Genomic DNA, 72,089 nt, shown 5'->3' on the forward strand with positions numbered 1-72,089 from the left:
CCAGGATCAGGCGAACCGGTAGTGGCAGCGTCAGGAGGGTCTGCCCACCCACCTGGATGCTTATGCAACGCACAAGCGAAGTGGTAGTAAAATAAATTGAAACCCACCACTGACTACCACATTGGAGAATCCACAATTGGTATTGTACATTAACTCATGTGTTTATTATGTATATAAATAAGCTAATGAATCCTGCTGAATCAGTTATCTGTGTGCACTTTCTGGATGTGATTTCTGCAACATACTCTGACAGTTTCTTCCCCATATAGCACTTCTCCCTTGTCCTTAAACTTGGGGTCCAGGTATTCAAAAAACTTAAACAATTTTTTTTTGGAGGAAAAGGATAATTAAAATCCATCTATGTTCCGGCAATCTAGTGAAAAGAAAGAAAGGCAACCAAGAAAGAATACTAGAATACCGTAGTCCCAATTTAGAAATCTTATGATTTGCGGACACCATAACACAAGTCAGTAGCAAAGAAAGAGTTCGTTGTCTGGCAGAACTATCCCTCAACTTATATCATTATCCATCACGGTTACATATTACCCCAGGATCTAGGGAGATTGCAATCTCTGGGTCTTTACCCTAAAACCATGTTTCACAACCGCGGCAATGATGCCAAGGTTGCCAAGATATGTGGACTTCATCTCCCAGCCAGAAAAGGAAAATCCCCAGTGTCATAAATATTTTTGCTTTCTGAAAGTAACCTGTAATTATAGTTGAATGGCCTGTTAAATAATTGTAAGCATTATAGTTATGCATCTGCTTTCAAGTCAGTTTTGACTGCCTGGACAGGTCCCTGCATTTTTCTTGGCAAGATTTTTCACTTTGCCAATGTGTGCTTTCTAGGGCTGAGAGTGAGTGTCTGGCCCAAGGTCACCAGCTAACTTCAGGTCTAAATCAAGACTAGAACTCACAGTCTCCTGATCTGTAGGCTGGTGTTTTAACCAATACACAAAACTGGCTGTCTATATACTTAACTGTAGCTGTGCAAATAAAACAATAAAACAATGAACGTGATCACTCAATTTTTGAGATTTGAAGCTCATATACAAAGAGTACTCATTAATCTTTACACTTCATCCAATATCAGTGATCACATCTTATTAGTGCATCAAAATCTCTAGTTATTCTGTTAGAAAATTCTAGATTTAAATCTATTCCAATGTACATTTGCACTTGTACATACATGTCACTATATTATATGACTTATGGCATGCCAAATAGTTAGCACTATTCACTCCAAATTCTACCCAGTATCTGAATTCAATGGAGGACCCCAGAGTACTAAAAGAAATTAAGGGCCTTTCCATATGGTCGCCATTCCAAACCCGCACATGCGGGACCGCGCATGTGCGGGTTTGGAATGGCGACCGGGCTCTTTCGCTCTGTTCAAACTTGGCGAAGGAGCGCTGGGAAGCCTTCCAAACAGACTGCAAAAAACTCTTGGAAAGGGATCCTGGAAGAGCTTAAGATCTGCAGGGCTTGAGGAACTCCAGATAGCTGGGGGCTAACACTCCGGAGGTTCGTTTTAGCCCCGCAACGCTTTGCAGCCTTCGACCACCTGGCTGCGCAAGGACGGCGACGCTGACGCTGACGGTCAGCGTTTTTCTCCTTTACCATCCTGCACACCTGGCGTTGCCCGTCCGACCTAGTGGGGCCCCCTGATGAGAGAAGGCTTCGTTGTTATCCTGGCAGCCGTTTCCTGAGCAGCAGAGCGGCAGCGGTCGAGGCTAGAAGGAAAACGCGGAGGCTGGAAGGAAAACGTGGAGGGAAGATGGCGACTCAGACTTCAAGCAGCTGAGTCGCAGCACTTTTACATCTCGGACGCCTCTTCCCTAGCCAGCCTGTTTGAACTTGTTCGCGTTGAAGGATTAACGATCCCTGATGAGCCCTAGTGACTGGTGAGCCTGGAGGGTTTTAGTTTCAATCAGCATCTCTTTAAAGAAGGAAGCGCTGGAAGCTTATTGAGACCTTAAGCTTTGACTGTGTTTGTTACTGCCTCAGACGCTCCCCCCCCCCTTTGGCTCTTTAAAGAAGGAAGCGCTGGAAGCTTATTGAGACCTTAAGCTCTGACTGTGTTTGTTACTGCCTCAGACGCTCCCCCCCCCTTTTGGCTCTTTAAAGAAGGAAGAGCTGGAAGCTTATTGAGACCTTAAGCTTTGACTGTGTTTGTTACTGCCTCAGACGCTCCCCCCCCCTTTGGCTCTTTAAAGAAGGAAGCGCTGGAAGCTTATTGAGACCTTAAGCTCTGACTGTGTTTGTTACTCCCTCAGACGCTTCCCCCCCCCCCTCGGTTCTATCTTGCTCACCCGGCTATTTGCTGTCTGCCCTTTGATTGACTGGTGTGCTTACTAGGGTGGGGAAGAAGACGGCCCTCTAAACTCCCTGAACTGAGCTCTGTGTCACTGCGGCCTCTCCGGACATTGCCCTTTGCATCCCGCTCCAGCCACTAGGGATTGTGGCTGAGTTGGTGTGAGAGTAATGGGAGATGGCGACCATGGTGGCAGAGACTGGGCTCCAAAAACATCAGCACTTCCCGCCTCCTCTGCTAAAGTGGCTCAGGCTAGTTTCAAACCTTGGCCCCCTGGATTGGGACACTTATTCACCGTCAAGACTGCCATTTATGAATTGCTGGACTTCCTACTTTTTACATCCTGCCCTGCCTGCATACGGCCGCCTTGTATACTATCCATTTTTGATTGGACGGCCAAGGACGCTTTCCCAGGACATAGGAGGAGAGAGAAACGGAGTATCTCTCCCCCCCCCTTTTTCATATTGTTATACATCTAATTGCGCAATTTTTTAAATAGTATGATGAGTGTATGGGACTGGTTGTGATTGAATGAATGGCCCACTTTTATTATCATATTGCTGTAAATTTTTGTGTTTTTTAACTTCTACGTGGGGACTGGTTGGGGGAGTGCATGGGTATGTATGATTCAGAGGACCTGCCGGGAGACGCGGGGGCCATGGGGATGGTTGAGGGGACCAGAGACACGGGAGAGGGTCGGGGTATTACGGTCGTAACAGGGAGGGGCAGATACGGCGGGGACTTTAGGGCAGGCCATTACCGGGGAAGGAGGGTTCGCTACATTACAGAGATCCCTCCTTCCGGCCCTATGAGTCCCACTCCGAGACCAGATGGCGCAAGTGATCAGGACCCTGGACTCAGGCTGCTGTCGCTAAATGCCAGGTCTGTAGTACACAAAGCTCCTCTCGTCCGGGACTTAATTTTAGACGAGAGGGCAGACCTGGCATGTATTACTGAAACCTGGCTGGGCCCAGAGGGAGGAGTCCCCCTTGTAGAGCTGTGCCCAGAAGGATTTCAGGTGCTGCACCAGCCGAGAGCCCAGGGAAGGGGTGGGGGTGTGGCCGTTGTTATCCGGGAGTCGTTAGTTCCTCGTAGGGTCCCTGCTCCGGAGCTTGTCGGGTGTGAGTCTCTGCTGATAAAGTTGGACCTCAAGGGTCAAGTGGGTCTGCTGTTAACGTACCTGCCTCCCAACAGCGTTGCAGCAGCCCTCCCCTCGCTCCTCGAGTCGGTAGCCGAGCTGGCAATTGAGTTCCCTAGGTTGATGGTCCTGGGGGACTTTAATTTGCCGTCGCTCGGTGAAAACTCTGACGGGGCGCAGGAGTTCATGGCTTCCATGACGGCCATGGGCTTGACCCAAGTAATTCGGGGCCCGACCCATTCGGCGGGGCACACGCTCGACCTCGTATTCCTCTCGGAGCAGTGGATTTGTGATCTTGGTCTGAGGGGTAATGACATCATACCCCTGTCGTGGACAGACCACTGCCTACTGAGGCTCGACTTCCGGAGGCCAAACCCCCACTGTAGGGAGGAGGAACCGACCAGGTGGTTCCGCCCCAGGCGACTCATGGAACCATTAAGGTTCCAGACGGAACTTGGGGTCATTCCTGATTCTTTCGCCCACAATCCGGTAGAGACTTTGGCTGCTGCCTGGCATTCGGCAGCATCAGAGGCCCTCGACCGGATTGCGCCACTACGGCCCCTCCGAGGCGGCGGATCCCGGAGACCTCCTTGGTTCACCGAGGAACTCCGGGAGATGAAGCGCCGGAGGAGATGCCTAGAGCACCGATGGAGGTCCAATAAGTCCGAATCGAACCGAGCAATGGTAACCACCTGCACCAAGGAATACACCAGAGCGCTTAGGGCAGCGAAAAGATCCCATATAGCCACCTTGGTTGCGTCCGCTGAGTCCCGCCCAGCCGCCCTGTTTAAGATAACCCGCTCCCTATTAAATAAAAGGGAGGCGGGGGAACCCTTACAGGGCAGAGCTGAGGATTATGCCCAATTCTTAGCGGACAAAATTGCTCGGTTTCGGTCGGACTTGGACTCCACCCCTGCAGTTCCAGCCGAGGCACAAGAGGATCAGATGGAACACCCCTGGGTTGAGTTTCAGGATGTTACCCCCGGGGATGTGGACAAGGCCATGAGGGCTGTGAGTGCCTCCACCTGCGTACTGGACCCGTGTCCCTCATGGCTGGTTACCAGCAGCAGTGAGGTGACACGAGGCTGGATCCAGGCGGTCGTGACCGCCTCTCTTCGGGAGGGGAACTTCCCCGCCGCACTGAAAGCGGCGGTGGTGAGACCCCTCCTAAAGAAGCCATCTTTGGATCCAGCTGTCCTTAATAACTATCGTCCAGTCTCCAACCTTCCCTTTCTTGGGAAGGTTGTTGAGAAGGTGGTGGCCTTTCAGCTCCAGCGGTCCTTGGAGGAAGCAAACTATCTCGACCCCTTCCAGTCAGGCTTCAGACCCGGTTACAGCACTGAAACCGCTTTGGTCGCATTGACTGATGATCTATGGAGAGCCAGAGATGGAGGACATTCCTCCATCCTGGTTCTCCTTGACCTCTCAGCGGCTTTCGATACCATCGACCATGGTATCCTTCTGCGACGACTGCGGGAGGTGGGGGTGGGAGGCACCGTGTTGCGGTGGTTCTCTTCCTACCTCTCGGACAGGTCGCAGTCGGTGTTAGTGGGGGGGCAGAGATCGTCCCCTAGGCCCCTAACATATGGGGTGCCTCAGGGCTCGGTCTTATCCCCCCTACTATTCAACATCTACATGAAACCGCTGGGAGAGATCATCCGCAGGCACGGGATTAGATACCATCAATATGCGGACGATACTCAACTGTATCTGTCCGCCCCGTGCCAACTCAATGAAGCGGCAGACGTGATGAGCCGGGGTCTGGAGGCGGTTATGGACTGGATGAGGGCTAACAAGCTTGTGCTCAACCCAGAAAAGACCGAGTGGCTGTTGTGTTTCCCTCCCAAGGATTCCACCAATATTCCATCTCTCAGGCTGGGGGGTCAAACTTTATACCCCTCAGAGAGGGTCCGCAACTTGGGAGTCCTCCTAGATCCACAGCTATCATTCGACCACCATTTGACGGCTGTGGCTAGGGGGGCATTCGCCCAGGTACGCCTGGTGCGCCAGTTGCGACCCTACCTGAATCGGGAGGCACTCACAACAGTCACTCGGGCCCTCGTGACCTCTAGGCTGGAATACTGCAATGTGCTCTACATGGGGCTGCCCTTGAAGAGCATCCGGCGTCTTCAGCTAGTGCAGAACGCAGCCGCGCGAGCGATAGTGGGTGCACCGCGGTTCACCCACATTACATCTATCCTCCGCGAGCTGCGCTGGCTGCCTGTCGACTTCCGGGTGCGCTTCAAGGTGCTGTTAATCACCCATAAAGCCCTACATGGTAGTGGATCTGGATACTTGAGAGACCGCCTTCTGCCAATTACCTCCCTGCGACCAATAAGATCACACAGATTGGGCCTCCTCCGTATTCCATCGGCCAGCCAGTGTCGGCTGGCAACTACAAGGAGGAGGGCCTTCTCAGTAGTCGCCCCGACCCTTTGGAACGAACTCCCCGTGGAGATTCGTACCCTCACCACCGTCCAGGCCTTCCGCGCAGCCTTGAAGAACTGGCTAGCCCGTCAGGCCTGGGGATGAAGATAGTTGCCCCTCCCGAATGATGAATGCATGTTGGTTACTGTTTTTATTATATGTGTCTTTGTTATTGTCTGTATCTCCCCTTCCCCGATTTTGTGTGAGCCGCCCTGAGTCCCCTCAGGGAAAAGGGCGGCCTACAAATCTCAATAAAATCATAAAATCATAAAAAATCATATGGCAGCCTTAAGCTGCTTAGCTCCTGTCTAGAAATAAGATAGTTTAAGAAATTCCTTTCTAGATTTCAATCTCCTTTCTCCACTTTTGCCACAATAATGTCCTAGGTTACTATCTGGACCAGGCCTACCACAACCTGTGATTCTGCTGCGTCTTTCCCTCTTCTACTCATGCATGAAAAAGCAATTGTAAATTGCTCTCCTTTGTTTCAGGATCTGTGAGTTTCCCTTGATAGACCTTTTCTATAAGTATCTTGCCATTGACTCCCTCTCATATTTAACACCTTTCCACTGGTAGAAAAGAACACAACAGTACAGGTAGTCCTCAACTTACAACAGTTCATTTAGTAACCATTCAAATTTATAACAGCACTGAAAAGGGGACTTCTGGTCACACTGACAACGGTTGCAGCATCCTCATGGTTACATAATCAAAATTTGGATGCTTGGCAACTGGTTCATATTTATGCTGGTTATAGTGTCTTGAGGTCATGGGATCAGCTTTTGTGACCTTCTGATATGCAAAGTCCACATTAAGCTTCACTGTTACTAATTTAATAATTGCAGTGCTTCATTTAACAACTGTGGCAAGAAAGGCTGTAAAATGGAGCAAAACTCACTTAACAAAAGTCTCTCTTAGCAACATAAATTTGGGGTTCAGTTGTGGTTCTAAGTTGAGGACTATGTAAGTTGACATTGTTTGTTACTTGGACTTGAAGAAGAAAGTGACAGAATGCTTGTCAATTTCACAAGATTAAAAAAGTGAGAAAGGAAGTTTGAATTTTCACATTCCATCAGTAATTTAAAAGGCGGGGAAAGGGCTGTGGGGAAATCCTAACCTTTCACTGTCTCACAGGTGAATTTGTAAAAAAAAGAAAAGACATGAAGCACTATTCCGGAATGGGGTGGGGGTGAGTAGGTGAACTCCACACATCTTAAAGTTGCCAAGTTTGGAAAACACTAATGAGGGGTAGTGATCAATGTCCAAAAGGGAGTGGGCATTCCAATGGCAACAGCAATTGCTATGAAGGTATTCATCCAGGGGTGGGCTTCAACAATTTTAGCAAGGGGTTCTCTGACCGATTGCTGGGTGGGTGTTGGTGTAGTGGGCGTCGCTTAGTCATCCTCCTGCACCACAGTGGGGGAGGGCATTTTTGCCATCCCCAGGTTCTGGAGGCTTTCCTTCATGGCTTCACTAGGCTCAAGAGATCCTTTGGAGGCTGGAAACGGGCCCATTTCTGGCTTTCCCCAACTTCCGGTAGGTTTGTTTTTTACCCTCCCCGAGCCCCCACGCATGCCCTGCACTTACCTGCATCCAAAACGGGCCACATGGGGACTCCTGGGATTGGCGGGGTGGGCAGGGCCAGCCAGGAGTGGGATTTGGAGGTTCTCCGAACTGCACAGAATCTTAGCTAGAGGTTCTCCCGAACTCCTGTGAACCCCCAGCAGGCCACCCGTGTTCATCTACAATGAAAATAAACCCTGAAAAGGAGCAGAGCAAAGGCTCCAGGCATCACCACTTGAACAGAGTTAAGTAGCAAAACAGACTTTGAATCTATAGTAGGGTGGCATCATGAATTCCTGCTTGTACTTTTCAAGATCACTTTCCCTTCACCAACCTCCTTCAGTCATTTAAAATCAAGACTTATAGGAAAAGATCATTAGAGACCCATTCTACTCATTCAACTCTGCTACTTTCACTAGAATCTGAATGTGGAAACTGCTACACCTTATTTCACCTTCTCAGATTTGGGCAGTTGTATGCAAGGACTGGATGTCTAAATGAGGACACAGAGGACAGGGACATGTGCCTAGCTCCAGCTGCCCTCCCTCTCTTCCATCCATTTTGCCAACTTGAGCCAACCTCTATTGGTTGTTGTCCTCACTTCTCTGACTCTTGTTTATATGAATCAGCTTAAATCTTTTTGTGGCTACAAGGGCCATTTCTGTAACAGGCTGCAGGCAGAGTCTCAATCCCTGATTGTCCAAAGAGACTGCCCAGCCACTGGGTGAGAGGTGAGAAGGCTTACGCAAGGTTGCATCTAACTGAGAAAGACAGAAATAGAATGCATATCTCTGAAATAAAGTCCTAGACCCATGCCCTGTGTACAAAAAGGGAACTGACTCCTAAACATGCTGAACCCAGATGCATTAAAAAAAAGAGGGGGATGCTTACCTTTTACCTGGGTGAATCAAGTTGCATGCTAGAGGAAAGAACTGGAAAGATCTCTGGAGGAGTGGCTGACTTTCACTAGCTTTGAATTCTAAATGTCTTTCTTTAATCAAAATAACTGGCTCTTAACACTAAGAACTCCAACAGTCAGGGCAGGAGAGTAGCTAGGGAGGCTTACATTCAAATTCCTCTCCGCCACATAGCTCAGTGATTTGGGCCACCATTACCCGCTCTACATGTCAAAAATGGAATAGAAGTGTCTTGAAAAGAAGGAATAAAGCTGAAATACGTTCATATACATACATCCACAAGTGCAAGTAAAGGCTGAATATAGAATCAAGAAGCAAATGTGGCAAGCCTCACATTTGCGTCTGATTCAGTTGGGGAAAACTGATTCAGGGTTGTTGGCCACCATGGAAATTCTGCCAAAGTCACTCTACTTATAACAATAGCACTTAGACTTATATACTGCTTCACGGTGCTTTACAGCCCTCCCTAAGTGGTTTACACCAGTGTTTTTCAACCTTTTTTGTGCAAAGGCACACTTTTTTCATGAAAAAAATCACGAGGCACTCCACCATTAGAAAATGTTAAAAAAATTTAACTCTGTGCCTATATTGACTATATATAAAGTAATTCTCCCACGGCACACCTTACACTATGTCACGGCACACTAGTGTGCCACGGCACAGTGGTTGAAAAACACTGGTTTACACAATCAGCATATTGTCCCCAACAATCTTGGTCCTCATTTTACCCACCTCGGAAGGATGTAAGGAGTCAACCTTGAGCTGTTGAGATTTGACCTGCAGCTATCAGTCAGTTGAAGTAGCCTGCAGTACTGCACTCTAACCACTGCGCCACCTCGCCACCTGGGCTCTTCACAAAGTAGCTCTAATCAGGGGTGTCACACTGGTGGCCCACAGGCCGCATGCGCATGCAGGCCACATCCACCCCAGGTCCAAAAGGGGGAAAACATCATGAAACGGCACATGACAACAACGTGACACCGCAAGTTTGACACCCTTGCTCTAAGTGTAAAACCAATATGGATCTCAAATGTAAATTTCCCTTTTGTCCATGGTGATGTATATAATATAAGTGGACAAAATGCTGTTTTCTCAGGACAAAAGACTGAAAAAAAAAAAAAGTAGACTAGAACTTTGCGAAAAAGGTATCTCCTCTGGCTGCAAAACTCCATTCAACTATGAGGTGGAAGCAAAGTGATAACAGCCAAGGAAAATCTGTATCCCTTTAGTAGTTATAAGGGTGTTTAAAATGTCTATTTATGGGCATATCTTGTCATTATGAGAGTAAAATAAATATCTAGATCAGTATTTTTCAACTTGGCATTTTTAAGACGTGTAGGCTTCAAGTCCCAGAAGTCCCTGACATGAATGCAGATAATGGAATTCTGGGAGTTAGAAGTTGCCAGGTTTGAAAAACACTACTTGAATAATCTTACCACAGGGCCTGACCTGAATCCTTCAAATGGAACTCAAGAACAATTAAACAGTGGACCGGCTTGCCTTCAGAAGTTGTAGGTAGTCACATCACTGGAGGTTTTAAGAGACTGGATAACCATTTGTCCAATGGTACAGGGTAATCTATGGATAACTGGTGGTCCGCAAGAAAATTTTGGTGGTCCCCAGAAAAATTATTTGCATTTTTTATATTACACTAAATACTATTTATCTTTTTAAAAAAACATATTAGTGATCTACGGGATTTAAAATTATGAATTTGATGGTCCCTGAAGCTCAAAAGGTTGGTGACCCCTGGTATAGGATCTTCTGCTTGAGCCAGGTTGGACTAGACCTCCAGGCTCCCTTCCAACTATATTAGTTCTGTAAAGTGCCACAGAGGTTTCCAGGACTTCATTTTCACCAATTGCCATTTAGAGGCAATTGTGTGTCATCTGGTCACCAAAGAGCCATGAGCAACTTTCTTGTGTCTAATCCTTTAAAGCCACGTGAAAATCGAATTCCGGGTCTGTCTTTGGACAATCAAGGAATCCTGATTTGATGTAGCCGGAGCTTGCAGTCAACTACTCTGAATCTTAATATCGGGGCGAGTTAAAATTCAAATCGTTTAATAAAGCGAAACAATGCAGCGAGTCACACATTAAACCTCCTCTGAATTCCGCAAAGTCCGTTTAAGGCAATGCGGTTTTAAGGGGAAGAGTGAAGGTCACCCCAACACGAGCCCTGGCGCACGTCGCTCAAGAGGGACTGAATACTAGTAAAGGCCGCCTAGACAGATGCTACGTGACTCTATCCAGGTTAACAAATTAACGTGATTTATTGCTTTGGACGCCCTTCCTCAGCGCGTCCCCTGGGGGCTACCGACCACCTCCGCCTGCGCTGCCCTTTGCCAGCATTACCAGACCAGGAGGCTTTGCTTCTGGCCAATGGCTGTAGGACGGCGGCGTGCTCGGCGCATGGACAGTCCCATTGGCCAGCAGCCCGCAGGGACAAAGCCAAGCGGTCGGTCCGAGGAGGGGCGGAGCCTCGAACAAGCGTGGGACTATAAAGCAGGAAGGCCGACGGCTACTGGAGGAAGTTAACTGAAGTGGAAATACGCGAGTTTTTGCTTCCGAATCGAAAGCGGCTCTCCGAATTCAACGGCTGTTCAAAGCTTCGAGCGAGACAGACCAGTTCTTAAGAGGTAAGGCCGGCCGACGTTTTATTTATTTATTTATTTATTCTTTTTGATCGTCCAAGCTACAGTGACGGTTTAGAACCGAGCTGCGATTTTTCTTCTCTATTCGAAGACGCTGGATTAATGGGGGGGATTCGTGGGGTTGTATTGGACAGAAGGGCTGTTACTTTATTTTATTTTTAAGGCCTAATTTTGAATTCATGCTATTGCATATAATTGGCTGCAGAAGGAGAATTATACTTGGACTTGTCTGTATTAGAAATGCATCTAGGGTAGTCTGTAGCCTTTTTATACAGAAGAGTTGGAAGGAACCTTGGTCTTCTAATCTAACCCCCAGCTCAGGCAGGAAAAAGGATACCATTTCAGACAAATGGTTATCCAATCTCTTCTTAAAAACTTCCAGTGTTGGAGCATTCACAATTTATGGAGGCAAGTTGTATAAGTTGTTCCTTATAATGAGGCTCTGCAAGCTGCTAAGCCTCCGTTGGGGGGAAAATGTTCTTTCAGAGTAGGATGGCCTAAAATCAAAAAGCTGTTCACAAGCTAAGCTGTAGCTGACCTATTTTTCTCCTATGTACCTCCATCTAGGTGTTTCCAAGTATCTGGACTATGGAGACCATGCAAGAGCTGATCCCATTTGCGAAAGAGATGCTGAGCCAGAAGCCCAATGGGAAAATGGTCAAGCTGTACATGCTGGGCAGCGTGATGGCCTTCTTTGGGGTGGTTATTGGCTTGGTAGAGACGGTCTGCAGTCCTTTCACCTCTGAAGGGAAGCTGGAGGAAGAGGAGGAGGAAGAAGAGGAGAAAAAGGAAAGGACCACTCTGCCACTGTCAAAAAGAAAGGAGATAGTGCAGGCTGTGGCTCAGAAACAGGAGGCCATGATCCAAGAAAAAGGCAAACAAGTGCTGACTTTAAGGAATTCTGTGAACAGGCAACATGCCTCATAGGAAGACTGTTCTTTGTGAGAATGAGCCGATGGTGACCTGCAGAATATAGGACATTTGTTCCATCCCAACGGGCAGATTTCCAAATAGTGCCCTTGTGAGAAAAACATCTCTGAGTTCAAAGACTGCAGTCCAAAAAGAATATTAACAAAGAGTTATTTTGCTGCTGTGCAGCAGTTGAACAACACTGCCATTTAAAATCTTACATACCTGTTCTTTTGGTATGAAAATTCAAAGCTCTATTGTATCTGATCCCTGCCTATGTGGGATTTATTTTTTACTAATGTCTGTGTTTTACAAATATTTTGCCTTTTAAATAAACCATTTTATACCTGATATTAACAGATGCTGGTGTGGACCTCTTGAATGGGATGGGACAGCTCTCTAAAGAGCATTAAAAAGGTGTTTTTTTTCAATTTTGAGTTCCAGATGAAGCAAAGAGCTTACTCTTTGGGGGGGGGAGATATTAAAATGAGTGAGATTGATTTATTAATTTTCTTTATAAATAATTTCACCAAAAAGCAAGGGCCATTTTTTGAAAGGAAAAAGTATTCTAGGATTAAAATTTGGACCTATAGCTATCAAAATCTGATGTCATCTTTCTGAATTAAAAACTATTTTTTACTATCCGGTTGATAATTTGCAAATAGGAAAATGTGAATATGGGAACAAAGAAAATTAGAGGATATACAAATGGCCTTTGCTTGTAATCCACTTGCAAATGCACAAAGATGCAAGATGGTAAAGATACAGTAAAAGTATATGTATTCTACAGAAAGGAATCTTCATAAGTGGTCTAAATAAGGAATCACATCCTCCCCAAATTAGGAAATGACCTGTAAAAGAAAGGATCACAAAGGGCAAAGCAGTCAATGCATAATTGAAAGCACTAGAGCAAAGGAATTGGGATTTTTGGGAACAGGGTTTTTTGGGAGCCTTGGAGTTTGCACTTAGGAGCTAACAAAAATTTTTGCACTAATTTGGCCACTCTTCATTTGTCTAATTTTTATTTTGCAGTTTGATTTAGTTTTAGGGGATAATGTTCCTACATTAGCAAATACTGCCTTAAACAGATAGCTGTCATTATTTTTCAATCATAGTAGCATGGTCACAGTACTGCAAAGGCTTTCTTATCCCTAGATTTTAATGGAACTGACAAATACAATGAAATGTCTATAAAGACATACTCAGAACGCAAATGTTTCTATCTTGTGGTTGAGGTTCATTAATATGGGAAAGATTTAAGATACAATTTTAAAGTATGTGCATTTTCTTTTTATTGATTAATCCTCTCTATAACTAAATTTAGCAACAATAGTTATTGTGATTAAGGATCATTTAGAGGAAAAATCCCAAATCTTACTAATTTCTATAGCAATATGCAAGTTCATATTTTACTAATTCAGAAACACATATATTCTAAATCCCCATTATCCAGGTTATTCACCAGTTTGTTGGTGAATAATACGATTATAATATCCCAAAATGATACACAGGGAGATGGGTAAATTCTCCATCTATAAGATTCTGACAATGTAATGTTTTACTTCCTCAAGGACAGACAGGAATAAGCTAAATGCAACAGGAACAGTCCAAATTGAGGATTAATTTATAGCAATTTAATCTCCATAGCAAGAGGATACATAATTGGCTTTACAGAGATGATATTCTCATATTATGCTCCCATTGTGTATTGACTTGTTAAATAGACACTATACTGGAACAGTGTAGCAGCAAGGGGTGCTGTACAACTGAGGCATTAAAAGTTGGCAGCAAATGGAAGCTAGCTTATATAAGCAATATTGATACCATTGGATGTTATCTGTATTCAAATCATAGCACACTCTCATAAGTCCAGCAGCAATCATATACAGAAAGAAATAATATCTTGCTATAAAAGAACTGGATTTGCACGGATCACTGTTAACTGCAATTTACCATCTGCATTACACTCAAAAATCTCTGGAGATTTGCCTCATTACTAGCAAAAGAAAGGAAAGAAATGAGCATCAGTCAATGGCAAACTTTGAGTTCCTAGCTTTTTCCTCTTATAATGGTGATTTTCATGTTTTATATTGTTTAATCAGGGTAATCATTGACTAACAATTGTTCAATGGGCTGTGATTGAAGATGCTGCAGGAAAAAGATACGGTTCAGTTTGTAGGGCATACTGGGTCACAAACTAGTCTATCACATTTTGATCTAGCATGGCACGTAAATGCATTAATTTATGGTTTTAGAACTTTAAAACAAATACCATATGTGTATGCTTCAGTGTGCTGTATGAAACCAAATATCTGAGTCAACCATGAGTAAGTTAGCCACTGTTAGGCATTCTATGAATAAAGTTAATCTATGCCAGAGGTTATTTTAGGAAGGTGAGGATTGGTAAGATTATGGATAATTCTTTCCTGCCTGACTTCCTGGAACTAAGCTGGGAAAGCAGGAGAACCTAACTCCATGCTGCTACAAAAGTATGTCCCTGTTTTCTTCTTTGCCATGACATTCCAATTATAGACAATTCAGCGCCAGTCATTCCTCTCTTTGACCACATCTGCTTTTTGAGGAGGCAAGATAAGCATTCTCTTCTTCTATATCTCACACATTTAGTTATTTATTGCTAAATAAAAGCCACACATGGAGCCATAGTAGAACTGGCTGAGCCCAAAAGGTAAAAAGGCTGAAAGTTTCAAACTTTATCTTTCAGAAGCCTGTTTTGGTTTAGCAGCTTAGTAGTTCTTGCTGCCACCACTTGCTGTATTTTTCGCTCCATAAGATGCTCCTGACTATAAGATACACCTAGGTTTAGAGGAGGAAAACAAGGAAAAAATCTGCCTCTGCCTCCCAGCGTCCATCCAATATTCATCTGGCTAGCGTCCTTGAAGCAAACAGTCTGCCTCCTCCGTGTCTGCAATCTCCACCAGGGAATGCTGGAGCCTTCACCTCCAAGCAGCTAATCGGCGCTTGAACCAGCTTCCTCGAATTCCACCAATCAGCTGATCTAGAGGGCGGGGATCATCACCACTTTTCTCTGCTGCTGTCTTTTGGCCATAATCACTCCATAAGATGCACAGATATTTCCATCCACTTTGGGGAGGAAAAAAAGAGTGTCTTTTGGAGCAAAAAACACAGTATTTTCCAAAGGGAGATGCCTCATATTCCTTCTAATTCTGATATGGCTTGGGAATGTCTGAACTAGCAACTAGTAATTGGCAAGCAGATTACTATATTCATAACATATACATAGGAGCAAAATGTCTCGTGGTTGTTGAACGTGAAGGAGAGATAGCTAAGTTTTTTGGGAGAACATATTGGTGAAGAAAACATAATCATTATTTAACATTATACTTATTCTGTTACCTTTTCGTAAGGTAAGTGTGAAAAACAGTCATGTTATTTTTTTCAGTGCCATTGTAATTTTGCATGGTTGCTAAATAAACTGTTGAAATCAAAGACTACCTGTGATGTGTGTGTGTGTGTACACATGCATACATACAAACACACACACACACACACACACACACACACACACACACAAACACGAATTGCTATCTTGTAAAGAATGTTATGTTTGCATTGCCAGACATCCGGACTCCTGCAAAGCAAATCTGGGACATTTGCCAGCAACTCCATTTAAGAAAACATTTTGTTCCACCCAAGATTTTAAGTGCTTGTTTCCTCACGTAGACAAGAACCAAAATAATTAAATTTCTTACCAGCTAGCATAGAAAGAAGAACAAGGTTTACTTAGGATAATTGATTTTCTCCAAGAATACTAAGAACAAATACTGAGTTTAGTATGCTATTTTTGAGCACTTAAAATACTGTATATTTGTGTCCAAGGTGGCTTGTTGCAAGAACATAATAATCAGTTTCTGCATATGATTAATCAAAGTAGGGGGGGGGGAGAAAATGTGGGAGGGGGTCTAAAGCATCAGTGTAGTTAAAACAAAGGATTCAGCAATCTCAGAGTCCATCCATCATGGCCCTTCCTTGACTCATGCTTGAGTTATCAGGTGCAAACCTGATTGCACCTGATAACTACCATAGCTGTGAAAGCCCAAATGATTTCTAGAGGGCAGCAAAGATCTACAGAAAACCTTTAAAATTCCCTAAATTTCAAACTTTCAGACTGGTATCCTGTAGGACAATTCTAACAATCGTTTCTATAGTCTTCTGGCATTAGGTTTCTTCATTTTGTCAGTCTTATGGATGTCAGATCTTACAATATCTAGTATTAAAATTCTATTAAAATGTTTGGAAAAAAGTAAGTAAGTAAGTAAGATCTTTATTCGGTCTTATCCCCCCTACTATTTAACATATACATGAAACCGCTGGGCGAGATCATTCGGAGGCACGGGATAAAATACCATCAATACGCGGACGATACGCAGTTGTATCTGTCCGCCCCGTGCCAACTCAATGAAGCGGTGGACGTGATGAACCAGGGTCTTGAGGCCGTTAAGGACTGGATGAGAGCTAACAAACTGGTACTCAACCCAGACAAGACCGAATGGCTGTTGTGTTTCCCTCCCAACAATTTGGCCAGTGTTCCATCGCTCAGGCTGGGGGGTCAAATTCTACACCCCTCAGATAGGGTTCGCAACTTGGGAGTCCTCCTGGATCCACAGCTGACTTTTGACCACCACCTGTCGGCTGTGACCAGGGGGGCATTTGCCCAGGTTTGCCTGGTACGCCAGTTGCGACCCTACCTGAACCGGGAGGCTCTCACAACAGTCACTCGAGCCCTTGTGATCTCCAGGCTGGAATACTGCAATGTGCTCTACATGGGGCTGCCCTTGAAGAGCATCCGGCGACTTCAGCTAGTCCAGAATGCGGCCACGCAAGTGATTGTGGGCGCACCGCGGTACGCCCACATAACACCTATCCTCCGCGAGCTGTGCTGGCTACCTGTTGATCTCCGGGTGCACTTCAAGGTGCTACTTACCACCTATAAAGCCCTTCATGGTAGTGGATCTGAGTACTTGAGCGACCGCCTTCTGCCGATTACCTCCCTTCGTCCCATCAGATCGCACAGAGTGGGCCTCCTCCGAGTTCCATCCGCCAGTCAGTGCTGACTGGCGACTACGTGGAGGAGAGCCTTCTCAGTAGCAGCCCCGACCCTTTGGAACGATCTCCCCGTAGAGATTCGCACCCTCACCACAGTCCAGAGCTTCCGCACAGCCCTTAAGATCTGGCTATCCCGTCAGGCCTGGGGATAAGACCTTCATACACCCCACCCGAATGTTGAATTAATGTTGTGTTTTATTGCTATTATTATTTGTATTCACATATTATTTTTACGTTTTGTCTTGCACCCCCTTCCCATGAGTTGTAAGCCGCCCTGAGTCCCCTCAGGGAAAAGGGTGGCCTATAAGTGACAATAAAATACATAAAATACATAAATTACGGTCAAAGACCAGCAATATACATTTGTCTTAACACTATATTAAAAATACTAACATTAAAATATAATTAAAAGTATTTACATTAAAAGTGGATAATAACATTGTGGTCCAAAGATTGTTAAAGGTATGTCCAGATAATTGGTACAAGATGGTACTATACTGTAGCCAATTTTTTTCTTATGGACATTGCAGCAGCACATAACTTTGCCACTGCATACGTGGTAACCGGGTTAGTCTCCTGGAGGAGAAAGCCTAGATAAAAATTGTCTGCCCTCCCTGGCAATCTCTCTAATAAGGGGAGAATATATGCAGACCTACAAGCTCTGTATAGCTCGCAGTGTAATAGTACATGTGAATTATCTTCCACTTCTCCTTTACCACATATACAAACGCATTCAGCTATAGGTGTTCTCTTATACCTGCCCTGGAGGAGTGCTGAAGGAAGAATGTTAAATCTGGCTCTGAAGAAAGCTATTCTTTGTTTTGGAGAGATCAGGTCATTTAGATATCTTGCCGATTCCCACACACCCTGTTTGATTCTGTCCCTACTGTGGAAAGGCAACCTATTTAGTTCTTCTTGGAACTGCATGTCCCTCATTCTATTGATTACTACTTGCTTTGCTTGCTCAAAGCCTAGGGACATTAAGAATAATGGTGAAAGCCCATAAGAGCCTAGCTTGTGAGCAATTGCTTGTTTCCAAGGGGAAGGGAAATTGTCAGTCAACACTAGTGGGGACAGTCCCTCTGGAAAGAAATGCATTTTAAGCCAATAAATGACCATCATCTTCCAGGCTCTTACTTGAATTTGAGGCATGCCTGTCTCAATTCTTAACTGGGCATTTGGAGTTCCATTGTGAGGGTGATCTGGCTGTGACATCTGTCACCCCATTGATCGCCAGGGTTGATTCGGCTGATCTGGCTGGCTAGGCAGGTGTCCCCTTCCTCCCTCACCGCTCCATGTGCGTCCCTCCCGAAGCTGCGCAATAGGTGGAAGAGGACAACCATCCCAGATAGAAGGAGTGTACCGATCTTCGGTCAAGGGTATACGATAGCTGCGCTCCCCTGCTAGAACCTCCAAACAAACAGTTTGCAAAAAAAGAAGGATATCAGTTATCTCATTTTCTAATAATGCAGCACAAAGCATTAAGGTTTTCAATTCATCAGTCAATCATGTCCTTTTCTATGATACATTGTTCCATTCCCCATATTCTTGATTTTCCATTTTCCAACAACAGACATTAAGCATTTTATGTTCAATATCATGCTTTGTTGCAATTGGCTGTTTAAATTCCCCTTTCTCTTATTTGTCTAAAGCTAGGTTATACTTTTACCAAACTTAGGGTTTCTCCTAGTGTACTACTATCTCTCACTTCTACAATACAAACAATTTGTTACATAAGAATTTTTCAAAAAATGTTTCATAATATTACATTTGCATGTCTTAATCATCCTTTAAGTCAGATGTGTACAATTTGAGAGCCACGTGCACTTCCTCAGATATTGTATGTAATTTTAAAAGCCTTCTAGAAGTGATAATCGATTTCTACTTCTCAATTTTGCCAGAAGAGAAAATGATGAGACATGTGACTGAGAAGGAATCGCCTTAAATCAGGGGTGTCAAGGCCTGGGGGCTTAGACATGACCCATTGGGTCGCCCTGGAAATAATAAAGGACTGGCCCGTGATGCCTCTGCCAGTGAAAATGGATCTGGGGGGGGGGTAAATATGGCCCTCCTGAGCTCTGTTTTCACTGGCAAAGGTTGGCAGGAGGCCATCACAGCTGATGGAGTTTGTGAGCTGCATTTTTGCTGGCAGAAGGTTGCAAGAGGTCATTGCAGCCGAAAAGGAGCTTGGGAGCTCATTTTCACTGGAAAAGCACTCTGGCGAGCACAGGTGCCCCTGACATGGATGATATCAAGCTGGCCATGCCTATCCTGCCCCAGCCCAAGGTCAAACACAAACCTGATGCAGCCCTCAATGAAATCAAGTTTGACACCCCTGTCTTAAATGCTTTGGAGATATGGCTTATATTCTATCACCAATGCCATCCCGCATTACTTACTCATAGGTCAAGTGCTGCCCTCAGCCTGTGAAAAGCTGCTATGCTGGTCAAAAGAGAAAACATCCAGCATTTTGATAGCTTCCCAGACCCATCTCAAGGGCAGAAAGGCGGTTTACAAAAAAGCATAATCATGTTTAGTGATTTGGGGGTCTCAGGTTCCCAATGTCACTCTAGAGAATTTTAAAAGAGTGGATCACAAATAACAGTGGTGGATACTTGCCTGGGAAAGGATTCTGGGAAAATATTTGCCAGGTAGCGTGAGTTAATTTAAGTACAGAGCTTTAAATAGACTTTTGCAGAGGTAACTTGAGATTAGGTCACTGACCATAGCATCCATTTCAATGTCAAAGTACTAAATCACTTGAACTCAAATCCATTCTGACTGTTGTATGTATAGACACATCCTGACATTTGAATATCTTTTCCAAGACCTTCATGGCTGCCAAGACCTTCACATAGTCCTTGATTGTTTGTTCCTTGTTGGTTGATCTAAAAGACAGAAGCAATTTTCAATATCTTAATTGTCGGTTCTAAAGCTGGTTGTTGAAAATTTATACTCAATTTAGTTTTCTTTTTTTTATAATTGCACCTTTATTATCATTTTTTAAAAATAAATTTTATTAAACATATTTCAACATTAAAAAACAACATATAGTTCCACTCATTACAGCATTTCCGTATCGATGTCACTTATATTAACATAATTACTAATTATATAGATTACTATACTATGTACTATATATCATTTAAATTATACCAATATTTACAAATATATACATTTCTATCATCTATCTATCTATCTATCTATCTATCTATCTATCTATCTATCTATCTATCTTTCTATCTTTCTATCATCTATCTATCTATCCATCCATCTTACATATTCCTTATGCAACGAATTATGCATCTTACATATTCCTTATGCAAGGAATTTCTTATGCAAGATGTATACACATCTTACATATTCCTTATGCAATAGCTTTACATCTATCTCCCAGCCAAATGTAACATATATTCCAGATTTTATAATATTCTGATTCTTCTCTATCCTTTAACTCCATGGTTAACCTATCCATCCATCACTTGAACTCAAATCCATTCTGACTGTTGTGTATATATATAGACACATTCTGACATTTGAATATCTTTTCCAAGACCTTCATGGCTGCCAAGACCTTCAGGTCTGCCACATAGTCCTTGATTGTTTGTTCCTTATTGGTTGATCTAAAAGGCAGAAGCAATCTTTAATATCTTAATTGCCGGTTCTAAAGCTGGTTTCTTTATATTCAATTTTAGTACCCTTTTTTCATTCTTCTCCCTGAACCTTGCAGATCCATTGCAATCCTACTTTCAAATTGATGTCTTAAATCTCTTACTTTTAAATTCAATTTTCAGCAGTGCTGCTCAATTAATTTCCCAAAGAAAGTTCAACAAAGCATCATTTTTTCATAGGTACCAATTACAGAGCCCATTTGTACAGCTGCATGTTCATTGAGCTTCCATATTCCAATTTGTGGGATTAAAAAAGTTAGAACATTAAGATAAATAAAAAGAGAGAAGAGAACTTTTATAAGATGTTTTATAGATGGCATTTAGATCCTAAAAAACTGGCCTGTATGTATCCGAATTTACAACCTAAATGCTGGAGATGTGATTGTGTTGATGCTACATATTACCATATATGGTGGACTTGTAAAAAGGTTAAAGCATTCTGGATAAAAATATGGTGGATTATGCAAAATGTTCTTTAAAAAAGAATAAAGTTTATCCCTCAGTTATTCTTTTTAGGTATAACTACTGTTTGTACTGTTATAGAGACTAACTTGATTTTGCATTTAATAACGGCAGCAAGACTGTTGGTGGTGCAATACTGGAAGAAGGAAGATTTGCCTACTATTCAAGAATGGACATTAAAAGTTACAAACAGCAGAGATGGCTAAAATATTAGCATATCTCAAAGACCACTTAAATGAGAAATATAAACTGGAGTGGAGAAGATGGATTGATTATATTCAAAATAAATACGGGACTAAGAAATTCCAGATAGTTCATGACTGAAGAAGCAAGGAATGATATAATCTGTTTAGAGTTAGCCTAACCAAAGAGGAGTTAAAGCTCAAATGAAAGATGATACTAACTTTTTTTTAAAGTTCATTTTGGAACACCTTTGTTAAAGATTTATACCCTGTATTTGTTCTGGGAAGTTGGGGGGGGAGTTGGGGGGGGTTGGGTTCGGGTGGGGAGAGTGGGGGAGGGAAGCTAAATATTTGTAAAAGTCTTTTTTTTCCCAAAAATTTCCAATAAAAAAAGATAAATAAAAATTAGTAACAGTCACTTTAAGAACCCTTAGAAGACAAGAAGAGGGTCATTTAATAAGAAATATAATTAAAATCACAGAGAGCAAAATACATGAAAGCATATAATTTTACACAGCATGGATAATTTACCCAGAGATCCAATTTTATAATAAGACAAAGCTGTACATTCCTTGTGGTAGAATTCTATCTTGTTCAAAGAACATAAATTCTGTTTGCTTTTTCTAAATGCTAATGGTTAAAACTATGTGAACTGAAAATTTCAAGTAAATATTCCAATACAGGTAGTCCTCAACTTACAATTGAGCCCAACATTTCTCTTGCTAAGGGAGACATTTGTTGAGTTTTGCTCCATTTTACAACCTTTCTTGTCACAGTTGTTGTATGTATCATAGCAGGATTTGTTAGATGATCTTCAAGACATTTGTAATTCTATTGTGTTATTCTTTTACCATTCATGTCTAGGCTAAAAGTAAAGGTTTTTTTCTTTCTAGTCATGTTTGACTCTATGGGGCAATGGTCATCTCCTTTTCTCAACCAAGGGAGCTAATGTTGCCCAAAGATGTTTCCATGGCCATGCGGTCAACCTGATTATACGCCAAAGCACATGGAACTATGTTACATTCCCATCAAAATGTTACCTATTTATTTAGTCACATTTGCATGATTTCAAAATGCTAGGTGGGCAGGAGCTCAGGCAAGTCACAAGAGCTCACAGCTTTCTAAATAACAAGCTCAGCATCTTTAACCACTGAGCCCTATTACATGCAATGACTAAACTCCCATGTTGAGTACTGAAGTAGGAGTAATTCTACTCATTAACAACTGTTATCACATTGTGGCACCATTGATCCTGATGGTATTTGTATCACATTAAGTCCAAATACACTAAGTCAAAATTTCCAATTCAAAACTCTATGTTCCATACAGAAAGTCAGGAAGCAAAATTAGCACATAAGCATGACATAGGCAGTGTATAGAATGTAATCATTCTATATTGTATGGATGTGCCTTACAAAGTAACCCATGAATAGTGTTAATATTTTTTTGTACTCGAGAAGTAAAGTAAAAACGAATATATATTTTATTACATAGGTATACAGTGATTATTCAGTCTAGTTCAGGAGCTGAAATCCAAAATTTCAAAAATGCCCCAGTTTCATCATGAGTCTCTGTAACAGCTGAATCTTACTTCAAATATCAACATGGCATGGAGCAAATAGTAAAACAAAGGATCTGTGCTCCTCAATCAGTAAGTTTTTAAAAACCACAAGATGCTGTTCAAGAGTGGCTTGATTGCAAATGATACTCTGAATTTTGACACACCTGTCAAAATTGATACATCCAGTCTCTCTTATTTCTCACCATGGTGTATATATAAGAATTAAAATGGTTATTCTTATGTCATTGTGTCATAGTATCATCCTTAACAGCATCTTAGAGAAACAGATCTGGAACAAATTTTCTTTGGGATATAGAATCAGAATATAGTAAGCTTGGATCTTCCTGTTCCACCAAGGACATGAACTTTTGTTCTGATATCTCCAATTGGTAGTAAAAATACAAAGTTCATCTGAATCCAGAGTATGCCTTTTCTTTAATAAGATATATGGAAATAGAATGCAAAACTGCATAAAAAGGTCACAGTCTCCCTAGTGCTGTAAAACTTGGTTTCTCTACAGCCAAAACAAAAGAAGAAAGGGGGAGGAGACCATCATAAAGTTTCAAGAAGCTGCTTGTCAAAAGATACTGTACATGAGAATCTGCTTCGTGTAACCCAAGATCTTGCAGATAAGTGCTAACTGTGGAGTCTTTAATTCACTTATTGCAAAATAGTTTTAAAACATTCCGAAACCATTGGAAGATAGGCTAGTGGAGTAGAAATAGCTACAGCTACCATCTATTGTGTAAAAATACAGTATGAATTTTAAAATTCTTTGGAAAGCAATATACTATTCTTCCCCATCCCTCTCCAAATGGTATACTAGGATTCAAAATGTAAATAAAAGCCTCATTCTGCTTCATCAGATACTCCAACTAAGGGAAGAAGCAACATAAATGGATAAATATGTGAGAGTTGATGTCTCACACCATTTAAAAAGTGGGCAGGGCGAGCAACTCTATCATCTAGCTATCTCCTGCATTTCATTTGGGAGCTCAAGGCGGCATAAATAGTATATCTTCTACTTTTGGCCAGCAATCTAGTGAGGCAGGTTGGACCAATAAAAATGACTTATCCAAGGTCATTCACTGATCTTGTGTAGATGAAGTAGATTAGAAACTGGATTTTTCTGCTCCAATTCCTTAACCAGTGTATCACACTCTTTCTTCATGTATAAAACAAAGATGAAGATGATTACTTTCACTTTTGCATCCTATATACTACAAGACTTTCAGCGTGTCCTCAAACCATAGCTGCTCTCCCTGTACTACCAGTAGCAGTGTGAAACAGATGCCCTACAGAAGACACCCAAAGATATTAAACCAAGAAGAGTCACTAAGGTGAGATAGGCGGGATAGAAATGTGCTAAATAAATGAAGTCAATTGGAATTGGAATTTGGAATTGCAACAGTCAGTAACGAGATGATAGAACATATCAGCACACAGTGACATTGGCAGGGACTCTTTAAGGCAGGTGACATTTAGCATATTTAACTCTCTGTCAATGCTGCTGATGTCTTTAATGCTACTGTTATTATTATCCTTCTTTTCGAACCTGATAGATATGAGTTGAGGGATTCATATGAAATCTATTGTATTTTTGCAGTAAAATGAATTTTACATATGATCTAATATTTCAAATATGATATAAATTTTATTGCATTATATTTGGCAGTTATATAGCATGTATGTATTAGCCAGATTAAACATTTTGCTATGCTTCCAAATCACTCTGGCTTAAAATAGAAATTGTGAAGGGTAACAGAAACAAACTGAATGCTAATCATAGGATTCCTTAGTGCAACCTTCCCTAACATGGTGACCTCCAAATCATGTATTGAGTTTACTTTCAGCATTTTGGTCATCCAGAGATTCATGGAGAATATCAGATTGGGGAGGCCTTAAGAGAATATCAACCATAAACAATATTTTATTTTTGTAAAGTAGAAAATAACTTTTCTCAATGATTATAGCAATAGCAATAGCAGTAGACTTATATACCGCTTCATAGGGCTTTCAGCCCTCTCTAAGCGGTTTACAGAGAGTCAGCATATTGCCCCCAACAATCCGGGTCCTCATTTTACCCACCTCGGAAGGATGGAAGGCTGAGTCAACCCTGAGCCGGTGAGATTTGAACCGCTGAACTGGTGATCTAGCAGTAGCCTGCAGTGCTGCATTTAACCACTGTGCCACCTCGGCTCTCATTATGTACTGTACATTATGGTCTATGTACAGTACATGTGCAGTCAAATCTCATTCTGTAGTGGAAAAATAATAAAAATAAAATAAAGAAACATTTTTGTGAATCCTTCAGCAGCTATCGTAAAATAATATTTAGCCAGATAGAAGTCATGCAGCAGGAAATTGGAATGCAGAATGTGCTGGTCTGCTTTCTGGGGATTTCTAATTGATAAACAATTACAGCATCTCAGAATTAGATGTTTTGGTATTTTGGTTTAAAGATTCAGGTAGCAGCCAATAAAGCAGTATTCCAGAATATTGATTTCTCTTTGAACTGTTTATGTTAAAAGTGCCAAGGCAGAACCTTAACATTTCTGCTTTAACAATTTAAACTATTCCACTTAACACTTTTAAGTTAAACCAATTGCTTCTGTTATTGCATAGGTTGAATCAGAGGATGGCCATCTATTAGAAATAATTTTTGGATTCCTAAATTGAGCAAGTTCTTACATCAACTCTTCCATGTATATAATTATTTCATATTTTTGCATCCTGCCTTTAAAATTTGGCAATGAAATCCTGCAGGTTTGGCAGGGAATGAAATAAATAAGTGCAGTTTGTTTCTAAGATAGCTGTTTTCAAATAGTCATTTCCTCAAAGCAAGTTGAAAAATTCTTGATCTTGAGGAAACTTGTCTTATAATGAAACAAGTTATAAATCATTTAGCTTTTTCTCTGCCAGTTTCTTTGTCAAATACAAGACTTTATGAAAGTAGACACATTTGACTTTTTATATTTACATTACATGCAAATATATTTAGAAGGCTTCCTTATATGTTCTGTGCCAGGGCTTTGTGATTTTATTCTGATCCCAGCCAATTGACCTTTAATCTCTTTCCTAAAATAATCAATTGCAGGAGGAACTAAGAATAGATTTCTGGATTTCTTAGTGCTTCAGATCTTCTTCATGCATGAATGGACTTTCAGATCACAGATTAAGGATTTCCCCTTTACTATTATTGGAGCTATATTTCACTTTTATTTTGTATAAATCAAGGTAGCATACATGATTTCACCTTCTATTTTCCCCACAACCTTCATCCTTGGAGGTAAATTGGGTTGAGTGAGAATGACTGGCACAAACGTGGCTTTCATGCCTAAGAAAGAACTAGAACTAATGGTTTCCTGGTTTCTAGTTCAGAACCTTAACCAGTACATCATCTTGAATCTCTATATGACTAAGTACATACATCTGATGACAGTAAACCACTGAAATGCTTTCTTTTCCCTTCTTCTTCATACTACTATTACTACTATTACCTATGCGGACAATAATTATACACTTAGAATGATGTATCTCTATGACTTTAAGGGATGCAATGGCTCAGTGACTAAGATGCTGAGCTTGTCGATCAGAAAGGTTGGCTGTTCAGTGGTTAGAATCCCTAGTGCCACGTAATGGAGTGAGCTCCCATTACCTGTCCCAGCTTTTGCCAACCTAGCAGTTCGAAAACATGTAAAAATGCAAGTAGAAAAAATAGGAACCACTTTTCATGGGAAGGTAATCGTGTTCAGTGCATCTTCGGTGTTTAGTCATGCTGGCCATATGACCACGGAGATGTTTTTGGACAGCACTGGCTCTTCAGCTTTGAAATGGAGATGAGCACGACCCCCTAGAGTTGGGAACGACTAACACATATGTGCGAAGGGAACCTTTACCTTTACCCATGACTTTATTTTTCCTCTTGGAAAACTATGATTTAATATTAGACCCATCAATTTGTGGACACTCATGAACTCGTCTTTCAAAGCCCTGTTTTTTTTTTAGTAAAATCAGAAGATTAGAGTCTCTTAATTTTAATGGAAAATTGGCCTGCTGCTAAACATGGTGTCTTGAGTTGTAGATATAGCATACAAGGAACCAATAAGATTCAAGACTCAGATCTTTAGCCTTTGCTTGAAACAATTGGCTTTTTAAATGAAACTCTATTTCCTTAACTCCTTAATGATTGATTTTCTTCCTGACCCAGGAAATCCCTTCTTTCCTCCCCCTTTTAAGACCTAACTATGCCATACAAATACCGCGTCAGCCTTTGGCATCCCCTTTGTTTTCAAGAATCCTTGGATAGGCGCTCTACATGTTCTTACAAATAAAAATTATTTGAACTGAAGTGTTGCAACCTCCCCATAAAAAAGGAAAAGGGGAATCTAAGAATGGGAAGCAGAATCCAGATCTAGAAAGATAAATGAGGCAGAAAGAAACACTTAACTGCTTCAACAGAATTCCAACTGGGTTTGCTTGCTCAGAGAAACACTTAGGATCTGTGTTTTAATTTATAAAATCTTCTCTTTCTTAATTTATAAGGGATGATGATATTATCTATTCAGTCAAGTCTGAGTCTTGGCAATTGTTTGGGTAAGGTCTCTCCATATTTTCTGATCTTGTACTATTTTATTTTATTTTTTAGTTTCTCTATAGTCTGGATGATGTCAGCTTTGATAGCATTTCACAGCAGTGCAATGAGCCACGGTGGCACAGGATTTTTTGAGTGCAGTACTGCAGGTTATTTCTGCTGGTTGCCTTCAATTTGGCAGTTCAAATCTTAGCAGGCACAGGATTGATTCAGCCTTCCATCCTTCTGAGGTGGGTAAATGAGTCCCCCAAATTGTTGGAGATAATATGCTGATTCTGTAAAACTGTTTAGAGAGGGCTATAAAGTGATGTTGCTATTCCACATATTTTATCTCTTCGCCATCAATTTCTATTTTGATGTTTCCCTTCCTTGCAGTGAGCAAGGACTTTCTGATGTTCAGATAGAGACCAAACTTTGATTTTCCTCATCAGATGTTCCAGGCCTTCTTTGATTTCTGAGAGGAGAGTTGTATCATCAGCATATTAAAGATTGGTGATGTTTCTTCCACCAATCTTTACCCTGATTTATGATTCTTCAAGAACAATAGCTTCCTTATGATCATTCCAATTTACCGATTGAATAATAAAGGGGAGAGAATGCAATCTTGTTGCACTCCTCTCTATCTTAAACCAGGCAGTGTTTCCATATGATATTTGTACAGTGGATTCCTGATTTATGTACAGTGATTGTTCCAACTTGTTCAGATGTGCTGGTACACCCAGGTCTTGTAGGGTTCTCCATAGCTTCTCATGATCAACACAATCAGAGGCTTTTTGTAGTTAATGAAGCAGATATAAATGATCTATTACCAACCATTGAAAGGGAATTATTAGATGTCCAAACTAGGTTCCAAAAGGGTCATGGCATCAATGACCATATTACAAATCTATGCTGGATAATGGAAAAATATTATGAATATCAAAAGATACAATACAATGCATTTCCAATCCTGTGGTCATGTGTGGGTTTCCCAATTTTTCTGATACACATCTCTAATGACTCTGAATGATGTAGACTCAATAATTATGCAGGAAAATAAAAACCATTAAATGGCCAAGTTATATTTGACTCTTAATATTTTCATAAGTGCATATTTTCATATTTGATTTTAAATATATATTTAAATATGTATCCATAGTGCAAATATACTATGCTACCTGAGCAGGATTAGAACATATTTCTTTTCTAAATGTTGAACCAGCTCTCCTGGTTCTGACAATCCTGACAAAAGAGAGACAAGCTAACTCGAAACAGAGAAGAGACACTAATCCTGTACAAAAAGAGAATCATTGTTTTCAATAAAGAAGGATGATTTAAGGCCAAACAAGATGGTGCCAACAGGAATTATATGCTCTTATAAATAAAATTGTGTGTGTGTGCCTGTGTGTGTGTGTGTGTGTGTGTGTGTGTGTGTGTGTGTTCTGAGGTTTTCGCGGGTGTTAGTATGTAGGTCTCTAGTTATTCGGGTTTTCTCCCGTGTAAAATTTTACGTGGGAGAAAACCTGAATAACTAGAGACTTATATATATGTGTGTGTATGTATGTATGTATGTGTATATATATATATATATATATATATATATATATATATATATATATATATATATATATATATATATATATATATATATATATATATATATATATATATATATACATACATACATACATACATACATACATACATACATACATACATACATATATATATTCATATTCATATTTATATTCATATTTATATTTATATATTGTTATTGCAAATGTGCTCTTGTTACACCAGACCAGAAAAGGTAAGGAATACACAAGGCTGAAAACGCTCTGCCTAACTGCCATAGATTGGTCCCAAGCACACACTGAGAGTAAAGATTCATATTATGAGAGAGATAAATAGGAATTTTCAAAGCAACCCTTCTTTTTCTATTTTATTTTTGTCTTTTAAAAACAACGAAGTTTGAGACACTATCAAGGCAAATGTCCAACAGTTTAATTTTATTATAAATTAAAAGCTTTGTACTGGTACTAATCTTAAAAATAAATGGGAAGATGAATGAATAAGATTCCATATCTGCATCTGGCAATGTGGGATATTTCTGTTTCTGACTAAAACTAGTGTAGTATTGGTGAACCATTTTGGCACCAAGTGCCAAAACGGGAGTACATGGGCGTGGGAGTGCCATAAACTGGAAGAGCAGCTCCCTGGCGTGTACGCACAGGAGTGCTGGAAACTGGAAGAGCAGTTCCCTGGTGCTTATGTTTATGCCGGGAAGCTGAGCTTCCACCTTCTGGCGTGCACATGTGCACATGAAGATCAGCTGGCCAGTGCACACCAAAACCGGAAGCTCAGGTTCCCAGCAGGAGCATGCGTATGAGGAAACGAACTCCCCATGGAGATTCGTACCCTCACCACCCTCCAGACCTTCCGCACTGCTCTTAAAGTCTGGCTGTCCCAGCAGGCCTGGGGCTAAAGACCCTAACCCCACCCGAATGGTATGATTGTTGTGTTCTCTTTTAACAATGTATTGTTTTATGTTCATAACTTGTTTTGTCCTCCCCTTCCCCTAACTTGTGAGCCGCCCTGAGTCCCCTCAGGGAAAAGGGTGGCATACAAATAAATAAACTAAAAAAAAAAAACTAAAAAAAAAAAGAAACTGCTCTTCCAGTTTCTGGTGCTCCCATGCACTTGAAGACCATCTGGCAGTGCACATGTGCGTGCCAGAACCCAGAAGATCAACAGGCAATGGCTGGCATACCCAGAGAGATGGGGCTGCATGCCACTTCCAGCACCCATGGCACAGGTTCACCAACATGGAACTAGCATATATTTACAGCAAGTACAACTTTTTAATGGCTCCTGAAGAAAATGTCAGTTGATTAGAATAGTGAGTGGTGATATGAGAGAATGAAGACTTAGCAAATCAAGAGGAAGCAGACACAACAGGAACTAACAGAGGAAACACCTCTATGTAAGTAAAAAGAAGAGAATGAATTACACCCAAAGCCAAAAATGGAGAAGATATTCTGCAGTGCTGAATTCTTGAACAGCTTTGGACTTCCAGATAAGGAAAATGGTGACAACTCAAAACATCTCCAAAAGAGAAGAGATGACAAAACAGCAGTGACTAACAGAGTGACAGCAAGCTTAATCCAACAGAACTCATCCAGATAAAGTAGAGGATGAGAGATATCCCACATGTGCTCCGGATGGCTGCTCTTCATGAGGAGTCAGCAGGATAACAATCACCCTGAAGGTTTGAACTTTGGGACATGGGAAGGCATCAAGTGTCAGCCATGACAGAGCTTTTAAGGACACTAGGTTCAACCACCTCATTTTCTAACCACCTTTGGATTTATAATTGTTTTATAGTTTTAAAAGGTGTTCAAAAAGCAAGTCAGAAAAATTACCTGGTGCGTAAAACTTCATTCTAAAATAGAAAAAACTAATTAGCTATTTTGAAAAACTTAAAAAATATAAATATATAAAATGCAAAAATCTGGATAAGAATTTAAGTGTTTTTGAGTATTTTTTTTATTTTTAAACATACACCAATGTATTTTTTAAAAAAAACAACTTGAGGCACCAGACCAATTCATAATATTTTGATTTTTGAAAAACAAATATCATTTTTATGGAAATACAACTTCTTTAGTCTAAAAGAAAAGAGCTCACTAATTAAAAGTTGAAAACAAAAAAAGTAATAATGAAATTTGAGTTGTGGTGCCAGTGCAGATGGGCAGGAGAATGTTGTGGCAAACAAAAGAGTGAATGAGCAGGTGGCTGACCAGGGCCTGCATTCACCCTACCACCCAGGGGCTCCTCAGGAGAAAAAAAAGTAGGAACTGAGTTTTCCCACTGCTTATGGAAAGCCATAAGCTAGGGAAGATCCAAATGGCAAACTTGTGAACCTGGGGATGCTGCAACAGCCACAGCTTTGCTGACTGATCATATGTCAGCCTTGTTCAGTGCTTTTCAAACTTTAAATGGTTGCTGAATTAGTGGTTTGTAACTCAAGAACTGCCTGTGCCTGATAGTGTATCCTTGAAGAAGAGAGAGGATACAGCTGAAAAAAACAAAATAATTATGACTCTTTGGATTCACTATTACAAAGAGCTAAAGTAAATGTGACCCAACCAGTTCCACTGGTTTATCTGTTGTCTCTCTGGAATAAGGATCAGGATGCCAAGATCTTCCAAGATTTACAATATCTACTAGCAGAAAGAGTGTATACCTTTTTAAATGAAAATTATCAGTACTTTTGATCAGTGACTTCATCAAAACAAACCCATGTGCTGATTATGTCACCAGATCATGCCCCTAAGCGGAAGTGACGTGCACAGTCCTCCTCCCCGAATGTGATGTGCATAATTGACCCTATGTGGTGCAGGACTCACAAGGTCATAACCCTAACCGGATATGTTGTACTCATCATGATAAGGATGAGTACCCCTAACAGATAAGGGGTGGTGCAATATCCCAGCTCTATTTTTTTCAGATAAGATGTGTTGAACCTACCCCCATCAAGAAAGATGCCAAGCCTCTAAATACATGATTAGCGTAACCCTAGACTAATTCTATGGACATTCAAGGGGGAGAGGTGGATTTGTGAAATTTTAAAAAATGTTTTTTTTTTTAATTTCTAATCATTTTAGCCTAATGATGGTTTTATTTTTTGTGGAATTTTAAAATCAATGCCTCAAAAGCTGGGGAGAGGGGGGAGGAACACCTAGGGCCTGCATTTAACCGCACTTTTTTCCTAAAAGCTATTTATTTATAGGCAATGATGGTTTTAATTTTTTGTGGAGACAGGGCCTACATTTAACCCAACTTTTTTTTTAAAAGGTATTTATTTCTAGGCAGGTTTAAAAACATTTCCTCAAAGGCTGGGGAAAAAAGCACAGCCCTTTTAAACCTTGCAGCTGGTTTTTACCTTTGTAAAATCTAAAGACACATATTTTGCCAATTGCACCCTCAAATACTCATGTAACCACTTGAAGCCCACCTACAGGAAAAGACAAGGAATATTAACAGGAATTAAAATGTTCACAAGAGGCAAGCCGCTAGGCTGCATGCAGGGGTTAAGCCTTGTTCAGGCATGCCTGGAACATGCCTGGACATGTAAACCCCCCGTGAGTCTGGGCATGTGCAAAGCTCAAGGACTTGCCATTACAAGAGCTGGATAGGTTTGTGCAGGTAGGCCTTAATTTCAGCAGTCTCTTGAAGATGGCAACCTCAGATGGAGATTTGTTTGATGTAAATTTGACCCCCAAACCTCCCAAGCGTGGGCATAGAATAAGAAAAAGACCTGAGCTACATGGCTTCATTGAAGAGAATGAATTTATAAAGCCTTGTTATTGCAGGTTCTGCAAAATATCAAATGGTAAGTAAATATAAAAATTAAGAAAGCAGTATTTTGATTAGTTGAAACAGCCAATATAATTCTACCTTATTTCCTGCTTTAGAAATGGTGGAGCCTCTAAATGTCAGCATGCCACAGGTTCTGAAAGCGTGTGTTATTAAAATAATACATCATTGTTTAATGAGCTGCTTAAAATCAGAAGATAATGCGGATAGTAACAATGAAACAGAGCTTATAAACAGCTTATGTATTAGGCTTTCTATGCCACATGTTCTCTGAATCATCATCAGTATTTCTGACAAAGTGAATAAATTATATTTCACCCAGGATTCCCTTGGTGAGCTCAAGTTATTCATACAGTGTATTGAGAAGAGCAGTAAACTGCTGTCATTGATGTCAAATATTGAAGCTAAATTTCCATTGGATCTGAAGAGGTTCATATGCCAGAATGTAACAGAAATTAATTACAAGAAACTGTTAAAGCTATGAAATTTATAATAAAATGTTCTTTACAAATCACATGAAAAAATGCATTATGTTTTTTTTCTTTTGCTGACCCTCCTGTTTAACCTAAGATACAGTTTAATCAAGGCTCATGTGATATTATTCATTCGGGATTTCCTGATGCTGGGGGCGGGGCTGGCCAGTGTTTGCAAAAGGTATGAAGAACTCACCAACTCTGATGTGAACTCTGATGTGATTAATTTGTGACATTATCTACTATTCAAATGCATCTTCCTGGGTAGGCAGGGTGTACAGTTTTGCAAAAGGTGTGAAGAACTCCCCTTTTCTGATGTGATTAATTTGTGATGTCACCAGTGTGTATAAAAGTAGGGCCCATACTTGTCCAGTCATGTTTGCTAGTTTCTGGCATATCCATACCTCTAGAGCCATTTGAACTGCTAAGAAGACCCCTATTCAGAATGGAAGCTGCTATTGTAAGTAATTTTATGCTTAATTTTGAAACACTTAAATGCAAAATGGTTTTTATAGTGTTCTTGTCTGCTTGCTTGTTTGTTTGATTGATTGATTATTTTCTTTCACTAGAATAAATTGACAGACTCAGAATGTTTGAGGGAGCTACAATTTTAAGAAGTTTTATGGCTAATTTTTTGAAACACTGACCCCTCTTAGATGTAAAATGTGTTTAAAACATTCTTGCATATACTTGCTTATTTCTTTGACTGTTTTTTCCCACTAGAATGAATTGACAGACTCAGAATGTTTGAGGGCATATGAAGGTATTTGTCTTTCATACTTTCACACATTTAGATTCTTATAAACATTTCTGCAACAATTCTGATTATTGGGGTTTTCTTTTCCTTCAGAATGGGAGGATGATCAGCCATTTGTGGGTCTCACTATTCCCACAGAGCACCAGGGACCCCAGCATGACGTGACCCCTCAGTCTTCCACAAGCCACACAACACGAATGATGTTAGGATAATATCCATGCTAGATATTATGCTAGAATAATATCTAGCATTTTATCTAGCTATAAAACTATTAGTATTATTTTTTAGAAACTAAATGTGTCTGTGTGTGTGTGTGTGTGTGTGTGTGTGTGTGTGTGTGTGTTGGTATTACTTTATTAAGAATGTTGGTGATAACTGTTTGTTTGTTTGTTTGTTTGTTTAACCAGAGCCGGCCTGCAAAAAAGCAAAAATGCATGGTGATGGACTCCCTGCATCCCCAGCAGACAGTGTTAGTTGTGATTCTATGATTGTCTCTCAACCAGAAGAAGATATATGTCATTCTAAGCCCCAGCTACAGGCTCCTAGCTCTGTGAACTCTCAACATATGAACGATGTTTATCTGGATATGGTGCAGGCATGGGAGAAGCCTATCTTAAATTTCAGAGCTGTGGAATACTATCAACTATATAGATTTGTTAATCTTGACCGAATCCAGTCTTTTGTAGTTGCTATAGAGGCTAATCAGACTATTCTGTTACAGATTCTTTTGAATAATGTTGCTATGAACATAGGCCCAAATGATTTTGTTCAACTTCAGTTGGATGCAAAGGAGTTCTCTTTTCTCTTAGGAGGCATGTGAATGATTTAAATGCTGATGATTTCTGATCAGTGTTGAAAATCTGCTTCAAAGTAAGGCAGATATATTGTTGGGGGGTAATTTACAATTAGTGGTTACAGAACAAAAAAGCGGGGAGGGCTTAGGAAGTTAAACACTGTGCTGCTCAGCAGAGTACTGGAGAAAAAAAGGCAACACCTAGTAGATTTCAATGTGGAAGGTGAATTTCTTTGTTTTGCTAGCTGTTTGCTCTGTCTGATTGGTGCGGATATAAGAAATCAAGAAATTATTACCAGGGCCAGGGAACTTCACAGCAGACTGGATATTTCCACAGAAAACAGGATTGACTTTTCTCAGATACACATCTTTGAAGAATATTTATGGATCACTATAAAGATCTTGTTTTATATGCAGGACGAGTGGGGGTGTTTTTTGTCACAGGTCGCCCATAGCAAGAAAAAATAGTGTTTATATTGTTACGCAACAAGCATTACTATGGCGTCAAAAATATCAAGGGCTTCTTGGGTGAATGCTATTTCTGTAAATTCTGCCACATGCCCTACCACCACAAATTTTGCCATGGCTGTCAATATATTTTCAGAGCCTGCCTAAAGCAAGAATGTCAGCAGGTTGAGGTGGAGAAGACGCACTGTTGTAGGTGCAAAGTGTCTTGTCAGTCTAAGGAATGTGTTGAAAGACATGCATAACTTGCTATGAAGGGAAAGGTTGACTGTAAGAATAAAGAATATTGTGAAACGTGTGGGATTTATGTCTTTACCCCCTACAAAAAGTGCAAAGAAGTCAAGTGTGGGAAATGCTCTGAGAAGGTTGAAAGCTTGGAAGGGCATTTATGCTTTCTAAAATTGTTGGACCATCCGCGAATTGGCAAAAGATGCATTATTTATGATTTTGAATGTTGCCAAGAGACAGGCATCCATATACATGATTATATGTGCACCAAGGATATGGGGATGGGGACAATAAAGATGTTGTGAGGTGGGATTGTTATGGTGTTAGATGCCTGGAGCAGTTTGTAAAGAAATTTATAAATCATAAGTTTAAAGGATGTACGTTTATTGCTCACAACACCAAAGGTTATGATGGGTATCTAGTACTGAGACAGCTGATCCGTGAAAAGGTTAGGGTTCAACTTATAAATTGGGGGGGGGGACTTCTGTGTATTACCCTTCCAGATTATAAAATTCACTTGATAGTCTCTCATTTTTACCACTTAAATTAAGTAAATTACCCAAAGCTATGGGGTTTCAAGGCAGTAAGGGATATTTTCCCCACTTGTTCAGTACAATGGCCAATCAAAACTACATGGGACCACTCCCTGAAACCAAGTATTACAGCCCAGAAACTATAATGCCCAGGGAGAGAGAAGAATTCCTGAAATGGCACGCTGCTAATAGAGATACTGTGTTTAAACTAAGGAAGGTTCTGGCTTACTATTGCAGACAGGATGTAGATATATTAAGATAGGCCTGTATTTGATTTAGGGATCAGATGATGAAAATGACTGAGTATGAATGCCACAGTGGGATTGGGGGGTTATTGTTGAGGAGATTCGATGCATTGACCCCTTCCAATATATCACATTGGCATTCATCTGCATGGCACAGTACCTGTTCATGTATTTGAAAAGCAATACCATTGTTTTAGATCCTTTGGACAATTATCACAAGACACAGAAAAGGTATTCAGCTCCAGTGATTCAATGGTTGTTGCATATAGAGCACACTGAGAATCTCAATATTCAGCATGCTCTGAAGGGTGGCGAAAAGCAAGTAGGCAAATATTTTTGGATGGTTTTGCTGTCATAAATGGAACCCCCTTGGCTTTTGAATTTCACGGTTGTTTTTCTCATGGGTGCCATGTCTGCTATTCTGAAAAAGACTTCAACAAATTACTTGATTCAACATATGGTAGCCTACACAGCCATACTAGGATTAAAGAAAAGTACCTCAGGGCACAGGGTTATGCTGTGTGCTGCATCTGGGAACATGAATGGCGGGCCATGGTGGAGGATGACACCTCTTTGAAGCAGTTTCTAGTTGAGAATACGCTCCCAACTCCTTTGAATTCTCGAGTACACCATGGAGTACCCAATTGGGCACCCTCAAATCATCTATCAAAACTTTGGGGACATAAATCAATATTTTGGGTTAGCCAAAGTCAAAGTGTACCCACCAAGGAATCTCTATTTCCCAATCCTACCTCATAAATCAGGGACAGATTAATGATTAGTTTGTGCATAACCTGCACAGAAAAAGTGCAAACCTCACCCTGTAAACACAGTGATGAGGAAAGAGCTCTGACTGTAACATGGTGTAATGTTGAATTGAATGTAGCCTTAGAAAAAGGTTACAGAATTGTTGAAATTACGAGATCTGGCATTTTGAAAGAACATCAAATGAGCTATTTTCAGGATATATGAACATGCATCTCAGACAGAAACAGGAGGCCAGTGATTACCCTGACTGGTGCAAAACAGATCAGGATAAAGAGCAATATATTCAGGATTATGAAAAGATGGAAGGCATCTGCTTACAGCATGACCACATTGAAGTAAATCCTGCTAAAAGACAGATTGCCAAACTCTTTTTAAATTAGCTGTGGGGCAGGTTTGGCCAGAGCACCAATCACCTGAATATATCCATGGTGACAAACCTGAGGATTTATTCAAATATCTTTTTGTACCCTATTATGATGTTTCCTCATGTGAGTTTGTGGATACAGAGACAGCCGTTGTGACATAGAAAACAGCCAAGAACCACCCCACCAAATCCACATGCACTAATGTATTCATTGCCAGTTTTACAATCACTTATGCACAGCTGGAATTATACAGGCTACTGGAGGGGCTGGGCAATAGGTGTCTGTACCATGACACTGATTCAGTCATCTTTGTAAGTAGAGAGTATAATCACCTTTGGGTGATTATTTAGGACAACTGACAAGCGAAATTCCACCAAACACTATGATAACAGAGTTTGTTGTGGCCGGCCCCAAAATGTATGCTTATGCTTTGTCCAATGGTGAAGCAGTGGTAAAGGTGAAGGGAATCATGATAAATTGTAGTAATAGCAGTAAAGTTAATTTCTTCTGCTGAAATTACTCTCATTGTTTCTGCCAAATTTTCTCCCCTTTCTTCATCTCTCTCTCTCTCTCTCTCTCTCTCTCTCTCTCTCTCTCTCTCTCTCTCTCTCTCTCTCTCTATATATATATATATATATATATATATATATATATATATATATATATATATATATATATATATATATATATATATATATATATATATATATTTATTTAGGGATAAAGGTACATTTATTGGACATGAAATGAAAACAGTTAAAGTGAAGCAAGATCTTGTACATATCAAATGTATACCCAAAGCCCTCCCCCCATTTACCCCAACCCAATGTCCAATCTCAAACTCCCAAAGGTGTCATGTGGAGCACATCTTCAAGTGGCCTCATTCAGCTGGTATGCAGAGAAGGTTGGCTTTGACCAAGCCCAACTTCATCTATATTTTGACATCTTAGCTAGAGTTCCAGTTCATCGATGTCTCCTTTCTGTATTTCGCACTTATCATTTCCCTCCATTCTCGATTTGCTGTCAGTGTCAACAATTTTCACTTTCATATGTCTCTGTGATTATTTTGAACTCTGTCTTCAAATTTCATCATTGTTTTATAAGTATTCTCAACTCTTCATTCCATACTTTCTGTATTTTGATCTATAATTTCAAGTCTCCTTTCAATTCCCTCTGTGATTAAGACTTCTAGCATAATTCTTTGCAATGTTAGTCCCTTTTCTTCTTCATATTGTGCCATTTTTCCAGGTTATAAACACTGCCACTAAAACATCCAAGGCTTTTGCTAGGTTTCAAACAAATTCAGTAAAGTTTTTCAGGTCAAAGCTTTCTCTTTCCTTCAAAGGAACACCTGTATAAAGAAGACGTTTTCCACTGACCCTTTCAGTAAACAAAGCCAATAGCTTTGTAATATCAGATGTTGCCAAGCCTCTAGCCTCTAGATGGCAGTGTTACATTTTTTCCTCTCTTTTTGCCTCTCTTTTTAAGCTCCGAACTTCGGAAGAGAAGAAAAAAATGTTTAAAGATTACGATCTGGCCGACCCCTGCGAGGAAAGAAACTTTTAATCCATGAATACAAAAAATGGAAAAAGTATAGAGGAAGAAGGGAAAAAAAGACCAGACCAGTTTAAAAGTAAGAGGCATTTGTAAAAAGTCCATCCATAGAAAACAAACAAAATTAAAGTGAAAAAGATAACATGATAGTTTTAAACCAGGGTTAATTCGCCGCTTGCTTTCTTCTGTCTTCAATTTTATTTTAACTCTAAGTCTTTTGGGTTTTCTCTTCTCTAATAATAAAGATTTTTCTCACCATTTCAACACACTGTCTCTCCTATTCTGCTTCTGTTTCAGGGGTCCGTCCCAACCTTCTGCAGCCATGGCTGCTTCTCTCGTAGCCAGCAAAAAGAGCTTTTTCCTGGATCAATAAGAGTCTTTGTGATGCCCCTGAGATCAGCAGGACGTGCCCTTCTCTATCACCATTCCTTCAGAACAGTTTAGATCCAAAAGGATCATCCAGCAACAGAGATATTGATGGCAATCCTGGAACCCCAAGATTGTATGTCATGTCGTAGTGACGCCCCACCTCTCAAACTGTTAGATTCTTGATGTTCTGTAAGTGTGGTTGTTTTCTTGCAGATGTAAAAAGAACTGAAGATGTCACCTAACTTGGTGATGAAGGAATGCAAGAAAGCAACCAATTTCAGAGAACATCCAGGGCATCTCAGATTAACCCTGTGTCACTCATTGACAGGGGATGAGATGAAGATAATATCATGAGGACATTATAGGAAAAAAAGATCCCTTCAGGACAAGTTTACATAATATTCAGGTGCAATCTTAAAATAATACAATAGGATGCATATGTTTTTATTATCTAGTTCCTTTAACAAGTATTTTCTCTTTAAAGAAAGTTATATGACCAAAGTTAAGAAGTTGCAAAATAAACAGAATGCTGGTTTTATGTACAGCAATTATATTGCAATTTCTTTAGCAGAGACTTGAAGAACGAATCCATATCAAAGAATACAGTTTTTTACATGAGACCATGAACAAATTTGGGTGGAGGCAGTATAATCTGTGCAGGGAGTTGTAGAATTGAGGTGAGATAGTATATTTGGTTGTTTATTATAAACAGTGAAGATGAGCATAAGCAAAAAAAAAACCTTTATTATTTTTAAACAATCTCAAATATTATGAAGTATTATGTTCCAACATACTCACAAAGATAATTGAAATGTACTTCCTATCCCCTGTATAGTGATTATAGCAATAGATTTAGTGGCAAAATAATTTTGGACATGGGATTGGTGGAATTTTACTACATGTACACCATGTTAATCATTTCTTAAGAACTGTAATACTGCCAGGACCAAATGTCATTTTGTTAATTTGTAAACATTCTATCTTTCCCCAGAGTTACTTTCCTAGTTCTCTCTGTACTCATTTTATCATAAAACCACCTTTTGAGATAAGATGGGCTGAGAGATTCACTGGCTCCAAGTCACCTAATGACAGTTGTGGGTTTCAATATTTTTTAGAACCTATTCTGTGGGTGTGGTCTATTTTGTAGGCATGGCTTGGCAGTCATGTGACTGGGCGGGTACGGACAACTTGACATCACTCATGCACTCTCAGTCACATGACCACCACACCAAGCCATGTGGCAAAATTTTTAGGACTCCTATGAAGAGGGGGGGAGGGGAAAACCTTCCAAAAATAGACAATTGGAGGACTAAGGGCCAAAATTAGGGAGATTAGAGAAGGCAGGACAGAGGGGAATCCAATGGAAAGCTATCACATGTTGGAGAAAGAACTTTGGGAGATTGGAGGAGGCAGGACAGAGGGGAATCCAATAGAAAGCTATCACATGTTGGGGAAAGAACTTTGGGAGATCGGAAAAGGCAGGATAGAGGAGAATCCAGTAGAAAGCTATCACATGTTGGGGAAAGAACTTTGGGAGTTCAGAGGAGACAGGACAGAGGGGAATCCAGTAGAAAGCTATTGCACGCTGGGAAAAGAACTTTGGGAGTTCAGAGGAGACAGGACAGAGGGGAATCCAGTAGAAAGCTATCACACTCTGGAGAAAGAACTTTGGGAGATCGGAGGAGGCAGGACAGAGAGGAATCCAGGACAAAGCTATCACACATTGTGGAAAGAACTTTGGGAGATCTGAAAAGGCAGGACAGAGTGGAATCCAGTAGAAAGCTATTGCACGCTGGGAAAAGAACTTTGGGAGTTCAGAGGAGACAGGACAGAGGGGAATCCAGTAGAAAGCTATTGCACGCTGGGAAAAGAACTTTGGGAGTTCAGAGGAGACAGGACAGAGGGGAATCCAGTAGAAAGCTATCACACTCTGGAGAAAGAACTTTGGGAGATCGGAGGAGGCAGGACAGAGAGGAATCCAGGAGAAAACTCCTAAGCTTGCCACTGCTGTCTGGTGGATTATGCTGCTGGACCTCTCCATGCTTCTCTGTTCACCACCTCCACTTCCAGGTATGGGACTTGGCACCGAATTGGGCTAGGATAGTGCGGATGGGTGGGGGGAGCGAGCGATGGAGCTGCTTCAGGACAGGTAGGGGTGAGTGAGTGAGCGACAGGGCCAGGGCAGGCATTCCGGAAGTTACTTCCGGGTCCACCGGTCGAATCTCTCACCGGATTGGTAAATTTCACCATCCAGTTCTCCCGAGCTGGTGCAAACCGGCAGAAACCCACCACTGCCTAGTGACCTTACATAGCTGGATTTCCATAACCATAAACTACATGATCATCTTGGAGAAGGTCTATTCATGTGGCTTTTTAGATTATGAACTGACTTAATAGCACCTAATCAAATAAACAAGCAATGCTGATTTATAATGTTGCGCAGTGGTGAACAGTCTGCAAATCTAGGGTAACATTTGTTCCTAAAGTTAATTTAATGCATATCTTTGTTTAATTTCAAAATCCTCTATGTAAGAGACCATAGGTGCTGTTTGGGAAATTTCCAGGAAGGAAAAAGGGAGATCCCATCCAATGTTGACTCTGGTCTGATTTACTGATTACTTCAACCCCACGCCTGCATAGTTCTACAGATTTTCTCTGAGGAAGAAATATCCTAACTAATGCAGTACAGAATTATTTGAGCTGTTAAAACTGGGGTTAAACATTTAAAAATTTCCATTGCTTGATAATAATATTGTTTAATTTTTGGCTTATTTTTATTGTCAGACCTTGGCATAAATCATACAAAAGTGATCCAAGAACAACAGCTAGAGATCATTAAGCATAGCCATCATTGGCAGCACTGCACATAGAAATGACTTAATAATTAATGTGAAATTTCAAGTTTACAATATTTTTTTTTTAATTATTATCTGACCTGTATCTCTCTGTTCATGGCCATTGGGAATCTGTGCAGAGAACAGCTCTTTTAGTGTTAATTTTTCAGCAGTTAATTATTCCAAATGCAGTAATATATGCTCCTCCTTTCTTAAATACTTTTTAACTTGATTTTGGCAGACAGAATTCCTCAGAGGAGGAGTAAACTGTGGAAAGATGTACTTTACACTAGACACCTTTATATGCTTAAACTCCTATCAACATTGTTTTTACTTCAAAATACTGATTTTAATTCTGTGTTATTTCTCCAAAATTCTGTAAGTGAGTCTTAGCTGGGGCCAAGTCTTCTCTAGCACCATTGTGGAGTTGTGTCCCAATGACTTGTAATGAGACTTACTCTAATCTCTAGTGCTGTCAAGGAAGAATTAAATCTAGGCTGTGGGAAATTTAAGAAAACATTTGCCACAGAAAAATAGTATTGCCTTCATTAGCACTTTACATTCAGAGATTTTTGATACTACAAATAGCTCTTGACTTACAATGGACCCACAAAAGGGACTTAGACCTGGTTTTGAAGTTCTGATGTCGCACACACACCCATGGTCACATGACTGCATTTTGAACACTCAGCAACCAGTCACATTTAACGTTGCAATCACATGTCTGTGATTTATGGTTTTGCCAGAAACTGGCATTTACCTCCAGTTTCTGGCAAAAACTGGCAATAGTGAATAATGGGTTTGCTTAACAATCATGACAGTTGCTTAACTACTGTGGCATTCTCTGTCACAATCAGTGACACGGTAGTCACTTAATGACCACTGCAAAAAAAGGTCAGAAAAACAATTCAGATCACATGGTGATCCACATTACCACCATCACAAGATATGACTATAGTTGCCAGGTGTAATACATCTTGTAGTAGGTTCTGTAGCTTGATTAAGTTTTAAATAATAAAGGAATATTTTCTTTCCTTCAGTAGTTACTCATAACCAAACCAGCCATTTCTCTCAACTATAGGCATATCTCCAATTGTATGTAACCACAGCCCCATCAAGCCTTTGCAGCCACTTTCTTTCTGCTGTGATTCCATGGTATAATCTCCATTTCTTCCTCAACCATCGACAGAAACAATTTAAAGTTGTGCTTGACTGAACTGGTTTTAAAACAGTTCTGATACCATCCAGTGAGAGCCTCAAGAGTTATAAAACCCATTAAGCCTTGCCAGCCATTTCCTTGGAAGAAGTCAGGCGAGAGATGATAGGAATCGGCAAAATGGAGGTCAGCAAAGATCATGTTAGTATAATTTTCTGCCAGCTCAAGTGAGGATACTTGGCACTTTGACTTAGAAATGGAAAAAGATGTAAGAGTTGAGGTTGCATTCATTTGTGGCATTTTTGATCAGAGACATCTGCAGTGATGGTCTTTGAAGATATAGCTGAGCAATCAAAGTCCCAGTCTTTTTCACAAGCATACAGTACATGTGACTCATATTATAAAGAGATAGGCTTCCACAATTTTGAAGCCAATGCCTTGTTTTACTGTGGATGTCCTTGTTTCGAATTGATTTCTCCAGCACTCTGCCATGAATACCATGGCATACCATATTAACATAGCTCTGTCTTAAAAATTTTCCATAAGCAAAACCAGTTTAGCAGTTAAAATCCTTATTAGTTAAGGGAAACAAACAAACAAGCATATTAGAAAGACTATGGAACATGTTAATATGGTAAGCACCTAGCATTTTTAGATACTCATTGCCAAGTACTGTAGGTAGGACAACTTGGCACAGATATTCGAAACTGATCTAAATTCACAAAGCAGCATGTGTCTCAATTCGTTTTCATCAAACTGTTGTATATTCTTCATGTATTATGCTCAGCTTCTGTGTTGTATGTATTCTGCAAACATTGGGGAGCAACGGACATAATCCTTTTTGTACGAGAACCTCCTGCTTCAAGTGGAGTTTGTGTCTCGAAAAGAAATGATTTTAAGAAACAAAGAAAGGCAAAGCAAGAGCCTACCTGGAATTGGCAGTTTAGGGTTGTCTCTGAGTTGAAATTTGAAGCTTTTCAGTAAAGACACACCTCTTTCAGGGTGTTATGCAAACTAAAGGACAGAAAATGCAACAGCTAGAATCCATAGTTATGCTGTCATTTAGTCAGTTTATCAGTCGACAAAAAATTAGGAGGCTTGCAATGATGCAACCATTGGCCTTAATGCCCTGAAATTGTCTGAGAGCTGGATTGTTAGGAAAGTTACTTTCTCCACACTAGCAGTTTTTTGCAGCATTAACATTGTTCCTGCTCTTTTTCCTTTTTTTTTAACCCTCTGCTTTTCATGCATGATTATTTTCTGACTACAGTGGGATGAATCTGCGGCAAAAGATTTTGATTCCTTTAGTAGGAATGGTCTTGGCCATTTATTTTTATTCAGGAAAGGAAGAGTTTAAACCTGGTAAGTTATTTGAAGTAAAGGTATTTTTGAATTAAAAGGAGAGGCAGGAGAAAAGAAAGGACCCTTGCTTTTAAAAACACACAAACTGGTTCAGAGCCTAAAATGAATCTTGCCTTGGTCATGAATGGCTTTACTTAGAAGCTTCTACAAGCCATACTTGCCACAGGCAAGTAGGTTTTTTTTCCCCAGCAAGCAGGTAAGTTGGGAAATATCGGGGTGGGAGGGTTGTTTTTGTTCTTTGAAGGATTTTGATATTCTATCTGTTCAAAAGGGATTTTTGCTTGTGAAAAGTTCCTGAAAAACAAGGGAAAAAAATACTTGTATGATAGTTTTAACAGCTTTTGAACCTGAAATGCACGAAATGGGTTAAAACTAATGCCTAATTATATTGCGGGAAAGAGAGAAAGACAGAGTGGGGGAGTAAAAATTATTTTGGTGTTATTTTATGCTCCTTTGGAATGCTAGTAATTCTTGTTTCTGCTGCTTTCTTGTGCATTGTACTGTTATGACTAATAACTGATGAAGGCTGGAATTGCTGGTTATCCTCTTATAATCTTTAATGTTATGTGTTTATTGGGGGAATGGGAACCTATTTAATGTCAGCTTTATAAAATGTGATTCTTGCATCTTATTCTCTAGAAATGTTGAAAGAGAAGAGAGTGATTGTTACCGGGGCTAGCACTGGAATTGGTGAGCAGATAGCATACCACCTAGCACAGATGGGTTCTCATATCCTGATTACTGCACGGACAGAAGCCCGGCTCCAGCAAGTAAATATTAAATATTCATTTATTCCACTATATAATTACACTCACAAGCTCTCATACACTGAAAGGGTTAAGAGAGAGACAAAGAACACTCTCCCTCAAACTGAGAATGAAAATTAATTCTTCAAACCAGAAAGAAGCAAGGAGATAACTGCCACCATTCATAGGTGACTCTTAATGACATTTTTCCTTCTTTGGCTGATTAATGGCGTCAGACTGTATTATACCTTCAAATCCCAGGGATAAGGAAAGATAACTGCTTCATCTAATATGGAGAGTCAGAGCAAGATCTCTGATGCTATTCCTTCTCTGCCTGTGGTGAAATGCCATTTGATCTCTCCCTATGATTTTAGAAAGCAGGCATGACAGCATAGTCCAATGGGCTGGTCAAATGGATAAAGTCACAAACATATGAGAGAGGGGGGAGAGGGAGGGAGGGAGAGGGAGGGAGGGATAGGGAGGGAGGGAGAGGGAGGGAGGGAGAGGGAGACAGAGAGAGAGAGGGAGAGGGAGAGGGAGGGAGGCGCATAATCATAAGAAGGGAGGGAGGATGATTAAACATTAATATTTGGGAGAGATTTAAAATTTTAAATTGTGGATCCCTGGTTTTATAGTTTATTATCAGCAGCATGTGAGTATGTTTGCACATATTTAAGTATGTGTGTCTGTGTGATTGTATGTCCAGCCATGCACCTGATAAAAATGTAGTGGATATCTTCTGAAAAATGTATCCTTTCCTGCTGATTCAAGATTACAGTAGGTGGACGACACTTTATTTTGGTACAAAGAAGGGACCTGAATTAGTTTTTGAACATGGAATAGATATTCATTCAAAACTTCCCAATGCTTTGCAAACATTCTCGTTCCATATATATGCCAGATACTACCTATCTGGACAGCATACTGCTTATCTGCCTTTCTGGAAGAAAAAAACCTGACCAGAATATCTAAAAAAGTATACCTGAAGGCAAACTCAAAATTAAGTTCAGAACTACAAGCCCAGGCTATCTCTAAAACTGTTACCATATGTTTGATTTGAGATCATAGACTGAGTATACACATCTACACACAATATTTTGCAAAGCATTTGTTTTTTGCCACTGCCCTCTAGAGACAGAGAGAGGTTGCAGCATCAACTAAAATAAGTTGGAGCATGCTTAGAGTTAGCCTGTGTCCTTATGTATACATATTTTTGAGATGAACATGTTCTATCAACATTTTTCCAGCTGTAACCATGACATTCCTATGAAATCTAGAAGTTGGCATTTGTTACTTTATGAAGAAAGGAAAGGATGGGAAGATACATCATAGTCCAAAGTACTGCTCATGATTCATATTCCTTTATGATTCAGATCTGTCTTGTTTTTAACTTTATTAATTTATTTATGAACTTGAGATATAGCAGACGAGGCACAGGAAAGTGGCTAGACGTGATTGATGACTCAAACAGTCAGACCTATCCTATTCCTATGGCAGTATTCCTTCTATGATAGGTAGATATGCTTCCAGGTAGTGACATGCTGAAGAGGAAGACCAATGGAAGTCAGAGAATTCAGCCTGTCTCTTTGCTTATCAATTGTTGTATATCTTTGTACAGGGCAGCACAATGTGAATCAGAGCCATAGAATCTACATAGTGAGTGGCAAAGAGGCCAGTATTTTCCATTGATTCAGGACTAGATTGTATTGTATGGCACTTTATTTTGGCACAAAGAAGGGACATGTAGTAGATATTCATTCAAGACTTCTCAGCCCTTTGCAAATATTCTCGATATATGTATGTATGTATGTGTGTGTGTGTGTGTGTGTGTGTGTGTGTATGTAGGTATGTATGTGTGTGTGTATATGTATGTATGTATGTATGTATGTATGTATATGTATGTATATGTATGTATGTATGTATGTATGTGTGTATATATATATATATATATATATACACACACACACACACACACACACACACACACATACACACACGGTTATTCGGGTTTTCTCCTGAATAAATTTGAAAGTTTCTTGGCGACGTTTCAATGAAGTCTCATTCGTCATCTTCAGGCTGGTTTGCTCAGCTTTGTGCTTCTAGGAGCAATGTGAGATCGCAGCTGTTTCTTCCTTTTAACTGCCAGTGGGGATGGGAGCTGATTGGGTGGGAGCTTGGCTGTGTTGTGATTGGGTGGAGGTGTGTTCTGATTGGTTGAGGGGGTTGTGCTCGGCTTAGTCTAGGTTGCCGGGGGATTTGAGGTGGTGAGCTGCGTTGCTGTGGTTTGGCTTCGTGTTTGTGGCTGTGCCAGGTCTTCATGGTGGGTGTCAGTCTGCTTCATGTATGGAATGGAGGGGTCTAAAGTGGCTAATGATGCAGCTGCGGTTTGGCTTCTGGTACTTGGTCGTGCCTCATCATCAGTGTGGGTTTGAGCCTGCTTTCTGCATGGATGTGTGGTGGTGACATCCTGTGTGGCTCTCGTGAGTGTGGGTCTGGTGTCATTCCTCATGTTTGGAACTCTATCTAGAACTTTTCTATCTCGATGACTTCTCTGATTATTCTATTGTTAAAGGGTTCAGCTTTTGCGATAGTTCTGGTCTTTTTAAAGTCAATTTCATGTCCTGTGGTTTTAAGGTGTTGGACCAGGAAAGAAGTTGGTTCCTCTTTTCTGACTGCGTTCAATGCGTGCACTTATTCTTCTGTTGGTTTGTCCAATGTATGTGGAGCGGCAGGTGGTGCATGGGATTTCATATACCCCTTGATTTTCTAACTCAATTTTGTCTTTGGGGTTTCTTAGGATGGTGGATATTTTTTGGTTTGTGCAGAATGCCATCTTGATGTTGTGTTTGTGGAGGATTTTGCTGATTTTGTCTGTGGTGCCTTTTATGTATGGGAGGAGGGCTTTTCTGATTTCTTGTTCTCTGTCTTGGATTTTAGTGGCGGTTTCTTTTTGGATTAGGTTGGTAATCTTATTTCTTTGGAATCCATTGGATGTCAGTACGTTAGTGAGAGTGTGTAGTTCAGTTGTTAGGTGTTGTTCATCAGCTAAGCGTTCAGTTGTGGAGATGAGTGTCTTGGCTATGGAGTTGATCTGATCTTCGCCAAGACACTTCCAAATTTATGTGGGAGAAAACCCGAATAACCAAAGACATACATACAAACACCCGCAAAAACCTCAGAAAACATTATATATATATATATATATATATATATATATATATATATATATATATATATATATATATATATATATATATATATATATATATATATATATATATATATATATGTTATATTTATGCTGATAAATAAATAAAGGGAGACTAGTATAGATCTATTTCAAGCTATTTAGCTCTCATCAGCTAGCCATACCCAAGATTTGATGAGATTTTGATGAGAGCTAAATAGCTTGAAATAGATCTATACTAGTCTCCCTTTATTTATTTATCAGCATAAATATAACAAATGTAACAAAAAAGGCAACAGTAAAAAATATTGGGTTTCTGTCTGTATGGTCTCTTGTGACGAGCCTAATGACAGAGAGTGGAAGTGTGACCTTCCTCCCATACTTGGGCATACCAGGGGTTGTGACTTTAAGTATATATATATATATATATATATATATATATATATATATATATATATATATATATATATATATATATATATATATATATATATATATATATATATATATATATATATATATATATATATACATACATACATACATACACACACACTATAACTTTATTAAGACTCATATATCTTTGCCAGAAATTCTTTATTTCTCAGTGCTATTACTTTCGCCCATCCTATTCAGTCATGTTTTCTTAGCCTTCCCCAAATTCATGCACTCTCAATGGATTGACTGGGAATTATAGAAGTTCAAATCCAACACATTGGATGGAGATCTCTCTCTCTCCTCCATCCAATCTGTTGTATTTGAAATTTCATAATTCCCAGTCAATCCATTGAGAGTACATGAACTTGGGGAAGGCTGAGATTTTAAAAACATGACTCAATAGGGTGGGTGAAAGTAAAAGCACTGAGAAATAAAGAATTTCTGGCAAAGATATATGAGTCTTAATAAAGTTATAGTAAAGACAGAAGTAGGAGGAGGAGATTGTTTAATGGAAAACATATTGTCTCTCCCTTGCATGATCACTGCTGATCTCAGTAGATAGACACAGACACATAGAGAGACTGAGACAAAGAAACAAAAGAAAGAGAGAGAGAGAGAATCTGAACATCTAAAGAAAAAATATTTTTCTTCAACTCACTGTTGACTATTGGCTTTAGTTAAAGCAATGCAAGCAGACTTTCAGATAAAATCTATCCAATCCTCCATGTCTATCAGAAAATGCACAGGTTTTGCTGGGCTTTCTAAGAAACCTGTGTCAATGAAAAGTGGAACATTTCCAGGTGAGACTTTGAAATTAGTCACTAAGTTCAAATCTTTAGTATATTTAGCCAATAACAATTTATTTTGGAATACCAACCTCTTTGTAACAAAGATCAATACATCATCAATTCAATATTACATATAACTAGTTTATTTTTTTATTGTACCTGAATTTAAGGGAAAATATGTCAGATATTTACAGAATATGGTTACTGGAGTAACGTTCCATGGTTTCAAATGACTTTTTTAGAATTATAAATCTAGCATGACTACCAAAAGAAGTGCTGCAAATGCAATATTTAAAATGTTTTTTGGTGGGAGAATGGGATTGTACATCAAAAAGCTGAAAATGCTATCAGCTGAAATTGTTAATGAGGTGGTTTTTCTAGTGGAAATTCCCCACTGATAATGTTGATCCAATAAGTACATTTAAAATGTGCTCTTAAAATATTCTCATAAATTGGATTGTTCAGTTGCTTCTTTGCAGATACTGGTATTTGATTTAATAAATTTGAGTGCAAAGAGTTTTAAAGAGGAATATCTACTAATTTTACTTTTCTGTTTGCTTTATTAGGTGGTTGCTCATTGTTTAGAGTTGGGTGCAGCATCTGCCAGGTACATTAATGGCAGTATGGAAGATATGAACTTTGCTCAAGCAGTGGTGAAGAAAGCAGAGGAATTATGGGGTATGTTGACCTTATTAGAACATGAGATGGTTCCAGTATCCTATGTCTAACTAATTAGATGCTTCCAAAAGCCCAGAGCTAGGGATTAGAATGTGAAGACAGTCACCTTCTGTAATTTACATTTAGTGGTTCATCATGATTAATAACTATTGAATGAGCTATCCTCCTTGCCTTTGTCTTTTCAGTGCTCCCTCCAACTCCAAAACCCTAGTATATTCCAGCTAAGTAAGCATCAGTACGCTAGCTAGAAATAGGAATTGACACAATCAAATCCAAGACATAGGTATATGTCCAATTAACAGATGAAGTTAAGTCTGTTCCAAGTTGTAAAATAAAATCTTTTTTATGATGACCATAAGGGTGAGATAAATTTGGACAGGCTTTCAAAACTGATGGCAGCAATTTAAGGTGGGTCAGGTGAAGAAGCTGGCATAGCCAGGATTCCCTGATGTTCTTTATTGTATTAAAGTAGAGTAACAGAATCTTGAAAGCCTGTTTCTCTGTTCTCCCCCCCCCCAAAAAAAAAACCTCAGATATATTCTGAGTTTCCTTCTCACACTTTTCTCTTTTTCAGGATTGTGTAATCTTTTCAGCAACTCCCAACCCCCTTTCATGGCTTGTTCAATACTTCCTTATTTCAAGTTGAAAGCTACACTGCCCAGCATGTTGTATAACTACATAACAGCACTGTTGTTTCTAGATTGCATCTCTGCACTTTTTATCACAAACACATGCTTAAGTTCTTCTGCTCTTAATTCTTCCTGGTCCATGGACTTGGGAAGGGATGTGTGTGTACTCCTGTTCTCTTTCTACCACTATCTCAGAGGCAGGACAGCATCTTTCTTTCAAAGTTGCTAGAATCTTTCTATTCTCTTTCTCATCTTCTCAACATCTAAAGGTATCAGTAGACTGGCAAAATTCTTCTTAAGCACTTGGAACAATGCAGCAATGTGTCTTGCGAATTCTATAAGTTAATAATGTGTGTTAGTAGAGCAGTGAGGTGGCCTAGTGGTGAAGACACTTGCTTCCCACTCAGAAGGTTGAGAGTTAGAGGCAGATGTTTCTCTCACAGGGTGCAAAGAGAAAATATCAGCTGCAAACTCTGTGTAGGTGTCAGGAAGGGCATACAGCCAATATATATTCAGCCCCATTCAGCCACCCAACTCTACTTTGAATTAAGCGATTACAGGGTCATAAAAAGAAAAAATAATAATGATGTGTGTTAACAAGTACTACCCTTTATCTGCCCTTAAATCGATTTGAATATCAGATTTTAATATAATGAGAGAAATGGTGGGAAGCTTTATTTCCCTAAAATATCTTACTTTGCCCACCCCAGAAGTAAAAATTTACACATATTTATTTATAGCATGCATGCTTAAGTTGCCATTTCTTTTAGCATTTTAACCCTTAACTAATTTTAAAACTATTGTCAACAGTACACCTTACTATGTGAATGGGAAATAAAATAATTGACCAATTATCACCAGACTTTTATTGATCCCAACCCTTTATTATAGATCATGTCATTTCTTGAGGCTTTGGATCTTCTGGAGGGAAAGATATTTAAGAGATAAGCATGGAATATTTTTTCTTAAAAATTAATACCACTAGGGCAGGTTTTTGATTTCTAGTTTACTAGGTTTGTTAAATTTACATTTTATTTTAGTTATTATATTAAAATATAACATACATTTGCTTTTGTTTCTCAGTAAAGCTTGAAACAAGACCTTCAATCTTTCTAGCATTAAATTAACCTGAATGCCCTCAGTTGCTAAAATGTACAATTAATTTCATAGAAGCTTTTGTGATTTGGTAACTTCTGCTTTGGCTGACAGACTCACCTGAACCATGGATCTTCCTAGCTAGAAGCAATCTCAAGTTAATTTATTTTCCTTGTCTATGCCCCCAATCACAACTTTCCCTTTTTCAATGATACAAAGTTCATAAATCAACATCTCATCTTGAGCATTGTTGAATTCTAGTACACTATCATTACGCTATGATAGAGTAGAGAAGCTAGATTTAGTGCAATAACAATCTTGGAGATCATTACATTGTCAGAAATAGAAAATTAAAAAAAATCTAACATCTGCAACTGCTTTCCTACGCTCCCATGGACTAAATGTATGGACTAAATTCTATTAATGTTATACTGGAATTCCCACTATGTCATAAGGAAACTTGTATAAATATTGATAAGTCCTTTTTCATACTAAATCTGAGAAAACAATCCTCCAAATTTGTTCTCAGCCCTAATCCTTCACAGCTTCCTAGAAGGAAAATGTTTTGCTTTCCCCTCTACTACTTGAATATTTTATTTTCCCTGGTGACCCTCAGGTGAGTTTCAAGTGTTGTTAGATGAACCATTCATGTATTGGTTTATTTCCATTCTAATAGGACCTCTCAACTATGTATTTGTGTGATTCATATATTATTTATGACAGGGGCCACCAAGTTTTTGGGAACCTTTCTGCAGGTTCCATGCAGAAAGGTTTTTCCTCAGACTGAGGGGGCATGGTTTAGCATGCTGCCTACATCCCATGAAAGGGGCTTCACTTGTTTGTGCGGCCCAGTTGCTGGCATGCCATGGACTAATTCCAATCCATGGACTGGAGGTTAAGGACCCCTGTTTTAAGGAATGGTCACTATCTCTTTGTTTTTTTGTATAGCATATGCTCAAGAACTGCTTTATAAATAAATATCACAATAATTTAGGATTACCAAATAAGTAATATAATTGCAGAAAAGTATGAGGAATTAACTGGAACTTTGTCCTGAAATCTTCTAATATAAAGTAAAGACCAGATCAAAGTATGTAGTTGCCCAATACTGCAGCCAAAATATTTGATCACAATGATATTTTGCCTTTATCTGCAAACCTAGTATAACCAGATATTTTATCTTTCCTTTACAGGAGGTCTAGATATGCTGATTCTGAATCACATTGGCAAGTCCTACTTCCATTATTTCAATAGGGACATTGAAGATGTGCAAAAACTTCTGAACATCAATTTCCTAAGCTATGCAACGATGTCAGTTTCAGCTCTTCCCATGCTTAAGAGCAGTGGAGGAAGCATAGTAGTTGTTTCATCTTTGGCAGGTGAGCATTAATTCATGAGTACAACGATCTCAGAATCTTAAAGCTATTACAAATGTTATTGATTTTCCTGTTATTAGAATTACTTATGATTTGACTGTTATACTCATATGTCTGCAAGCTTAAATGACTACAGTTTATATGTATCCCACCTTCCTTTTCTAATATGCATAATTATTCTATGAGGTGATCAAATCACAATTTTAATGCATTTTTGCAGTTGAGATATTTCATATTAGAGGAAGAAATGATTTCTGAAGCTTCTACAGGTGCTTGTTCTTGAACCATAATAAAAGTTAGAATTTTTTTCACAAAAAAGATTCTAGCATATATTATTTTTTATAATATGTTAGATATATTCTGTTGGCAGATCCATACTCAAGTGTCTGGTGTTCTTCAGAGTTTGTTACTAAGTTGCCTAAAGAAATAAAAGTCAGAAATGGAAAGGAAATGTTTTCTTTGCATCTCAGTTCAATATATTTAAGAAAATAATGTCTCAAGGAAAGTTGGCTGTGTCACATATGAATTTGGGGCATCGCTAGATAAGGAATCAAAAGTGAGTTTTAGGAAGAAAAAAGCAATAAATTACCTTTTTATTTATCCCAGTATAGAAGGATGAATTTCCTGTTTATTTTGAATAGAATTTATGTTGAAATTTGATTTTAAAGATTGGTTCTTTGTACTGGCTGCAAACTGACAATAAGCTGAGCAATTCTCACTCAAATTATTCACTTCTCAATTTATTTTAAAAAAAATCCATATATTCTTCCCCATTCACAAGAAACACAAGAAACAATTGAATGTAATGTTAATATGTGCTAATATCTACATGTTTTAAAATATAGGTTATCCTTGACTAATTGCCAGTTGCTAAATGATCATTCAAAATTTTAATGGCCTAGCATGACTGGTGTGAATCAGCAAGTGAAGTGAGAAAAGGGGAGAAGAAACACAATTCTGGGTTTGAATGGTAGCTGTCACAAGGTTGCTAGCCAAGGCTGTTGTGGGAAGATGAAGAGACAGCAGTTTCATTAATCCAACCTTGTATATAGGAGCTGGGAAGTAGAGGTCTGGGGAAAGACACCATCTGGGGAATGTGCTGCTAGTCTGATTAAAGAATGAAGAAAGAAGAAAAAAGGAAGGAAAGAAAAAGACTGCAAAACAGTGAATGGAGAGAAAAGTTCAAATTATATTAGCATCCGATGCAATTGGTAATTCCTGGTCCAAGGAGAAGAAAAGCCCATAGGTGGCTTCCTTGGAAGAAGGCAAGGGAAAACTTGGGGGCAAGGGATGTGGCAGCTTCATGCAAGGAGGGAATTGGTCTTTGGTGAAGCCCTGGTCTCTGGGGAAGAACTGAGAAGAAGACCCTGAGAGAAATTCTTCCCCAAACAGAGAAGCAGTAAATGTTCATGTGTTCAGGATCAACAGAGCAGATCCAAGAGAAAGTCAATCCATGCTGAGCACAATACAGTAAATCCAACCCACCAATCTCTTTATATTTCTTTTTCATAAGCCTAAAAATGTGGGTAAGGGGAGGCAAAGTGAAGGGTGGAGAAAGCAGAACTAGAAGTGATAGTCTCTGGGAGGAGACTTAGCAGGAAACCTGGCATGGAGTAAATACTAGGATTATGATGTGTATATTTCTTTTCTAAATACCTGTTGTAAATAACTTCACAAAATATAGTAGCAAGCATAAAGGCTTCCACAGTCTTTGTGTCAATTGTCACCATTGCTAAGTAAATTATCTTTTATTTTACTGTATTCTAAAGAACTATGCTACATTGTTCAGTATTATTGACTCCCAACCAATAAGGACATTTAAGTATTTGGCTCCTAAGAGCCCAGCAGGGTTTCTGTGCTGCAAACCTGTCAGATAAATTACAAAGCTCTACATTTAAAAAAAAACTTCTGGAAAATTATTGTTTGTGTTATATTCTATTTTAAAATATTGACATATTTATTATAATGGGTATATACTTTTTATATAATCTCATCATGAAGCATTTATGATCAAATACAGTGATTTAAAAATATTTTTGGAAGCTTGAAACTATGAGGAAAACAAGAACGAAAACAATCAACCAATATTTATTTAGAAGAAAGGTCCTCTGTGTGCTGAAATGTTTTAATAATGGCCACTTCTCACAATTTAGGAGGAGTTGCTTTCATGACAAATAAGCTGGGTAACATTTGGATGGCCAAGGGCTGCATTTAATTTATTGTGTGGATAAGGTTTAAAGGCCATAGCAGAGTTAATGATGGTGCTGATGTATATGGGGAGGCCCACTGCTAGAGCCAAAATTCATTCTTTTGATAATTCAGGCTGCAATTAGAGTTTTTGGAAGCAGTTGATAAATGTTGAGTTCATAAATAGTATCAGTGAGGGGAAAAATGTATCTCATACATAACTAATGTTATTCTTCATGGCATAGTGTAAATTAAATGTATGATTCTAATTGTGGGATTTCTAGGCAAAATTGGCTTCCCATGGACTGTTCCTTATTCTGCAACAAAGTTTGCACTAGAGGGATTTTTCAACTCTTTGAGGCAAGAATTTGTTATGCAGAACATCAATGTTTCCATCACACTCTGCATCCTTGGACTCATCAACACAGGTACAATTCTCATTTCCACATCTGATTTTTTTTAGGTTCTGGACTTGTCAGGCTGATGCTGGCCAAGCTTAGACGATAACATTTCTTAGAATTCAAAATTATTATGAATTACTCTTAAAGTACTAACTGACTCCCTATAAACCTGTTGACACTAGAACTCCCAGGACCCTAGGCATTATGAAGAGCACAACATTGGCAAATCATCATAGATTATAAAGTCATTAAATATAAGTTCATTTTTTAAAAATTTTCCCTTAGCTCCCAAATAAGGATTAGTCCCATTACAAAAGTATATCATATCTTGGAAGGCCTCATAAATAAGGTCTGTTAACTGATTAAGAAAAGAACATGTAAGCTTTCATTTTAATGATGAAGAATCATTTTAGCAAAAACAGTTAGCTTTATCAGCCAAATATAATACATCCTCCTTTGCATTTTCTGTATATCATAATCTAGTTTTTCTGTAGTCTGAGACTTTCAGTTATGTTGAATTGAAGAATATACAGTATAAATCCAATATTTAACAATACATAATATATAAATCCATAGAGGTATCTGCAGTAGTGATTATTTCAGCCCATTTAGCTCTTCTAACATTTTTTTAACATTAACAAAAATTACATTCATTTATATTTCATAACTTTCTAGGCATGTTTATATGGATGCATTCCTAAACTTTTCTCCCTTAGATACATCTTTTATAAATGAGCCTCTTAAATGATTTATAGATTTACATACTGTAACTGTTGTGTATGTACAGTCAAACCTCTTGACTTCATTCATCTAGTGACTGTTCGAAATTACAACAACAGTGAAAAAAGTGACTTATGACCATTTTCACACTTACGGACGTTGTAGCATATCCATGGTCATACAATCAAAATTCAACTGACAAAATTGGCAACTGACTCATATTTATGACAATTACAGTATCCTGGGATCGTGTGATCCCCTTTTGTGGGGATCAAAAGTCAATGGGGAAGCCAGACTCAGTTAAAAACCTTAAAAACTGCAGTGATTTGCTTAACAATTGTGGCAAGAAAGGTATTAAAATCAGGCAAATTTACTTAACAACTGACTTGCTTAGCAAATAAATTTTGGGCTCAATTGTGGTCAGAAGTTGAGGTGCCTGTATCTGTTTTAGTAATTGCTACCGAAATCTACATCTTATCTCCCTCCCTCCCTTCCTTGTCTGTTTATTAAAAAAAATAATCCTAAGAATCTAACAACACATATTAACAAAGTATACAAGATTATATAATTAAAACCTAGAAATATACTACGTGGATATTGTACAAAAAATGACATGTAACTTTGACAAGTGCTTAGAGCTCACATAACTTGCTATCAGTCATAGTGAACAGGCTGGGAATTTCATAAAAGAAATATTTGAATTGAAAATTCCCTCCCTTAGGTTTCCAAATAATGAATCTTTAGCATATTGGGCATTATCAAGGATGGCAATTACTGGGCTAATCACACTGTAGAGCCCTAAACACAATGTTTAAATCAGTTCACTGAGTGAATCCTGAGGGGCGGGAGGACAATTTCTAAGATCATGTTTTCAACCTTGATTATAAGCATGACATATTTCTATTGTGAAATATTTTGGTGACTAAACATCATTGAAAATGGACCAATATAATTCATTGCATTTTACATTTTACTGCATGCAACATATATAGTGTGAAATCATTACTAATGCACAATTAACTTTTTATTCTTTCACAGAGATGCATGCAAATTTGAATTGATAATTATCTAGCAGAAAATAAACATGTGTTTTTCTCCTTCCATCATTTCTAGAACTCTAGAAATCCTGTTCTTAACTTTGAAAGTCCAATACTTAGATAACATTTGCACAACTCTTCATAGAACTGCTGTTGCTTGGGCTTGTTTTGCAGGAAGTGGAAGGATACATTAGACATAACCCAGAGCTGGGTTTCTACCAGTTCAGACCAGTTCAGCTGAGAAGGTAGTAACTTGGCCACTCACGCATCCAAACTAGTTTTATTGGCGGCACCATAGGCGGCGCCATCTTGTTTTTTCCTTCTGCGCAGAAGCAATTTTTTTAATACTGTGCATGCACACATACCATGCATCAAGTGCATCCCTCAGCAAACTGGCAGTAAAAGAATCTGGAACCCACCTGACATAATCCACAAAATTCATGAAACATTATTTGGAAAAACAAGGAATCTCACATGGGGGTGGGGGTAGGGGATGTATTTGTTGGATTACCAAATTATAATTTCTTATCTGTTTACTCGAAGTAGAATATATTTGAGAATGTCTTATTAAATTGAGGTGGGGGATGTAAGAACAATTCAGTACAAGATGATTTCCTCAGCAGTGAATACTTTCTAACTAACATTTTTCTACTCTTAGAATCTGCCATGAAAGCGGTATCTGGTATATACCCTATTCCACCTGCTCCAAAAGAAGAATGTGCATTAGAAATCATTAAAGGAGGCATCCTGCGTCAGCGGGAGATTTATTATAAATATATGCTTACAAAGATCCCTACACTTTTTCGAGACTGGGCTCCAGAACTCATGGATTATTTCATTCGGAAATCTTTTAATGTGGACAATCTAAACCAAGATTAATCACAATCTGTCTGTTCACTGCCTCTGCATTTTTCTTTTCTGAAATGCGAGTTAGAGTTTTCAAACTTGGCAACTGTGTGGGAATTGAAGTCTTCAGAACTTAAATTTACCAAGTTCTAAAAAAAACATTAATACAACCTATAGACGAGAATATTTGTAGTTCAGGTTTGAACTATAGGGTGCTGGGTGCTTGGTGCTCTCTGAACTTGTTTATTTTCTTGCAGACATTTTATTATCGAACTGATCTTGAGATTCACTATAGACCCCAAATCCAGTTCTGTGTCTTGGGATTTAAGACTGTCAATTATTGCAATATAGATATTTATATTCTGGAACAGGACAACATAGGTAAATGGGATATCTTAGAAAAACTCAGGTTAATGATAAATATTTTGTATGCTGTTAAACTTCATCCAGATGATTGTTTCACTTAATCTACATTCAGAACAAAACATGACGTAAAGCGAAAATTAGAGCAAAAAAGTTTATAACACAGTGCTGAGTTTAATAGTTTTGAATCAATTCCTTATGTAGATTTCTCACATAGAGAGGAATAAGTTCAAGATACCTTCTGGCTTGGACTGATAGGAGGCACTTGACACATCTAGAATTAAACATTTGGCTTAAAAAGTACATTTTTAAAAATGTTCAAAGTTTTAAAATTATTTCAAAAAATTAGTTAGAAATGTTTATAGTAATTTTATTAAAGATATTAAGTACAATTTTAATTACATTTAATGCAAACTAAATAACAAAAAAGAATAGAAGGTACAGAAAAAGGAAAATAAAAATATAAAACAATATGAGTAAAGAAAAAGAAAAGAAATATATAAAGTGTCTTTTAATCTTCATCAAATAAACTAATGTAATATTGTTTTTTTTCCACTTCTAATCATCTTAATCTTTAGTCCATTCAAATAATGTAATAGAACTTGATTTTTTCATTGTTTCTTTGTCTTCTCTTTCTTCAATTGTATCTGTCCGCCCCGTGCCAACTCAATGAAGCGGTGGACGTGATGAACCAGGGTTTGGAGGCCGTTAGGAACTGGATGAGTGCTAACAAACTGGTACTCAACCCGGATAAGACCGAGTGGCTGTTGTGTTTCCCCCCCAATAATTTGGCTAATATACCAACGCTTAGGCTGGGGGGTCAAATTTTATACCCCTCAGATAGGGTCCGCAACTTAGGAGTCCTCCTGGACCCACAGCTGACTTTCGATCACCAGCTGTCAGCTGTGACCAGGGGGGCATTTGCCCAGGTTCGCCTGGTCCGCCAGTTGCGGCCCTACCTAGACCGGGGGGCTCTCACAACAGTCACTCGAGCCCTTGTGATCTCTAGACTGGAATACTGCAATGGGCTCTACATGGGGTTGCCCCTGAAGTGCATCCGGCGACTGCAGCTAGTCCAAAATGCAGCCGCGCGAGTGATAGTGGGCGCACCGCGGTTCGCCCACGTTACACCTGTCCTCCGCGAGCTGCATTGGCTGCCTGTTGGTCTCCGGGTGCGCTTCAGGATACTGATGACCATCTTTAAAGCACTCCATGGTAGCGGGTCTGGGTACTTGAGAGACCGCCTTCTGCCGATTACCTCCCTAAATCGACCAATTAGATCGCACAGACTGGGCCTCCTCCGAATTCCATCTGCCAGTCAATGTCGACTGGCGACCACACGGAGGAGAGCCTTTTCTGTTGCCGCCCCGACCCTGTGGAACGAGCTCCCCATGGAGATCCGTACCCTCACCACTATCCAGACCTTCCGCGCAGCCCTCAAGATCTGGCTCTCCCAGCAGGCCTGGGGATAGGTTTCCAATTACCCGCCCGAGTGTTTGATCGCTGAATGAAAGTTGTGTTTTATTATTTTTTCTTTGTGCACATATTGTTTTGTTTTTGACCTTGCACCCCCCTCCCCTGTGGTTGTAAGCCGCCCTGAGTCCCCTCAGGGAAAAGGGCGGCATATAAATCCCAATAAAACCTTAAACCTTCACATGAGTTCTTCAAAACTTTAAGAAACCACTTTTGCAAATCTAATATAGGAAAAATATTCAAATTGCTTTCTTGATTTATTGTTTGTATGTCACTTTTAGTTATTAAAATATCATCAAGTTTCTCTTGTATGTCCATCTTTTTCCATGTCAATCTTGTAGCCTGTCATTTGTAAATCCAGTTACAACTCAGTCTTGTCAGGTAAAATTTGCTCCTCTTCCTTTTCTTTCCATCTTTTAGACACAGTCTCTCCATAGAAACATATGTCTCTGTTGACACTATTAATACTAACTTTTGTTTCCATTTTTCAAAAACATTCTTCAATATGTCCAATGTTAGAATATTTTGCTCCATTCTGTAATTGTATGTCCAGTGTATATGTTCTTGTTTAATTGTAATCTTTAGTTCCCTCTAGTGTCCATTTTTAAAACTCTTTTATATATTTAAATTTAACACTAAGACAGTTTTCTAATGGGTAGGATTCTTTATAATTAAATCCAGGTAAATTCAAATTTACCTGGATCGTTAGTCTGTACTTTTCCAAAATCAAAGTTTTAATCAACTCTTTTCTGTTTATTATCCATTTTTTTAAGTTCGTAAACTTGTAGTTAAAACTTTCTTTTCCTAAGGATTGAAGGGAAACTTATCCAGTGCTATCAAACTTGTCAGTACAAAGGTTTCCAATAATTGAAAAGCAATAACAAGAAATTTCTGAAAGTTCTTACATGTAAAGGTTTACATAAAAGTTTTATATTAACAATTATTTTTAAAAAGGATTTTACCACTGCTGGTGATGAAATTTACAACTAACATATTTACACTGTATCAGTGAGTTGACCTGGAAGTGTAATGTAACTTTTGAAACTTAATTGTGTTCTGAACAAAAGATGCAATTAAGAAATAAATACTTTATAGTTCATTAATCAAGGGGATCTAATTGTAAATAGGAAAAAAATATCCATACCATATGGTTCACCATCACACAACTTCCTTCCATTTGCATTTATTTATTTGAGCTGCCCATTATATTTGCTTTCATTCTGATTTCCTCACATTTTTATTTTTTAAATTTGTTTTGTTTCTAACTATTGTCAAGGACAAAAGGCCAACAGGCCATCAAGTTATCGATCCCAGACTTTTCAATCTACTAAGCCTATTATGATTATTTTAAAAAAGTGAGTTCAATTCCCACCTTAGGCATGAAAATTGACTGGGTTATTACTGTGAGGAAGATAGGCGGGGGTATTAAATATGTTTACCACTTTGAGTTATATATAATTGATGTAGCCCTTGAGCCAATAGAAGTGATATAATTCTACCTGCAAGAATGAAATTCATTGGGTGAAAATTTTAAGCACCCAATGAATTGGGTGATATTGGGTAACAATTTTTAGATTTATCTGGATCACAGAATTGCCTTGGTAAAAATAACACCTGGATGAGAGAGAGCTGTGAACATTATCTGGAAATCCCGAGGAAAAGACAGAATAAGTAAACAAAATTAATAGTAGATAATTTGGTGGTATATTTATTCCAAAACGATAAATAGCATGATTCTCTATGCAGTACTGTTTGCTGGGGAATATTGGGTTAATATCAATCTTTTGAGTTTGTAATAGGAATCTGGATGGAAAATGTATGAAAATAATTTTGAACTAGGTAAGCCTTTGGTCTGGTCCATCAGCTTGTATTACAAACAAATAAATTGTGCTTTTTCAGTACATACATTTACTTTTTAAAAAAGAATATTTTAATAAGATGCATCAAGCATTAATGTTGCTGCTACTACTAGCAAGGTAATTTGAAGTTGAAAGAAAATACCCTGCAATGAGCCCATTCACGCAAAAGACATAACATACCACTTGGGACCATCTTTCAGATACTGGATTATAATGAGTTTTGTCAAAATAATTTCCAGGGATAAATATCCACATATTTTTCCACTTTCATTTCCTGTAAGAAATAACATAGAATAAAGGAAGCTTGGTGTTTTTTTTTAAAGAAAAGAAATACAAGTTATGTAATCCTGACAAACGAATAAAAGTCCACTCATTTTCCATCAGGCAGAATATACTTTGTCAATTTAAGTTGTTCTCACAATGATTTTAGACTTTTATGGTGCTAGTCACAGCCTCTTGCAAGCAAGGGCAAGCTCAAGGTGCCAAACTGATAACTGCAGCAAAGAATTGTTGCTGTAATGGAGACGTGGGCTGCAAAAATGTGGTTAGCCAGGAGATGGCAATGAAGAATTATTATCACTGTGTTGTCTAGATTTTGGCAGTTCAGATGTTGAAGTCTTACCCAATGTTGAAAGAAATGTAGGTCTGTTTGCTTAAAAAAAGGAGAAGAAGAAGTTGAATTACTACAAAACTGCTTATAGAAAGCTAGAGTTCCTTATTGTTTCAGAGAGAGAGGGGGGGAGGAAGGGAGGGAGGGAGGGAGAGGGCGGGAGAGTGGAAGGGAGGGAGGGAGAGGAGAGGAGAGGGATAGAGAGTAAATAGGTGCAATACCAGTCCTGAGCTCAGAGCATTTCCAGTTCTTTGAAAACCGAATGGTGAATTCTTGTCGCTTACAGCAAGCTAACAGTAGATAACTAAGGTAATGCTTTGGATCTTGATGAACTTCAATCAGGCCTACCAGTGAGAAGCAAAGGTAAGGATTTCTCCTTAGTAATGACTTCAGTTTTAATTTCTAAGTAAAAAGAGAGCAAGCACATTCATTCTAAAAAAGGTCAGCATTCTGGCATTCCCTGGCAACAATGTCTGTGCCAAAAAGATAAAGGACATTTGTGCTCATTAGAGAAAAACTTATTGGTGTAGAAAGGAAGGAACCCCATAATCTGATAATTAAACCTCAAAAGTTTGCCAGCTCAGTGAGTTAAGTACTGTAACTGGAGTAATAGATCTCCACTTCGTTGTTCAGAATTACTTAAAGGAACGGCTTTTCAATTAGCTACACTATAAAGACATTGACAGCATGGCATCTGAACAAGGTAAGCTATTATTGGGTGCTCTGAGAAGAGTGCCAGTTAATTCACTTCTGGGGTACCAAATCATTCAAATGTCAGTTACACACATCAAATACTTCAAAACTCATCTTTAAATTTGCCTCAACTATAGACTCTGCAGATCAATTTTGTATAAACAAATATTTTATTATTATTATTATTATTATTACAATTGGCATAGGTAAACTCTAGACACTTTTCCATTTTAGTCTAAAATTTAATGCAAAACTGCATTTTCAAACTAGCAAAATGAAAAAAAAAGTGATGGTGATCTTTCTTTTTTTACAAGAATATGTGTGTGTGTGTGTGTGTGTGTGTGTGTGTGTGTGTGGTTTTTTTTTTTATTTGTGCTGATAAATAAATAAAGGGAGACTAGTATAGATCTATTTCAAGCTATTTAGCTCTCATCAGCTAGCCATACCCTTACTGGGATTTGAGAGCTAAATAGCTTGAAATAGATCTATACTCGTCTCCCTTTATTTATTTATCAGCACAAATAAAAAAAACCAAATATAACAAGGGCAACAGTAAAAATATTGGGTTTCTGTCGTGATGGACTCTTGTGACGAGCCGATTGACAGTTGATGGAAGCAGTTAGCTTCCTCCCATAATTGGGGCTTACCAGGGGTTGTAAAAATATATATATATATATATATATATATATATATATATATATATATATATATATATATATATATATATATATATATATATATATATATATATATATATATATATATATATATATATATATCATATATCATATATATATATCATATATCATATATATATCATATATATATATCATATATATATCATATATATATATCATATATATATCATATATATATATCATACACACACACACACACACACACACACATACATATAATGTTTAGAATGGTCTAATAAAAGTATTTCCTGTGGTATATTTCAAACTTCTAATTTCCAATGTGGTTGTCTATATTTTTGGTAGCTCATGCAGTAGCATGGTTGGAAAAGAGATAGAACAATTTATGGTGGCAAAATATCAAGACTAGTGATATCTTTTCCAACTAACCAATTTTATTAAAAGTTATACGTTTTTCTTTAATTTTCTTGCATTTAAATTTATTAGTCATAAAAAGTGCTATCAGATTTCTTCAGATTCAATACCATGGTATAACAAGAGCTTCTTGGGTGAATATATTAGTGTATCCCACTTATAGAAAATACAGAACCATTAAAGATCAGGGGTGGGGAAGATTAATAAATCGAATACAATATAATATTGAAAGTAAGAAATGAAATCTTAACTAATTTCTGCCCCTAATTGCTTTTGTAGTAATATGAAATAGGACATGAATTCCTACAGGAATAAAATGACACATCACAAACAATCATAATAGTTCTAAGCAATTACATTTTAGCTGAATATGAATAGTTTATTTAACTTTTATCCAAACATCAGGAATTTTAGCCCAGATGAAAAAGTATGCTGCCACAATAAATTGGAGGTAGTTTAAAAATAAAAAAGGTTTTAGGTACCATCTATAAATCAATTTAAAATATTTTTTCAAAAATATTATAATTAAATAAAAATAATGCATCATGGGGCCACAAGTTTCTACTTCCTGCACTAAAAATATTGTTTAATATAGCAAGGAACTAGGTACAGTATATTGGTTATGAGTGAAATAAAGAATTGTAACTAAAATTTTCTACAGCTTATAACATAAATCAAACTAAATATAATTGTGGAAAACAACGAGTCCTAATCAAACAAGGGGAATGAAGGGGGAAACAAATTTTTATATGGGCAATTCTATATGGATAATGTTTTACCTTCTTCCTCTTGACAGTTATATGACACTGCAACTGTGTTTGGGTGTTGCTAAATATTTACTTTTTTTTGGCAGTTTTATCACAAAACAGAGGCATGTTTCTTTGACAGCACTGTTTGGTCGAATTTTTTATTGCTCACATGTCTATGCTCTATTCTTTTGGAATCATTTTCAATATGATCTTTTGGCAGACATGGGAACTGATATCATGTTTCCTTTTTAGATATCCATACCTAACTGCATATATTGTTAATATGGCATTGCAATGGCAAACTCAAAATTAGAAAATGCTGCAAGAGGGAAACAGTAGAATTTATATTGGTCATTTCATGGTTTCAGCCTCAATACATTCCATGCATGTCCTGGGATATATAATAAGAGGCAACACTCCTACAAGTCAAGTCAAAATTGAACTATTTTCCCCCTTGAGATTAGATGCTAGATTTAGATGATGATGGTAGATAGATACTAGATAGATAGATGATAGATAGATAGATAGATAGATAGATAGGTAGGTAGGTAGGTAGGTAGGTAGGTAGGTAGGTAGGTAGATAAGTAGGCAGGTGTGTGTGTGCGCGCGCACACACACAAACACATTGATGGAAACAAATAAGACACAACGAGTGATGAAAAATATGTGAGGAATTTAAGTGGAAGAAGACAAAGTAATCTAAATAGAGCAAGGGGATTGCAAAATTAAATTGCCAGTATCAGGGACCTGGTTTGAGGAAGGACAACAGAAGACTATATTTAGTCTTACGTTTTTTGCAGGGGATATGTGTTCACAACTTATAGATCCTTTGGGACATATATCTCACAGCTTCTTATATCTTTAAAAATATTTCAATTAAAAATGTGCACTAATCACAAAAAACAGAACAGCTTACTCTAAAGTTAGAGGTGAAAGGCCTGTAGCCTGTAGACCGGATGCAGATGTACAATATTGTAAATAGCTTGGTTTGGTTTGGTGGCTGCTGTGATGTGAAATGAAGGATAGCAGAGAAGTAAGTGGTTTTCCTTCTCTGCAAGACTGACAGGAAGTTCTTGCTTCTTATTCAAAGTGGAATTTATATTCAAAGTGGGCAATAATTCAACTCTGCTCTATAGATACAGTACTGAAGAAGATGGAAACAGAGTCCCATACTTGTAGAATTGATTGTACCATTTCAGAGTGTGAAATGGTGTCACAACATTGATTCTTCCCCCACATTGAGAAACATCAAGCAATAAGGGCAGGGAAAGGGAGAACATAATTGGAAATATTACAGCAAAGGGAGTTGTGGCTATTGATCTGCGGAAATGAACTTTGTGCAAGAGCCTAGGAAACAGCCCAGAGCCTAAGCCACTTGGTCTGAAATCAAGGCAGAAATTGTCAACCCAGAATGTTGAGGCCTCAGGAAAATGCCTAGCTGGACATAGGCTGTGCTTGAAATAGCCATGCATTGTATTCCATCACCACCCTACTGCTCTTTAAGCCTTTTAAAGGTACAATGTTGCCCATATTTTTGCAGTAGTATGCAAAAATACTAATGGGCATATATTGAAAATGCAGCAAATCAGATTATGTTTTTCTGAATTCAGATTTTATAATACCAAACACCTACACTACAGCATTGTGCAAATGAATGAATCTAAAAGGAGAAGGAAGGAGAGGGAGAGGAGGGAAGGTTTGCCATAAAGTGAAATCTGAAATTAACAGAATGAAACCTGCTAAAACCTATATTTAGAATATTTTAAAATGCCTGTGGTCTTCTGTAATGTTTAATGTAATCTATTCAATATGAAAGTCAAACTGCATGCAATGTTATTCATATTATTTATTGATTTGATTGATTGATTGATTGATTTTATTATATTTATATGCCGCCTTTTCCCCCCGAAGGGGACTCAGGGCGGCTCACAATTCAAATCGAGGAAGCGGGGTACAGACAAAAAAATAAAAGACGAAACATAACAATACATAATTTAAAAACACACAACAGTCATACCATTCGAGACGGGGGCAACAGCTCTTTAGCCCCAGGCCTGTCGGAACAGCCAGGTTTTAAGGGCTTTGCAGAAGGCCTGGAGGGTGGTGATAGTTCTGCATCCTGTGTCTTATTTCTTTTTAACAAATAGCCAGCTTGGGGGTTAGTGAGTCAGAATTGGTTGAAAGTAAAAGAGAAGGTAAGCCAAATCAGCCTCATTAAACTTCTAACTGCATGGTGTTTTAGGGGGTAAAAAAACCTTAATTTAAAAGCCAAACAACAAATGAAGTTCATGCAACAGTTATTTCACCGGTTCCATGGAATATTTTACTTTTTAGTGAAGAGAGGATTTTCTTCTGTAAATCACCAGCTACTTTTAAAACGCTATTCAATTTTTAAAAACAATGTGAGGGAGAAAATATGTTTAGTGCTCACATGGAAATTTTAATCCTTTGCTTTCACGTATATTATGTATTTTTGCATCTGCATTGAATTATGGTTAGATAATATAAATGTTTTAATCATCAATCATCATCCTCCACATGCATTTTGTAGTGATTTGCTTAATTCCCAATAGGCAAAGCCTCTTCAAGACAAAGAAATCATCTTGCACACTGTCAAATCTACATAGATGTGAAGCTTAATTTTTAAAAAAATGTTTCCTGGAAGGCAAAACTTGTCCGTATCATATAGAACCTACTGGATCTAATATTTGAATTCTGTAGATGGCTCTGAATCAAATACTGATTGTTCTTTACTCCTTTTTCTGACTATTCCTTCTTTGTCATTGTGATATGTCACATAAGTACATTTGTTGTTATGTTTCATCTTCTTCCCTTCCATTTTCTTCCTTTGTGCCTTTGTTCCTTTAGCTATCTCTATTATGCAGATGATGAGAGTTGTAGTTAAACATGTGTATAGCTTGTACCAGATGAGATCATTCTGTCCCTTTGTTGTATAAATTTCGGTGTGCAGAAAAAATGGCACATACTTACTCTTAATTTCACTGCTGCCTTTATGTGTCATACGAGTTCTGCCCTGTATATGTTTATTTATAGCATTAATGGCCTTCTTTTTCAAAATATTTTCCTAAAACTGGCTTTGAATACCATTTCAAATCCATTTTTAAACAATATTGTTTAAAATCCAAAACAACATTATCTATCTATCTATCTATCTATCTATCTATCTATCTATCTATCTATCATCAACATGAGAAATAATTCAAATGATGAAGTGATATTGAAAAAATAAGTATTTCCAAAGATGCATTTAAGAAACAATGATTTTTAAAATGTAAGCATCTTAATGGACATACTATGAAAAGACATAGCTTCATAGAGAAGGCTATAAGTCTTGAAAAGGTGAAACGAAAGGAAAGGAAAGGAAAGGAAAGGAAAGGTGAGTAGAAGCAAGGTGATGGAATCAATTGCAGTGGTGATGAGAGCATCATTAGAAGATCCATAAGACCATGCAAGGGACAGTTTGTCATGGAGAAAATCCATCTATATAGGTGCTAAAAAATCAATACAATCTTGATTTTTTAAAATAAATTAATTAATGTTTAAATTGTTGATATTCAATTACTATTCATGTTTATCTTCCTTGGTTGCCATTGCTTTAAGATTCTTAAATGGATCTCAATTGACGATATTAACTTTTAAGAGTGTTAATTTATGAGCAGATGCTGTCTGAATTCCAAGTTGTAAAAGATACTAATCAAAACTGACCTCTCAAATTGGATTTGGGAGTAAAGAACTGTCAGCATAGATCCCATGAAACTGGTAAGATATTCCTAGTGAATTATTCCAGTTAATATTGGTTCCCACATTTGGACCAATCCAAGGTGCCATGTAGTTAGATCTAGCACACAGTTGCCATTAGCTTATAACAGAAAACCAGAGTTGGAAATGTTAAGTTTAAGTTTTAAGTTTTATTTTATTTATATGCCGCCCTATTCCCTAAAAGGGACTCAGGGCGGCGAACAACTTAAACGGGAAGGGGAAACATACAATAGGCCTTCTATACAATACAATACAATAGCAGAGTTGGAAGGGACCTTGGAGGTCTTCTAGTCCTGCAAGGTCCCTGCCTAGGCAGGAAACCTGCCTAGGCAGAAAACCCTATACCATTCCAGACAAATGGCTATCCAACATCTTCTTAAAGACTTCCAGTGTTGGGGCATTCACAACTTCTGGAGGCAAGCTGTTCCACTGATTAATTGTTCTAACTGTCAGGAAATTTCTCCTCAGTTCTAAGTTGCTTCTCTCCTTGATTAGTTTCCACCCATTGCTTCTTGTTCTACCCTCAAGTGCCTTGGAAAATAGTTTGACTCCCTCTTCTTTGTGGCAACCCTGAGATATTGGAACACTGCTATCATGTCTCCCCTAGTCCATCTTTTCATTAAACTTGACATACCCAGTTCCTGCAACCATTCTTCATATGTTTTAGTCTCCAGTCCCCTAATCATTTTTGTTGCTCTTCTCTGCACTCTTTCTAGAGTCTCCACATCTTTTCTATATCATGGCAACCAAAACTGAATGCAGTATTCCAAGTATGACCTTACATAGGCACTATAAAGTGGTATTAACACTTCACGTGATCTTGATTCTATCCCTCTGCTTATGCAGCCTAGACCTATGTTGGCTTTTTTGGCAGCTGCTGCACACTGCTGGCTCATATTTAAATGGTTGTCCATTAGGACTCGTCCCTCTCACAGTTACTACTATTGAGCAAGGTACCACCTATACTGTACCTGTGCATTTCATTTTCCTTACCTAAATGTAGAACCTTACTCTTTTCACCATTGAATTTCATTTTATTAGATAGTGCCCAATGTTCAAGTTTGTCAAGATCCTTCTGTATCTTTAGCCTATCTTCTGAAGTGTTGGCTATTCCTGCCAGCTTAGTGTCATCTGCAAATTTGATGAGTTCCCCCTTTATTCCCTCATCCAAATCATTGATGAAGATGTTGAAGAGTACTGGGCCTTAAACAGAACCTTGGAGTACTCCTTTGCATACTTCCCTGCATGTAGATGTATTTCCATTGAGGACTACATGTTGAGTGTGGTTGGTCAGCCATTTACGAATCCATCTGGTGGTGATGCTGTCTAACCCACATTCTTCTATTTTATCTAGTAGTGGAGTATGATCTACTTATCAAATGCCTTACTGAAATCCAAGTAAACTATATTGATGGCATTCCTCTGGTCCACTAATTTTGTCACTTTGTCAAAGAATGCAATAAGATTAGTCTGGCATGATCTGTTTTTGACAAACCCATGTTGGCTTTTGGCTATTACTTTGTTTACTTCTATGTGTTCGCTAATTTGTTGCTTGATTATCTTTTCCAGAATCTTTCCTGGTATTGAGGTCAGGCTGATAGATCTGTAGTTTCTTGGATTATTTTTTTCCTTTTTTGAAGATGCGAACCACATCAGCTCTTTTCCAGTCCTCTGGCAGTTCCCCGGTGCTCCAGGCTCTCAGAAAGATATAGTTCAGTAGTTCTGAGATCCCATCTGCCAGTTCCTTCAGAACCCTGGGGTGTAATCCATCCGGTCCTGGTTATTTGAACTCGTCTAGGGTAGACAGGTGCTGACTTACCATTTTCTTCCCTATTTCAATTTGTGTTCCTAATCTGAGTTTTGTGCTGCTGTTTTTGATAGGTTGGACTGTTTTATCCCTTTGAGTAAAAACAGATGCAAAAAAGTTAAATAGTTCTGCTTTCTCCCTGTTGCTTGTCACCTTCTTGCCACTTTCTGCCAGCAATGGACCAATTGTTTCCTTAACCTTTTTCTTGTTTTCAACATGTTGGAAGAAGCTTTTTTATTTTTTACTTTTGTGGCAAGACTTTCTTCATTGTGAAGTGAGCTTTCCTCACTTCATCATTACAGGCTCAGGCTATTTGCTGATATTCTGCCTCAGTTATGTCCTCTCTTTCCCCTTTTTATACTTATCTTTTTTCAATTTGTCAGAGAGTTCTTTATGCAGTCATGCTGGTTTCTTCTTTTTCTTCTTCATTGGTATTGTGCTAGACTGGGCGTTTGTAAACTCAATTTTAAAAACTTCCCAAGCTTCTTGAGTTGTTTTCCCCTTGAGGATTCTCATCCATGGAATTCTTCCTAAGCTCACGGTGGATCATATCTTGGTACTCCACCATTTAGTACAAAAATACACATATAAAAAAAATCCTCTTGGATTTTAAACAGGCCTTTGATTCAATATCCAGGATCACCCTCTGGGAGAAATTAAAATCCACCACTATCCATACAAACTAAATTCCTGCGAGCCATCTTAGCCGCACCCAATGGAACTCCAAATGCCCAGTTAAGAATTGAGACAGGCATGCCTCAAATTCAGGTAAGAGCCTGGAAGATGAAGATCATTTATTGGCTCAAAATGCATTTCTTTCC

At 38.8% G+C, this 72,089-nt stretch overlaps 3 protein-coding genes and 2 pseudogenes across 5 annotated transcripts in view; all 5 read left to right on the plus strand.

The window, feature by feature from the left end:
• The first annotated feature begins 10,869 nt into the window (after window positions 1–10,869).
• G0S2 (G0/G1 switch 2) lies at window positions 10,870–12,272 on the plus strand. Its single transcript, XM_014053447.2, has 2 exons — window positions 10,870–10,997; window positions 11,580–12,272. Exon 2 carries the CDS (start codon window positions 11,601–11,603, stop codon window positions 11,937–11,939), a length of 339 nt encoding a protein of 112 aa, XP_013908922.1. The 5' UTR covers window positions 10,870–10,997; window positions 11,580–11,600; the 3' UTR covers window positions 11,940–12,272.
• A 23,301-nt stretch (window positions 12,273–35,573) lies between these two features.
• LOC148044674 (uncharacterized) lies at window positions 35,574–37,080 on the plus strand (annotated as a pseudogene).
• Window positions 37,081–44,409: 7,329 nt separating this feature from the next.
• On the plus strand, window positions 44,410–59,621 carry HSD11B1 (hydroxysteroid 11-beta dehydrogenase 1). The gene is made up of 6 exons (XM_014054425.2): window positions 44,410–44,736; window positions 45,376–45,506; window positions 50,462–50,573; window positions 53,491–53,676; window positions 56,145–56,288; window positions 58,677–59,621. Exons 1-6 carry the CDS (start codon window positions 44,649–44,651, stop codon window positions 58,895–58,897), a joined length of 882 nt encoding a protein of 293 aa, XP_013909900.2. The 5' UTR covers window positions 44,410–44,648; the 3' UTR covers window positions 58,898–59,621.
• Window positions 59,622–63,355: 3,734 nt separating this feature from the next.
• The window catches only part of TRAF3IP3 (TRAF3 interacting protein 3), a 35,915-nt gene continuing 27,181 nt past the window's right edge, over window positions 63,356–72,089 (plus strand). For 2 of the 3 annotated variants that reach the window (XR_015697338.1, XM_087720127.1), the window contains exon 1: window positions 63,356–63,532. The gene's annotated coding sequence lies outside the window, so the exon portion shown is untranslated. Of the gene's footprint in view, window positions 63,533–63,802; window positions 63,873–72,089 lie in introns of all 3 variants that reach the window. The other variant, XM_087720128.1, reaches the window with a different exon arrangement.
• On the plus strand, window positions 68,997–70,741 carry LOC148044675 (uncharacterized; annotated as a pseudogene).

This window comes from Thamnophis sirtalis, unplaced genomic scaffold (assembly GCF_051295495.1).
Source record: "Thamnophis sirtalis isolate CommonGarterSnake01/CBP01778 unplaced genomic scaffold, rThaSir2_p1.2 scaffold_7, whole genome shotgun sequence".
Taxonomy (NCBI): Eukaryota; Metazoa; Chordata; class Lepidosauria; order Squamata; family Natricidae; genus Thamnophis; species Thamnophis sirtalis.

What these genes read in the sequence shown, in the direction of transcription:
- G0S2 (XM_014053447.2), top strand. Translation starts at nt 11,601, where the DNA reads ATGGAGACCATGCAAGAGCTGATCCCATTTGCGAAAGAGATGCTGAGC.
- HSD11B1 (XM_014054425.2), top strand. Translation starts at nt 44,649, where the DNA reads ATGAATCTGCGGCAAAAGATTTTGATTCCTTTAGTAGGAATGGTCTTG. An exon ending in AAAGGAAGAGTTTAAACCTG is followed by an intron (nt 44,737 to 45,375) that starts GTAAGTTATTTG and finishes CTTATTCTCTAG; the next exon opens with AAATGTTGAAAGAGAAGAGA. An exon ending in CAGAAGCCCGGCTCCAGCAA is followed by an intron (nt 45,507 to 50,461) that starts GTAAATATTAAA and finishes TTGCTTTATTAG; the next exon opens with GTGGTTGCTCATTGTTTAGA.